The sequence below is a fragment of the Gymnoscopelus microlampas genome (assembly GCF_963454915.1).
Source record: "Gymnoscopelus microlampas genome assembly, chromosome: 23".
Classification (NCBI taxonomy): Eukaryota; Metazoa; Chordata; class Actinopteri; order Myctophiformes; family Myctophidae; genus Gymnoscopelus; species Gymnoscopelus microlampas.
The window spans coordinates 11,119,283-11,190,933 of NC_139960.1; the positions used below are offsets into that span (position 1 = coordinate 11,119,283).

At 41.2% G+C, this 71,651-nt stretch overlaps 5 protein-coding genes across 6 annotated transcripts in view; all 5 read right to left on the reverse strand.

The window, feature by feature from the left end:
- Positions 1–3,724: 3,724 nt before the first annotated feature.
- On the reverse strand, positions 3,725–10,371 carry LOC311040259 (uncharacterized protein). Its single transcript, XM_084050429.1, has 3 exons — positions 9,352–10,371; positions 8,352–8,509; positions 3,725–6,685 (listed from the first exon to the last, which is right to left on the reverse strand). Exons 1-2 carry the CDS (start codon positions 9,905–9,907, stop codon positions 8,358–8,360), a joined length of 708 nt encoding a protein of 235 aa, XP_083906555.1. The 5' UTR covers positions 9,908–10,371; the 3' UTR covers positions 3,725–6,685; positions 8,352–8,357.
- A 4,938-nt stretch (positions 10,372–15,309) lies between these two features.
- Positions 15,310–25,060, reverse strand: cdpf1 (cysteine rich DPF motif domain containing 1). Its single transcript, XM_084050509.1, has 3 exons — positions 24,896–25,060; positions 23,330–23,441; positions 15,310–17,144 (listed from the first exon to the last, which is right to left on the reverse strand). Exons 1-3 carry the CDS (start codon positions 25,006–25,008, stop codon positions 17,016–17,018), a joined length of 354 nt encoding a protein of 117 aa, XP_083906635.1. The 5' UTR covers positions 25,009–25,060; the 3' UTR covers positions 15,310–17,015.
- Positions 25,061–28,258: 3,198 nt separating this feature from the next.
- On the reverse strand, positions 28,259–29,974 carry LOC311039534 (uncharacterized protein). Of its 2 annotated transcripts, XM_084049471.1 has the most exons (3): positions 29,236–29,974; positions 29,004–29,146; positions 28,259–28,693 (listed from the first exon to the last, which is right to left on the reverse strand). In XM_084049471.1, the coding sequence occupies exons 1-2, from the start codon at positions 29,693–29,695 to the stop codon at positions 29,136–29,138; spliced, it is 471 nt and encodes a 156-aa protein (XP_083905597.1). In that variant the 5' UTR covers positions 29,696–29,974; the 3' UTR covers positions 28,259–28,693; positions 29,004–29,135. The 2 variants fall into 2 exon arrangements, with proteins under 2 accessions (XP_083905597.1, XP_083905596.1); XM_084049470.1 differs by having other exon boundaries at positions 29,004–29,974.
- A 3,038-nt stretch (positions 29,975–33,012) lies between these two features.
- On the reverse strand, positions 33,013–46,993 carry LOC311040106 (uncharacterized protein). Its single transcript, XM_084050179.1, has 16 exons — positions 46,916–46,993; positions 44,631–44,806; positions 43,341–43,448; positions 42,048–42,124; positions 40,746–40,870; positions 39,955–40,179; positions 38,531–39,610; positions 37,624–37,713; positions 37,263–37,469; positions 36,984–37,079; positions 36,601–36,792; positions 35,781–35,930; positions 34,947–35,029; positions 34,835–34,907; positions 34,353–34,458; positions 33,013–33,308 (listed from the first exon to the last, which is right to left on the reverse strand). The coding sequence occupies exons 1-16, from the start codon at positions 46,980–46,982 to the stop codon at positions 33,197–33,199; spliced, it is 2,967 nt and encodes a 988-aa protein (XP_083906305.1). The 5' UTR covers positions 46,983–46,993; the 3' UTR covers positions 33,013–33,196.
- A 12,377-nt stretch (positions 46,994–59,370) lies between these two features.
- Positions 59,371–71,651, reverse strand: part of LOC311039490 (protein mono-ADP-ribosyltransferase PARP11-like) — a 12,924-nt gene continuing 643 nt past the window's right edge. Inside the window, exons 2-8 of the mRNA XM_084049401.1 lie at positions 70,937–71,067; positions 68,608–68,728; positions 66,858–66,933; positions 66,033–66,105; positions 65,479–65,606; positions 64,331–64,482; positions 59,371–62,679 (exon numbers count right to left, since the gene is read on the reverse strand). Coding sequence (XP_083905527.1) covers positions 62,363–62,679; positions 64,331–64,482; positions 65,479–65,606; positions 66,033–66,105; positions 66,858–66,933; positions 68,608–68,728; positions 70,937–71,056 — 987 coding nt within the window. The 5' untranslated portion in view covers positions 71,057–71,067 and the 3' untranslated portion in view covers positions 59,371–62,362. The remainder of the gene's footprint in view (positions 62,680–64,330; positions 64,483–65,478; positions 65,607–66,032; positions 66,106–66,857; positions 66,934–68,607; positions 68,729–70,936; positions 71,068–71,651) is intronic.

Consider the following 71,651-nt stretch of genomic DNA (forward strand, 5'->3'; position numbering starts at 1 on the left):
ACATTTTAACTCAAATCTTTGCTTCTGGGGGTCCCTGGACCAAAACATTTTCAGATGGGAGTCGGCGGCCAAATACAAATTTTGGAGATCCTTGACATGAAAAGGTATGAGAACCACTGATATAGAAACATAAGTTTTTCAGAAAACTGTTTTAGAAGAGATTTTGCAGAATCGGAACCTCAGGCCTTAAGGGGTTAAAACATGTTATGTTTAGTCTGTTAGTACTGTGATGTCACCAACACAACAAGTATCATGTGAAGGCAGCCTATCAAATGCGAGTTTCTTTCAGGTGTTCATTCTGTTCCCCCGTCCTGTCCTGCTGCTGGACCAAGTCATTCAAGTTCACACTTTTTTTTCAAAGGGGGCCAATTACATTACATTACATTACATTACAGTCATTTAGCAGACGCTTTTATCCAAAGCGACTTACAATAAGTGTATTCAACATAGGTAGGGAACGAAAACTACTAATCACCAGAAGTTTTAAGTACATTTCCTGCAAAAACAAGCAACCAAGAGTATACCTAGCGCTAAGGTAAAAGTGCAATATATCAGCTACCTACTTTCTTAAACAGATGAGACAAAAATGGCAAAATCAAATGAGCACAAGCTAAAACAAATAAGTGTATCGACTAAACAAGATCCAATAAAACAATACAAAAATAAAACAAGAGTTCGTACAACTAGTTAACAACAAGTAGGCCAGGCAAAGAGGAAGGATAGTGTTTCCTGAAGAGGTGGGTTTTCAGCCTGCGGCGAAAGATGGGCAGTGACTCTGCTGTCCTGACATCAGTGGGAAGTTCATTCCACCACTGTGGGGCCAGAACAGAAAAAAGTCGTGACCGTGTCGATCGACCAGAAGGACCGTTGAGTGGCGAGGGAGTCAGTCGCCCCGAGGTGGCAGACCGGAGTGGTCGGGCAGGGGTGTGGGCATTGACCAAAACCCGGAGGTAAGAAGGAGCTGTTCCTTTCACTGCTCTATAGGCTAGCACCAGGGTTTTAAACTGAATGCGAGCTGCTACGGGGAGCCAGTGCAGAGAACGGAGAAGGATAGTTGTGTGGGAGAACTTGGGGCGGTTGAACACCAGACGAGCCGTAGCTTTCTGAACAAGCTCCAGAGGTCTGATGGCTGATGCCGGAGCACCAGCAAGGAGGGAGTTGCAGTAGTCCAGGCGGGAGATGACAAGAGCCTGGATGAGCACCTGGGCTGTTTTCTCCGTGAGGAAGGGGCGAATCCTCCTGATGTTGTAGAGGAGGAATCTGCAGGACCGTGTCACTGATGCGATGTTAGCCGAGAACGACAGTTGATCGTCCAGGGTCACACCCAGATTCTTCGCAGTCCGAGTTGACGTCACCACAGCATTCTCAATGGTGATGGCCATGTCTCGGTGAGGACAGCCCTTCCCCGGGAACAGCCCTTCCCCGGGAACAGCCCTTCCCCGGGAATATTGAAAATATGAAAATACACATATTTGAAAATATGAAAATACACAAGTGCCAATTGCATCTCCTGTCATACTGTACCTTTGGAACATAACTTTTTTTTCTTTCTTTTTTACATTGTTTTTCATACATGCACCTATGGCTATCATATGTACAGTCCAATAAATTGTCTTTTGTTTAAATGGCACTATGACAGTGTAGCCAAATGTAACCAGGTCTGAAAGTGTCTCTACAAAGATTTAAAAATAGAGAAAGAAAGAGAGAGAGAGAAAGAAAGAAATAGCCTTTCTTTCTTAAATTGAGAATGAGACAACATAAGGAACAAGCAGTTATATGTAGGAATCCTTTACAATTCTGCCCAGGTTCATTCCAAAACACCCAGAAACTTCAATGAAATTCACATGACTATACTGTTGGGCCATAAAATATATATTTTAGGAAGGAAGCTTTGGGCCAATCCCCCGGGACAGACTTTGGACATGTCTGAAGTAATTAATCAACACAATTAACAAGATTTTTGATTTTGTTGAAAGCAATCTCAAATGCCACGCCCGAAAAAACTGGAAAAGCCCTGCCCCTACAGGCCGTCTTGCTCCTTATATAGCCCTGCAGTTATGTAACGTATTGTGTTGCTGAAATGTGTAGTTCATATTAGTGCATAGGCCCATGCATTTATGGAGGTCTCTATTCGGCTGTAAACTGTAGTATGATGTGCAAGTACGCAAAAGCAAACTATATAAGTATATCTGTTGGTGTTTTGACCTAAATACACAGTCAGTAGTCACATAGCCTACTGAAAAGATAAGAGCTTTTAAAAAAACAAGGGAGGTAAAACAAAAGGACCAAATATCTCTGTCGACTATACCCATTTTCCTTGGACTTTGTAAAGTAACACTGAATTTCCTTAAGCAGTAAATATCTGCTCATCTCCTTTGCAACAATTCTACCTATTTCAGCTTTTGAATACACACATTAATCCTCTCTCTCTCTCTCTCTCTCTCTCTCTGCAAACAAAACAGGCAGGCCAAATGTGTCACTGAAGCAGACTCCTACACTAGCTCGTATCAACAGGAAAGGGGGGGGGGGGGGGGACGCGGCCAATGAGACTAATTCGGAGGTGTGTGCTTTATGAAAAGAACACCCTGTACTGTCCCGAGTTCAACTCCGGCTGCCTTCTACCAGCTGAGTGGCTGTCGTAAGTGGCCTGCTTTTCCTATTCCCGCTGTGATTGGAGAAAGGGAAAGCCAATAACTTAAGCCCCCTCCCCCCCCCCTCTCTCTCTCAGGACGTGCCCTTGTTGTTTTCAACTTTAGAGGAGAATGGAGCCAGTGGAGAGAGAGAGAGAAAGAGAGAGAGAGAGAGAGCACCAGCCAGTCAGTCAGCAGTGCACATAACGCACAGACGAGCAGAGCTGTGTGTAAGTTCTGCCCTCAAGATATACAACCGGAGTGGGAGAGCTTGCACTGAAAATATCCTTAGTCCAATTAACTCTGAGGGTATACAAATGGAACCAAATGGACCCCTTCCATTTGTACACACTCTCCTACTGTGCATTCACATCACTCCCTGGGATAAAAATAATAAGACTAATTGGAGAAAAAAAAGTTGATGTGAGAACTTATGTAAGTAACTGATGCAAAAATAAATAGACATAAGCCTGCTGCTACTCTGTCGTACCGTGGCCAAGTGGTTCTCAAACATTTTCATGTCAAGGAAAATCACCCCAAATTATCTATGGGGGCCTGTATTAAGGGCCACATCTGTAAATACTTTTGTGCCAGGGACCCCTATAAAAGCTTGTTAATGTTAAAATGTTTCAAATATATAAAAAACTACATAAAAAAAATCAATTCATTTTTCTTTCATAGCCAAATAGCCGATGTACCTGTATATAGGGTTAAAGTGGTTAAACTTATTTTAATGCTATATAAACCAATTTTGCTGGGGACACCCTCAAGGACCCCTGGGGGTCCCCAGACCCCACTTTGAGAACGACTGGTCTAGGGAGTTCAACTCGTCACTGTTGTCAGTCAATACATTCCTCAGCCTCTCCAAAGCATTAGCCCGTCCAAATCATGACCTAGTTACAGCCGGGACAAATCTCTGGAGCCAGTGTAACCTGTAAAAAATCATGAGTGTTAAATTAACTCAGAGCGCACCGAATTCTGGGTGTTAATTTAGACCCAATACTGTTGTACTATCAGGAAAGACTTCTAGGGTGAGGTATTACAAAAAGATTACAGGTGTGTGTGTTGGGGGGGGATAAAAATAAGCCAAGAAATCATCTACATACCAGAATTTATTTTTAATCAAATTATTGCAGATTTAAAGAAACAATATAAAACATACATGACGTAAGATTGATTATTGGGCTCAGCTTTGCAACCTTGTATTTACCTTGAAAAACAAGAAAAATAATGAAAATATATATTTACAGAAATGCCACTTTGGAAAGCCATACACACCCACAAAAAGCTCAACATAAATAAGTTAGTATACATTTCTCAGTGTTTTCTTTTCTTTTCTTTTTTTTTTTTTACAAGAAAATATATATACACACACACAGGTACACTTCAAAGCTTTACACAGATTCATAATGCAGTGTAACTTTGTCTTTCTTTGCCCTAAAAAATAAAATAAAAATAATAATCCTAATAGTGCAATTACATTTTCCATGTGAGGCCACAGGAGGCAAATGATTGATTCACATAGTGTGGTGAGTGTGTGTGTGTGTGTGTGTGTGTGTGTGTGTGTGTGTGTGTGTGTGTGTGTGTGTGTGTGTGTGTGTGTGTGTGTGTGTGTGTGTGTGTGTGTGTGTGTGTGTGTTTGCATAATATGTAGCCCAGTGATTGCAACAACACATGTATCACGTCGTTGATGTCAGGCAGAAACCTTGCATTTCCATATTTCAACTCATGTTTTTTTTGTTTTTGTAAATTAACGCTCTAATTCATAAAAGAGTGTGCACTAAAGTAGTGAAAATAGCTGATCTACAAGCTCACAGCGTGTGGCAATTGCGACACATTATGAGCCTGTATATCAGCTATCTTCACTTTAAAACATTTTTTTTAAATAATAATTTTGAAAAAGGAAGGGTTTTTCCACCAGACAGCAACGATATCCATGTTAACCTGGGCTATCTTGTCAATACCTTAAGCATGATTTACACGTCTCGTACGGCGCTATCCCGCGCCGAGATCATCAGATCTACAAGTTCACAATGTTGGTAGCTTGTATATCTGCCATCTTTTCGGCAAACTACGGAAATTAGGGAGGTCAGGGGGAAATGCATAATCTTCTCCTGCCAAAAAATGGGATACATTATAGCAAATACTGCTATCATTTGGTTGAATAGTGCGCAGCAGTTCAACTCCCCACTAAAAAGAAACAGATAAAAGTCACACCTTTGGCAAATTTGTTTCCCTCTCTGAAAAAGGGTAAAATAATAATAAAAACATAAAATAAAAAGGGGAAAATAGGAGATTTACATGTAAACGTTAACCTGGCTAGACCCAGTGATATAGACCCTAATGAGCCCTTTAAAAAAGGATGCTGTAAGTGATATTTGTTTGTTTGTTTAAAGGTTAGCAATCATTACTATAGTGTGTTTGTTCAGTAACAGGGGTCTCATAGTCTCTCCAGCTCTTTAGTGAACAGAAAAATACATTTTCAGGTAAGGATACCAATTTCAACTAATCAGGAGAGAGAACCCCACCAAGATAATTTATCAGCTACAACTTTATATAGTGTTCCAGTTCCAATTCTGTCTATTTCTTTTTTTTGCTTCATCACTTCCAATTTCACTCATGTATCCTGTATGAGTTCTCTCTCCTGATTGGATGAAATTGGTATCCAGACCTGAAAAAGTATTTTCTGTTTACTAAAGAGTGTGTTCCTGAAACTGAACTAACACTCTATAGCAATGATTACTATCACAATATAGAGCTATTTAACACACAAAGATGTGTGTGTGTGTGTGTGTGTGTGTGTGTGTGTGTGTGTGTGTGTGTGTGTGTGTGTGTGTGTGTGTGTGTGTGTGTGTGTGTGTGTGTGTGTGTGTGTGTGTGTATATATATATACAAACACACACATGCACACACAGTATATATACTTACAGCACCTTTAACTTACAGTGTGACCATCTATCAACATGAAGGGCCTTCAAACAGTAACACTGGGCCATTTAAAGCCATGAAAAAAAATATTTTTTTCCACAAAAAAACCCTGATTTTTTTCTTTTTAATCTGCATTTCTTTTTACTTCGATATATCAAATTATTACCTGAACATGGATACAACATGACCACGTGTACAAAATAATATTTCTCTTTTTGAAAACTGCGCTGCAATTTCCCAAGTCAAATTCACACTCAAAACATATGAAAAGCATATTACATTTTGCTTTCTCTCTCTCTCTCTTATGTGCTACATCTCAAAATGTATAGGTAGTAAAAAATTATAATAATAAACTGAGCAAAAAGGAAAAAAAAGACTCCATTTGCACACTGCTACATTGTCTGCTTTTGAGGCAATTGAATTGAGTGCCAAAACTTTTATAGTGTACATATTCAGTGCTTGTACATCTCCCCGCCCACCCACAACACTAGGGCTGGGCAATTAACCAAAAATAACCGATATTTAGAACCAAAAACCGACTTCATCTCGCTCATGTAGGTTAATCGCATAAATCGACAAGCAGGGTCTCAGGGGATTTTTTTTTTAAATTTCTCATATATCAACAAATCGCCACAAAAAAATTGTATACATTTTTTATAATATCGACTAAATCGATTAGTTATTATAACCGTGTTATACTTTGTTGTACAAAAATAACAATAGCCGATCTACAAGCATAGAACGCGTCACAGTGCGGTGCATTGTGAGCTTGCAGATCTGCCATTTTCACGATATACATATTTTTTTAAATGATGGTGATATTGATTTGAAGTCGTATCGCCCAGCCCTGCCCCCACACCGTAAAATCCTCAGTGATAACCTATCCACATGCAACACTGAGAATGCACAAAAATGGACCCCTTTACGGATGTGTAACTCTGACAGGGTACAAACATGGAACGGAATGGACCCGCATTTGTACACTCCCAGAGTTAATCTAACTCCAAGGTTTTTACAGTGCACCTCCATCTCAGAAAAGGCCGTCTCTCTCACTCCCTCTCTCCCTCTCTCTCTACTGGGTGCTGAGGAAGGCAACAGAATCCCTCCAGCGACCGGACTCTCAGGTTCTGTGGGACACAGAGGAAAAACAAGCTGAATAGCGGTGGTGGATAGTAACTAAGTACATTTACTCAAAGTACTTGCGTATTTTTGCCTTGGTTGATCATTTCCATTTTTTCGATGCGTTTATACTTCTACTCCACAACATCTCAAGAGGCAAATCAGTTTTACTCCACTGCAATTTATTTGAAAGCTTCAGCTACTTTGTAGATTTAGATTGCATTAACCTGCATGCATTAACCAAACATGCCTTATTTTATACTTAAAAGGCTGATCTGCAAAAAAAAAATTAAACGTTGTACCTGTACTCAAGCCTGCATACAGGCCTTTTACTTGTTAACAAATAATAATCTGAGTACTCTCTTCAACCACTGCTTAATGGTGGTGCATTTGCTGAGAGGGGGGGGGGGGGGGGGGGCGAAGACGAAGAGAAAAAAAAGAGAAAAAAAAAAACTCCCACACAAACAAAACAGTTGTTCCATCTCGAGGTCTCCCGTGCAGACAGAGAAACGTGGGTGCATGGACTCACACAAAGAGAGACTTTATGACGGAGAGACGGACACAGTGCACACAGAGCTTGCAAACTGTCAGCGCTGCAAACGCAGCGTGTAACAAAGCAACCACTTCAACAGGCCTGGTGACGTGTTACTATCGTTGGGGGGGGGGGGTGGGAGCTGTGTGCAAGGCGTGTTTAGATAAACACCCAGAGAGGAGACCAGTGGTGTAAAGTAACTAAGTACATTTACTCAAGTACTGCACTTAAGTACAATTTTGAGGTACTTTTACTGGAGTATTTCCAATTTTCAGTACTTTTACATCTACTCCACTACATCTCAGAGGCAAATATTGTTTGCTTTTACTCCTCTACAATTATTTGAAAATGAGTTACGAGTTACTTTGCAGATATAACTTATTACATTATAAGACATACATTAACTACTTGAGCTCTATTTTATACCTAGGCTATTTGAAAAAAAAGCAGATCTACAAGCTCACAACGCGATGCGTTGTGAGCTTGTAGATCGGCTATTTTCAAACATTGCAGTACTTTTACTTTTGCCACTTTAAGTACATTTTGATACCAATACTGTTGCACTTTTACTCAAGTCCATTTTTAATTCTGGACTTTTACTTGTAACAGAGTACTTCTACATTGTAGTATTGATACTTTCACTTAAATAAAACATTTGAGTACTTTTTCCACCACTGGAGGAGACGAGCCATCACTGATGCACATGGAGGCAGACAGACAGGCAGACAGGCAGACAGACAGACAGACAGACAGAGAGGCAGGCAGGCAGACAGGCAGACAGACCGAGAGGCAGGCAGGCAGACAGGCAGACAGACAGACAGACAGACAGGCAGGCAGACACACGGACGCACATCTTTTGGTGTATAATATTGTATTGTGTGTTTGTTGTATAATATTGTATAATATTGTATTGTGTGTTTGGTGTATAATATTGTGAAACCCACCAGGGGTTTGAAAACAAGTGCTCCTTAAGTACCCTGGGTTAGTGAATAGTGGATAAACAGCCGAGATCCATTTTCTAGGATGTCCATGATGCAATATTTTTTACACTCACACACACACACACACACACACACACACACACACACACACACTTCACTGTGAATGGTAATAGTCCAAAAAAAAAGAGAAGAGTTTCTAACCTCAGCTCAGCCCAGTTGCTCCCTGCTGTCCGCCTTGCTGGGTGTCTCCTCCACAGACGTTAATGTCTGACTCCTTGTGCAGTTTGACTGGTCATCTTCGTCATCCTCATCATCCTCGCAGCGCAGCCGTTTTCTGGGAGAGTCACCTGAACAAGGACCTGCCAGGAGAGGGGGAAAGAAAGTCGTTATAATAAAGATATATTTAAAAATAATAATCGGAATGTCTGTTAACAACAGGAACATAAAACATGTGAAAAACTTAATGAGGTATAGACTTAACATATTTTGACTCAAAGTATTAACAAAAAGTAAAACATTCAAAATATGATATCACTGCTTGCAGCAGTTTGCGTGTTCAGTTTCGCACGTATACACTTATTAAAAAACGAATCACACAATCGCCCCTCAATAAGGTCGCTGAAGAAAAATAAAAAACAATTGTCTTCTTGTCACATCCCCATAAGAACAGATTTGAGGAAATTGAACTGCTTTTCAAAGATTGTTTTAATTTATTTTGTATGTGCGATCTCAAGTCTGCACAGCCAAATGGACCCACACTCTGAGACTGGACCCGAAGGGTCCATTTGGTTCCATTCGCACACACTCACAACAGTTATTTCCAGTAGGCTACAGTTTAAGGCAGTGCTTCCCAAACTTTTTTTTATCTCAAGACCCAGAAGAGAAATCAGATTTTTGTCCGGGACCCAATGCAACGCCTTGTGAGCTTGTAGATCGGCTATTTTCACTATTTATTAAAGATTTGTTTTCTACTTTATGGGAATTTAAAAAAAAAAAAAATTCAAAAACCATTGAATTTGTTTTTAGTTCATGATTTTTTTTATATATATTTTTTTGAAATCATAATTAAATCAAAATGTAGGAAACAAAAAAAATAAGGGATGTTTTACTCGTGACCCATAAAAATGTGTCCGCGGCACACAATCGGGTCCCGACCCAGCGTTTGGGATCCACTGGTTTTTAGGGGGCCCGTCCCGACTACCTGCAGCTCTTTGGCGTCTCCTCCTGGGGCTGCTGCCTCCGTCGCGGGGCGAGTCGCCGCCTCCGCCGCCGCGACACGGCGATCGCTCCCCGGGCGAGGATGATGATGATGATGATGATCGTCCTCTATCATCTCCAGCTCCTCCTCGGTGGTTGTTGTTGTGATGGTTCCCGTTCGTACAGTCCTCGGGTCTTGGCCGCCTCTCCCCCCTCGGCGCCCGGGAGTAGAAGTCCGGCGCGTCGCTCACCTCCTCCCACTCCAACCCGCCCGTCGCCCCGGTCCCTTCCAGCGGCCTGTCGGCCACCACGTCGTAGCTCCAGCGCTCGGCGAAGCGCCGCTGCTCCTCGGCCATCTGAGCGCGACGCTCCCGCTGGAAGTCCTCCAGGTCCCGGCGGTCCGACGATCCGAACAGGTTCCTGCACACCGGGGGTCTGGAGGCCCCTGGGCCGTCCACCACCAGGGCCCCCAGGCCCATGACGACCCGAGCCCCCGCTCCGAGCTCCAAAGTCGGACTCGCGTTATTCGAAAGACGCACGTCTGACATTTTGTTGCACATATAGAACAAAAAAAAAACACACAAAACAACCAAAAGCGAAGGGGAAAAAAACAACAACCGTCCAAACAGATCAGCTCAGTTTTTTTTTTGCCCGAAAAAACGGTTTTATAATCCTTCAGATCTCACAGATCAGATCGGATCAGATCACAGGTGGATTAATGCGTGCATTATTATTATTCTGAGCTCGTCGTATCCAAAACGCAACCCGTGCAAATGATGTTGTCTCCTCCAAAAGAAATAATCGTCGTCCTCTCCACCACCGCCTCCCTCCTTCTCCTCCTCCGCAGCACTGTGTGTGTGTGTGTGTGTGTGTGTGTGTGTGTGTGTTTTAAAAGGCAAACAGCTCCTGTCAAACTCCGTAAACAAGTCGGATCGTCAGGGCCAACATGGCGCTGGAGAGAGAGAGAGAGAGAGAGAGAGAGAGAGAGAGAGATGTGCAGACAGAGCTACTACTACTGGAGCAAAGGAGGGCAGAGACTGACTATTTAAACGGGAACACGAGCTTCATTGGTGCTGCGGGCTGCAGAGCCCCGCCCCCTGCTGCTGCTGCTGCAGAGAGTTAAACAGTTGAACGTGGCTGAGCTCAACAACATTAACCCCATATGTGCTCTGTCAGTGGTTCTCAAAGTGGATTCTAGGGACTCTCTGGGTTCCTTTAAGGGGTTCTAAATTGACCCTTACAAGTTTGTAACTCTGACAGTTTTACAAATGGAACCAAATGGACCCGTTAGGGTCCATTTGGTTCCATTTGTATGCTGTCAGAGTTAAGGGGAGACCTTGAAATTTAAAGGTTTGAGAACCACTGCTCTATGTGGTGGTAAAAAAGTACAATACCGCCAATGTAGAAATACTCTGTTGCAGCAGTTGCAAGTCAAAATTGACTTGAGTAAAAGTTTTTCACTTTTTCATGATGGCAGGGACCCCCAAATTGACATGCATTTGACTCTGGACTCCCATCTGAAACTATTTGGGCCCCTATACGAGAAGATTTGTGTTAAAATCAAAATTGACAAAAAAAAATCTGCAAACTTTCAGATCGACAAGGTCACAACACGTGTATCGGCATAAAATAGGGTTAAAGTGGTTAAAATGATTTTGATGCTATATTAACACATTTTGCCGGGGAGGACCCCAGGCCCCACTTTGAGAACCACTGCTATACAGTACATGACTGAATGATAGCCTCATTATGCATACTTTTTGATTGAATATATTATTAGGCAAAAAATGTAAAACAGCACAGTTACATTTAAAATACTTTGTCTAACAGGTCCGTTAATAAAAGTCCTTGCGGACTTGTTTCCAATGAGGGCCTTGGTATTCAATTCATATACATATATAGTGGCACCACAGTTCGAATATCATTACAAAAAAAAGAAAAACAGCAAAAAAGATAATGTACTATGTACAACAAAAAAATAAAAAAGGGGGGAAAAAGATATGTACAAGAACAGGGGGGGGGGGGGTCGGCTGTCTAACCATGACCTTGAAATCCAGTGTTCATTTAAAGGGTGCAATTATTTTTCTTTTTCCGTCTCTCTTTTTTGAAGGACGATTTAAAACAAGAGAAATAAATAGCAGATCTACACAGTCACATCAAGTGAGCTTGTAGATCTATTTAAAATAAACAAGTAGGGCTTATGTGGTTAATGAAGAAAACCAATCTGTAGCCTATGGCTGAAAGTGGTCTCCCCACTCTTCTATTTTGCCTGGTGCAAGGCAGGTAGGATATACACTGGTTGACAAGTAGTACTGCCCGAAGCTCATGAGCACACCAGCTTACCTGTATCGATGTCCATGGGTGCAGGTCAAATATAAAAGTCTTGCTGTGGCCTGTATGGCCTCATTTTGATGAGACCAACTTTGTCAATTTAATCAACTTCCACTGACGTCACGGTCTGATGTGATTTGTCAACTCTATTCCCTGGTGTTTGTGACCAACTATAAGTCTTATGGATGGTCACAAACACATTTTGAAATTTAACGAGTGGTTCAGTAGAAAAAAGTTCAGAACTCCATCCCTAGTCGACAACCACAGCTGAAAACCTGAGCCTATGGGACTTGCGCTTAATACCTTTTTGAGCGGCGCATCCGTGGTGAAAGTTTTTCTTTCCGTCGTGGAAATTTGTCTTTCGCTGTGAAGCCATGCTGTGGAAAACACGGCCATTGGCTAAAAGTACTCAACCCCAGTAGGACGTGCTGTGATTGGCTAGCGAGACACATGATGAAATTACCGCTCACTTCACACTGGGTGTGTTTTTTGAGTGGTGCCAACCACTCCTATATCTGACTTTGTCCATGTGTCCGTCCGTATGTATGTATGTCCAATAAACAAACATTGATGACAACATCAATACGGGGCTCATCAAAGGCACCACTCTCTTCACACAGGGTGTGATTTTTTTTAAAGTGTTGGATGCGCCTCTCCGGGAGTCTCGCAAGACAAGATTTCACCCGTGACGTCATCCACGTCATTTTGTCAACACTACGGCGGCCCATTGGAGACAAAAACATTGTGGAGGAGTTTCTGTCCATACTGTAACAGCGTTCGATCTAAAAAAAATAAATAAATAAAAACTTGTAGATCCGCTATTTAAAAAAAAAAGATTTTGCAATAATAATCAGAATCTACAAAGTAACTAAAGTTTTCAAATAATGGCAGTGGAGTAAAAGTATAATATTTGCCTCTGAGATGTAGTGGAATGGAAGTAAAAGTATTGGAAATACGTTACTAAATAAGTAAAGTACAAATACCTCAAAATTGTACTTAAGTACAGTACTTGAGTACATCACCACTGCCACTGCTTGTGTGTAAAGTGCAAACAGGATGACATCACCCCAGAGTAAAACAGTGTTCCGTCATGGTTGGCACCGTGCCTATCGCTGTCAAACCTTGGCACTGGTGCCAGGGGGTTGGTTCCTTGCTTGGTTGGTAGTAATTACTTGTGTGTATCTGGGAGTAACACACAAATAAACAAACACGCGCGCGCGCGCACACACACACACACACACACACACACACACACACACACACACACACACACACACACACACACACACACACACACACACACACACACACACACAGTAGTGGGCCACTTAAAGGCAGACTCAGTGATTTGATGACATAAGAAAATGTATTTAGTTTGTGCTTACATTCAGGTAATTTCATATTTTACATTAAAGACTTACAAAAAAACGTTGGCACAACAAAACAAAAAAAAGAATTGAAAAGTCAGGAGGAGAGAAGGCAAAATATACAGCGAACGTCAAGAATGAAAATATATACTACCCAACCTGCACGGTACAGGAGCACAACTTCATTTAAAAAAGCAACTTTTTGGTCACAGACGACCTTCCTCAGGCAATAGCGTTGCTACTTCAACCCATTCCAACCGGGAACGCATCTGTGTAACCAGAGCCGTCTGGGAGAAATGCGGGGCCCGGTGCGGAGTTGGCGAGCACGCACGCGTGGGCGTGCGTGGAGTATTTTTTTTGCAGTTTCTGTCGGATATATCCGAGTTTTGGGTGGTTATTTGCGGTTATTTTTGCCCTCAAAACATTAAGTTGGGTGTCATGTTGGGTGTCATGTTAAAAAAAAAATGTTCCCGTTTTTTTGCGAGGCCCCCCCCAGCGCGGGGCCCGGTGCGACCGCACCGTTCGCACCACCCTTCCTGCGGCTCTGTGTGTAACCACTTGAACCATTATTTTATACTTTGGCTATTCAAAAATAGCAGATATACAAGCTCATAGCACAGCATTCTGTGCTGCGCTATGAGCCATTTTTGAAAATATGCAAATCTTTGAATATATATACTGTATACTTTTAAAGAGAACATTTGGGACTCAAATCTTTGCTTCTGGGGGTCCCTGGAACAAAATATTTTCAGATGGGGGTCCGCGGCCAAATACATCCTTGGAATCCTTGACATGAGAAGGTTTGAGAACCACTGATATAACATAAATTTATATTTTTTATTTTTTTCAAAAAACTGTTAGGATTTAGAAGACATTTGTAGAATCCCCAAAAGCAATAAGTTACAATTTTTTTTAATTCGCTTTCAAAATTATATTTAAAGAATTGCACACATTTTCCAAAAACAGAAGATCTACAAGCTCATAGCGCGGTATCTTTTGTTGTTGATGTTAACTATACTTTACATTAACGAAAATATGCCTGGTGGGTACAGGTGATGGCCCAGAGACCCCCACACCTGGCACTCCTGGCACCCCATGAAGATAAAGGCAAACATTTGCATCACTATAGTATAGGCGACGTCGCTCTGCTGTTTGGATACGGTAGTGATTAGCTGCCTGCCCGCGTGAATGGACGAGGTCCGACGGCCACTATTCTCTTTGGATTTTTTTCACTGCCTGTTTTTCAGTCTTTTACTTTATTTTCTAGGGGAGGCTAGATTTTAGTTGGGCAGGCGGCCACCTGCCCTGCCTCTATGGTGGGTACGCCACTGCTCATGACTGAAATAGAAGACACTGTTTACATACAGTTCAGGGGGTGAGGCAATATGACTGTCAAATATCACAATTTCAGATTAAATACTTTAGGATTGATATTGTGACGATAGTATCGTACAATAACCTTTTCTCTTTACGGTTTTAAAAATAGTGAAAGTATCAGCTTTACAAATCAGCTTAGGAGTTCTCAGTTTCTCTCTCTCTCTCTCTCTCTCTCTCTCTCTCTCTCGTGAGTGTGCACCCGCTGTTGCACTGGCCATTCAAAATCACTAAGCCTGCCTTTAAAAGCCATACTGTTCCAATTAACCCCCGAGACGAGTGCGGTATCTCGTGATAAACACAGCGAGGTCATGCGCTGGATTAAATGGAACAATAACAAAACAATGTAGAAAGGTCACAGTCCCGAGTGGAGTACTGTAACAACATATAGCTGAACAGTACGATTCTTATGCACGTGACTTGGAAGTCCTTGGGAGTCGGTATGCAATCTGCAAGACCGTGTCAACCATAAATTACTTGAAAATACGTTGTTTAAAAGGATGCATTGTTTCCAACACACATTTGAACTCACTTTTTAACTCAACATAAGCATAAGATAACCCAATTAGACAGTGTCATTTTTAGATTTCTTTGGCGATTCAAAAATAGCAGATCTACAAGCTCATAGCGCGGCACACACATAACCCTAACCCTATGAGCTTCGTGAAAGTTGTGCAAATCTTTGAATATATATTTTTTAAAGCAAACATTTGTCAAATATTTTGTTCCAGGGACCTCCAGAAGCAAATATTTGAGTTGCAAATGTTTGCTCTAAAAAAAAAATATATATATATATATATATATATATATATATATATATATATATATATATATATATATATATATATATATATATACGTATATACACACACATATATATACACATACACAAATAAGATTTGCACAAATCTTCACGATAAAAAAAAAATAGCAGATCTAGAAGCTCATAGTGCGGCACGAGTTATATGAACTTGTAGATCTATTCTTTTTTGAAAAGTCGTGAACATGTGTGCAAATCTTTCAATATATACTTTTTAAAGCGAACATTTGTAACTCATATCGTTGCTTCTGGGGGGTCCCCGGAACAAATCTCTTTTTACAAATGTTCGCTTTAAAAACTATCTATTTAAAGATTTGCACAAATGTTCAAGATTTAAAAAAAATAGCAGATCTACAAGCTCATAGTGCGGCACTTGGTGCCGTGCTATGAGCTTGTATGTATAACTGCTATTTTTTAATAGCCAAAAAAATCTTAAAATGACACAGATGCGTTCCCGGTCTTAATGGATTACGCAAGTTTGTTAAAGGACAACTTTGGTTTTTTACAACCAATGTTTATGTTTTAGATAAATAAAATATAAACCTTGGTTGTAAAAAACCAAAGTTGTCCTTTAAGATTGTTATGGAGTTAATATGTTGCATTTGCCAGTTTGCTGCTCAGGGGACTAAAAAACGACACGATGACAATTCTGCAATTTTGGCCAGCGTTTTAACCAAAACAGTGCAATGTCACCAACAGCACAGTGTCTCATGCAGGGTGATAAAAATGTGTTTCCTGGGTTTCGGGAATCTAAAAACGTTGGATGTTGCAGGAATCAGACTTTACAGGACATATATATAAATATATATAGTATATGTTTACAGTCCTCGATACAGTATTCATAAAACAGTGCTTTGATTTTAACCACTTTGTTGTACGCGAAAGGGGCCAATACACAAGTTCACAACGAGCCGCTTTGCGACATATTGTGCGCTTGTAGATCTGCTATTTTCGCCAAATGTTAGCCTGTCACGACGTGCCCAGCAGTGTTGATTTTGACAGCAAATTTTGATTTAGTTTTAGTCAGTCTTTTGAATAAAATTCCATTTAGTTTTAGTCATATTTTAGTCATCTGAAATGTTTTAGTTTTTGTCTAGTTTTAGTTGACTAAATATTATAAGATTATAGTCGACTAAATCTACAGTTGATTTAGTTGACTAAAATGTATTTCGTCGGGCCTTGATGGCGTCCTAATGGCTGATTTTACACTTGGTTGCATGCTGAAAATAGCAGATCTACAAGCGCACAACGCGTCACGCTGTAGATCTGCTATTTTCAGAGAGCAACACCCGTCGCAACCAAACATAAAATGACTTGTCTTAGTTCTACTGGATCTCTTCTCCACTAGTCTTAGTTTTTTAGTTTTAGTCATCATAGCTTGGTTTTTATTTCGTTTTTATTTCATTTATGTCAGTGAAAAAAGGTAGTCGACAAAAAAAAAATCGTCATAGTTTTAGTCGACGAAATCAACACTGGTGCCCAGAACAGGGCGCTAGGACTGTGGTTAAGTGATACCAAAGCAATGTGAAATGGAAGCACTGTTTTATGAATACTGCATCCCAGACAGGAAACATAACCACGTCCTGTGCAAAAGGTCTGATTCCTTGCGATAGTGTCGTGTCACTGTGTCCTTGAGCAAGAACGCTGACCCCCCCCCCCCCCCCCCCCTACCTGCTGACTCATTGTAAGATCAGTCTGGGTGACAATGTCAGCTAAAAGCTAAAGAGTTCCTTTAGGGTCAGGTCATGTCAGGTCTGACCGGTCAGCACCGTGGGCTCACGAGACGGCAGTCTTGGAGCTCTGCTTCCTCTTGGCCAGCTCGGTCTGGATCTGCTGAGGAAACTGCTGTAGGTGCTTGTTGACGCACGGCAAGCAGAACCTCTTAGTGTAGAAGAGACTGCAGTCCTGTGAGGAGACAGAAAACTAGTGTCAGAGAGCTCATAGGTTCTAGAACATTGGTTCTCAAAGTGGGGGTCTGGGGACCCCCACGGGTCCTTGAGGGGGGTGCCCGAGTGCCGCGCTATGAGCTTGTAGATCTGCTATTTTTGAAAAATCGTGAAAATTGGTGCAAATCCTTGAATATATATTTTTTCAATGGGAACATCTGTAACTCAAATCTTTGCTTCTGGGGGGTCCCTGGAACAAAATATTTAGAGATTTGAGAGGGTCCGCGGCCAAATACATATCATTTTGGGTCGTCTTTGACATGAAAAAGTTTGAGAACCACAGTTGACAGTTCTAGAACAATGTTTCTCAAAAGGAAATGTCCAGGACCCTTAGTTTGATATGCATTTGGCCCCGGACCCCCATTCTTTCATCTCTGGGACCCCCAGTCTACACTGTAAAAGCCTCCGTTTATTTAGTCTCACGATCCAGACTGTTACCTCCAACCTTTTCAAACGCTTCCATCATACAGTCTGGAGCAACGGAGGCTCTGAAAATGATCCATGGGTAAAGTGGATGTCCCCGCTTCCGTATCGTCTTTACAGTTGCGCACATTTGTCCCAATATAAATCTAAATAATCGAAGACTATATAGCTTGCTGCTTATCAGAAATGGAAATAAAAAAATTCTACACTACACTTATTTATCTTTTCACTTAACCCATTGAGACCCGGAACTGTGTCATTTTTAGATTTGAGCTAAAAAGAATTATTTTACACTTTGGCTATTCAAAAATAGCAGATATACAAGCTCATAGCGCGGCACCGAGTGCCGCGCTACGAGCTTGTAGATCTGCTATTTTTGAAAAACTGTGAAAATGTGTGCAAATCTTTGAATATACATATTTTTAAAGCGAACATTTTAACTCAAATCTTTGCTTCTGGGGGTCCCTGGAACAACATATTTTGATGGGGGTCTGCGGCCAAATACATATAATTTTGGGGGTCCTTGATAAGGCTGAACGATTAATCGTTTTCAAACCGAAATCGCGATTTGAAACCACGCGATTAGCTAATCGCAAAGGCCGCGATTTTTTTATTTTTTATTTTATCATAATACATACTTTTAATATTAATATTAATCCCAGAGCACCCGCGGGACTTGTCTCCTTCTATCCAGAGTGGCTGCCTCTCTCTCTCTACAGGGAGCGAGAGGGCAGCGCCCCCCCCCCCCCCCCTCTCTCTCTCTCTCGCTCTGTCCCTCTCATAGAGTTAGGTCCCTCGCCATCGGCTGCGAGTATTTAAAGTGTGCCGCGCGTAGCGGTAAAACATTATTTTCGGTGCGACACAAGTAGTGTAGTAGTAGTGTTGCTCCTATCTATGTTTGTTTCTGTAAGTGTAACTTATATTTTTCCCATCATTGTTAAACTATTTCTGTTGGATGCTGTGATCCAATGTAAACAATACTATGCGAAGCACTTCCTGGTCAGTGTTGCCAGGTTTTGTGAGAGAAATAAGCAACCCTGTCTATGAAAACAAGCCCAAAACAAAAGAAGCGACTATGAACTGTATCTTTGTCACTTATGTACAGTGGTGGAAAAAGTACTCAAATGTTGTACTTAAATAAAAGTATCAATACTGCAATGTAGAAGTACTCTGTTACAAGTAAAAATACCAAATTCAAAATTGACTTGAATAAAAGTAGGCCTACAAAAGTATTGGTATCAAAATGTACTTAAAGTACCAAAAGTACTTAAGTTTGAAAATAGCAGATCTACAAGCTCACAACGCGTCGCATCGCGGCGAGTTGTGAGCTTGTAGATCGGCTATTTTCAAATTACCTATGTATAAAATAGGGCTAAAGTGGTTAATGTAGGTTTTATAATATTATAATTTATATCTGCAAAGTAACTAGTCACTAAAGTTCTCAAATAATTGTAGTGGAGTAAAAGTACAATATTTGCCTCTGAGATGTAGTGGAGTAGGAGTTAAAGTATTGGAAATTAGAAATACTCAAGTGAAGTACAAATACCTCAAAATTGTACTTAAGTACAGTACTTAAGTAAATGTACTTAGTTACTTTCCACCACTGCGTTATGTATTCTGAGTTTTTCACTTCCAAGGAGTAGTAGTAATACAATGTACAGTAGGAGAGGACTTTGGCTTGTGAGACAAAAAAGTGTTACATTTTAGTTGAATGTTAATCTACATAAGCTAAATACTGGATATCAGTAAATATGCTTCTGGAGCCATAAGTGAAAGACCTACTTATTTCACTGCTGTGAATTGTTTACACAAAATGGTAATTATTTGTTTAATTTTATTTTTATTTTTATTTATTTAACTTCATTTCAGAAAAAGCTTCTCTTCTTGAGAAGAGAAGCACAAGTTCAATGTTGGGTTGTTTACAAAAATAAGCTATTTCTATTCCAGCTAAATGTTTGAATATATACATGGGAAAAAAAGTACTTGGAAGATACATGTTGGAAGCAATGAAGCAATTCATATCTTTTAGTTCTCATCCTTATTTATTAGAATCTAGAACAGTAAATAAATGGTATGCCATTTGGTAATGTTCCATTACTTCCAATTACTTTTTAAACGTACACAGTGAATACTAAACTGAAGCTTGAATTTAAAAAAATGTTTAAGTTTTTTTTTTTTTTCTTTATAAAAAAAATCGCAATCAAATCGCAATCGCAATATCGGTCAGAAAAATCGCAATTCGATTTTTTCCCAAAATCGTTCAGCCCTAGTCCTTGACATGAAAGAGATTGAGCACCACTAATATAGAAACATAAGTTTTTCAGAATACTGTTGAGATTTAGGAGACATGTAGAATCAGCTTCAGGTCTCAATGACTATATAATCTCAACATGGCCATGAAAAGGCTTTCCAATGACGTAAACAACCATCATAAACAAAAATTGCAGCTCTGCATAGATAGAGGGAGCAATATTTAAGGCCAACAAAATGAAAAGAAAAAAAAAATTGTGTAAACCTACTCTGTGAAAAAAGCATCAAAAAGCAAACCCTGAAATAATTCACATATGGCAGTCTTTGGTGTTGGGACAGTGTAGTTTAGAGTTTTAAAATATATTTTACATTTCTCTGCTATTGAGAGGTGTAGTTACAGACTCTATGGTTCCCAAACACTGGGTTTATTTAACACTGTTTTTTTTTTTTTTTCAAATTATTAATTCAAAACATTTTCAAAAAGTAAAAACAAAACAAAACTAGAAAAAGTGCTCCTCGGAGCACAACTCTCCGCCAGAAGACTTGTGTTGGGAATGTTGGGAATGTTCTAATTCTTATGTTCTAACTGTCCTATCCGTCCTGTCTGTATAAGTGTCCGATCCGTCCTGTCTGTATAAGTGTCCTATCCGTCCTGTCTGTATAAGTGTCCTATCCGTCCTGTCTGTATAAGTGTCCTATCCGTCCTGTCTGTATAAGTGTCCGATCCGTCCTGTCTGTATAAGTGTCCTATCCGTCCTGTCTGTATAAGTGTCCTATCCGTCCTGTCTGTATAAGTGTCCTATCCGTCCTGTTTGTATAAGTGTCCGATCCGTCCTGTCTGTATAAGTGTCCTATCCGTCCTGTCTGTATAAGTGTCCTATCCGTCCTGTTTGTATAAGTGTCCTATCCGTCCTGTCTATGTAAGTGTCCTATCCCTCCTATCTGTCCATTTCTCAGCCATGTCAACTCGAAATCATGCTCGCTGGCTTGGGCGCTTAGCTGTTAACTAAGCATTTGTAGGATCGAGGCCTTCCCATCTAGAGAGGCTTTAGCTTAATTAAAGTATCTGCTTTGCATGCAGGATTGTTGGAACTGTCTTACCTCACTTTGAACAAGGCACAGACTCGTTCAAAGTGACACATGTATTTTATAGGCCGCTATACGTCACTAGCCAATCGGATCACACTATTTCACCGTATTGTCACGTGTCACGTGAGGCTTGACCAATGTTAGTCCCAGTTTCAGAAAGTGAAAACAAACTCTCCTGGCGGAGAGAAAAATGATTTTTTTTCTCTCTCTAAATTCTCAAAATTTAGAGTAGCAAATTATTTTTTTATCCCTTTTTCTCCCCAATTTAGTCGTTGTGCCAATTGCTTCCTCCCCACACACATGTCTGTGTTGTCACTGCTGTCGTATCCTACTGACAGTGAGGAGCCTCCACCGGGAGGACATAGATAGAGCCTTCATCCTACTCCTCCCGCCCAACACTCGCCGCTGACAGGTGCCGCTCCCCCCCGCCCCCCCCCAGCCCGTAGGAGTATGTGCAATGACCAATATCACCCTCCTCCTCCCGGTTTCCCTTCCCCCAACACGGGCCGATTGTGTTCATATAGACCAGTGGTTTTCAACCTTTTTCGCGTCAAGGACCCCCAAATTGACACATATTAGCCCAGGGAGGCAGGGACCCCCATTTGAAAAGGTATGCCAGGGACTCAACCATTTAGATTTCTTGGGGGTCCCAATCTACACTGTCTTACCATCATCAGTGTTCATGTAACTCTGAGAGTGTACAAATGGAACCAAATGGACCCGTTAGGGTCCATTTGGTTCCATTTGTACACTCTCAGAGTTACACACATATAAGGGTCAATTTGGTTGCTAACTATTAATTTGGCTGGGGATCCCTTGGAACCCCCTCAAGGACCACTGGTGGTCCCCGGACCACTGGTTGAAAACCCCTGATATAGACGCTCGACAAAGCCGGATGCACCACGGTGGATTCGAACCCACAACCTCTGTGGTGGTGGGCAGGGACTTTACCACTGCGCCACCCGAGTGTCACAAAAAAGAAGAAGAAATTAAACAGAATCCTAAAATACAATTGAGAGTCCCGCACATGCGCGACGGGCGGTCGTAGGTGTACTGTCGGTCGGGCGGTCGTCTAACTTCAACGTGCAACTTCAGATTCAAGGTAAGATTAAAAATCATTTTAAAATGATCACAGTCACACTCCTTTACAATGTCTCAATACAGGAGACTGTGCATTTCTTGGAAAAAAGATGTTGACTCAGCATCTTAGAATAGACACATGCAAGCAGTCACGCACTCAGTCTCACACACACACACACACACACACACACACACACACACACACACACACACACACACACACACACACACACACACACACACACACACACACACACACACACACACACACACACACACACCTTATCTAATCTAGAATGATGTCATCAGCCCCAGGAGTAGAATGACAACATACTTCCTACGAATCCTACTGTGTGAACAACTACAACTAACTATCATGATGGGTGTTTCATCAATGGTGGAAAAAGTACTCACATTCTTTAAAGGGATTAATTTTGCATTTTTTCCCCTCTATCAGCCACTATATAATGATGCTGGGGTGTTTTCCTGCATTGAAACACAGTCCTCTTTCTGAAATCCGTATTTTCCCTACTGTTTATGTTTTGACATCCGGGTATCCGGGACGTAGTAAATTAACGCACGCATGTGCGCGTCCGTGCGCGTCCGTGTGAACTTTTTACTTTCGGTTTTAAAACGCTCTCAAACTTATTTTTTTGAGGCACAGATTTTAAGATAGCGTTTGGATAGAATTTAGTTGTTTAACTTCATATACAGTATATATATATATATAGCCAAAAATAGCCAATCAACGCCTCGCAGCGCGAGGCGTTGATTGTGAGCTTGTAGATCGGCTATTTTTGGCAAAGAGGTATAGGCGTAGAGGGAAAAAAGAACACAAAAAAAACGAGTTTAATCTGAAACACAATTGTACACAATATAGAGGGGGTCCCAGCTATATCTCTTTCTCAGCTAGGGGGTCCTTGGGCTGAAAACGTTGAAGACCCCTGTTCTATGGGATTCTATAAATGTATTCTAAATCCTAACTGTTTTCTGAAACACTTATGTTGCTATAATATCAGTAGTTCTCAAACTTTTTCAAGTCAAGGACACCAAAAATGATATGTATTTGGCTGCGGACCCCCATCTCAAATGTTCCAGTTCCAGTGACCCCCAGAAGAAAAGATTTGAGTAAAAAAATTAAAAGATGTCAAAAAATATCAGATCTAGAGCTTGTAGATCTGCTGTTTTTGAATAGCCAAAGTATAAAATAATGGTTAAAGTGGTTAAAACTCTAAAAAGACACAGATGCGTTCCCGGTCTTAATGGGTTAAGTGACGGGTATAAAAAACAAATCCACCTCACCGCTCCAACACACACAGGGATGTTGCATAAACTGCAGCTCGAGCCCAGAACCAGAAACTTCTCCTTGTCTGGACTGAAAGGATCCTTGGTTACAAAACACTCTTCCAGCAGCCTGGTGGACACACACACACACACACACACACACACACACACACACACACACACACACACACACACACACACACACACACACACACACACACACACACACACACACACACACACACACACACACACACAGTGAGTGTTTTATTTGAGTCCAAAAATTATATTAACTGCAGGCAATCAAATCAAACGGGGTTAGACAATTCATGAACACCTAACACACACACACACACACACACACACACACACACACACACACACACACACACACACACACACACTATTTGAGTCCTCAAATTACATTACAACTACAGGAAATCAAATATAACAGGGTTAGACAATTCATGAACACCGTACACGCACAAACACACACCCACGCACATGCACACACACACACACACACACACACACACACACACACACACAAAATGCTCAGTCTGTAAAAGATGGAGCCACAATGCCTCTGGTAAGAGGCTGTATAATGTGCAGTGCACACGAACATGATTATATTAAGTAAATGCACATACATAAATAGAATACATACAATAATTTAAGTGAACAGATATTTATATACTCTACACCAGGGGGTCCGGGACCCCTAGGGGGTCCTCAGAGTTACTAGCTTGAGCTTGAGTAAAAGTACAAAAGCATTGGTATCTAAATGTACTTAAAGTACCAAAAGTAGAAAGTACTCTTTTAGCAGAATGTCCCATTTGAGTTTCAAATGTATAAAGATCTATTGAAAATAGCAGATCTACAAGCTCTGTGATCGGCCAAACATGTATATAGGGCTTAAGTGGTTAATGTATGTTTTGTAATAATAATCCAAATCCACAAAGTAACTAGTAACTCAAGTTTTCATATTAAATGCTAGCACTGAAACATGACTGTCATATCATGACAGTCATGGCACAACTTGTTCCTGGTTTTGGAAATCTCTCCATTTACAACCCGTACATCTACATAAACATTCAGATTTCAAATATGAAGTGCTGACCCCACTGCCACGGATGTAACAAGTTAAAACGCCTGGGTCTAAGTACCCTTATCATCCGTATTGTTCAATAAAAAGCATTTTAATCCGATCGGCAGCCGTTTTCTCATAGAGTTATAACGTATCAGAGTGCAATATACCTCCCAACCGATAGGGTCGCGTAGTTGAAACCAAGGACATTTTTGGGAAAATGGCCACGGATCGGATTAAAATGCTTTTTATTGAACAAAACAGAAGATATGGGTACTTAGACCCAGGCGTTTTAACTTGTTACATCCGTGGCAGTGGGGTCAGCACTTCATATTTGAAATCTGAATGTTTATGTAGATGTACGGGTTGTAAATGGAGAGATTTCCAAAACCAGGAACAAGTTGTGCCATGACTGTCATGATATGACAGTCATGTTTTCAGTGCTAGCATTTTGCAACACCTAGCAGTCATTCCTCTCTGTTAGTTGACACACTTACACTATGGCTCTGGTGTTGGGAGGTTTCTGTCCGTAGTGAGTGAACGGGGAGGCTAACTGACACAGCTGACACACGAAGGTCTGCGGTGGAGCAGGAGGCTCACTGCGATGCATTGTAAACGATGTACTTTAAACACTACAGGGAGACAGTTAGCCTGTTAGCCTAGCCACCTGTTGTTGTCATAGTGTCGAACCCATGGTCCGGACGGAGGGGGAGGGACAACCACCAGTGTTGCCAGGTTTCGCGATGGAAACAAGACAACCAGGTCTATGAAGACAAAAAAAAAAAGCGAGCCCTTCTTCGCCCCATGTTCAGGGCTGCCAACACTCCTGGCGGGGTGTGGTCAGTGGTTATTATTAAAGATGGGTCTTACATTGCTTCAGTCATCAAATCGATTTCTGTAGGCCTACTTTTAGCGTTTTAATGGGTGAAATGTACCCATCCTTTTCCAATGCTAGTAAAGCAAGCCTGATAAAAGTATCAAACTCACAATATTCACCAAAACACTGGTGTTGGCAGCCCTGCCCATGTTAAACATTATACATTGGCTATTTGAAAATAGCCAATCTACAAGCTCTTGTAGATTTTTTTGATTTTTTAAAAAACATTTCTTGTATGGGGGTTCCTGGTATAAAATATTCTCAGATGCGGGTCTGCAGACAAATACATATTAATTTTGAGGGCCTTGAAAAAGTTTTAGACCCACTCGTTTAAACAACATAAGCAAGTACACTTTAGAAACTAGACCCAAAAAACTTACATAAGACCAACGTCGCTTATAATAAGCAGACATGGCAACAATGATCCCAGACAACGTTCACAATCAAATAGCCAAACAGTGTGGTCAGCCTTCCAGACTATGGGATTGAGACTTTACCTGCTTCCCTTGGCGACGTCTTTACGGAGCTCTGCCGCCACCTACTAGTGTGGAGTGAGGTAAATAAAAAAAAGTCCAGTAACTACATTTTTGCAATGGTGTAAGCCTGTAAGGTAACTGAGTACATTTACTCCAGTACTGTACTTAAGCAAAAACGTTGAGGCATTTTTTTATACTTTACTGGAGAAATGTCCAATTTCCAGTACTTTTACTTCTACTCCACTACTCCACTCAGATGCAAATATTATGCTTTTACTCCACATTACGTAGTAATTTAGGGTGCGTTCGAAAATACAGCACTGAGCGCACTGGCCAATACAAACTAATAGGCGAGTGTGCTCCGGTGCGTAATTTCCCAACGCACCCTATAGTAACATAGTTACTGCACTTATTAGGCTTTGTACTGTTGGGCAGTAAGGCTCAGTGCTTCTCAAACTTTTTAATTTCAAGGACCCCACCCAGTTTGGTATGCCACAAACCCCCATAACTCTGAGAGGGTTCAAATGGAAACAATTGGACCCATGAAGGTCCATTTGGTTCCATTTGTCCACTCTCAGAGTTACAGACCCGTAAGGGTCCATTCGGTTCCAAACTATCATTTGGAACGTTTCTCAGTTTTATATAAATCAAAATGTATCTTTAGGTCTATATTAGTAGTTCGCAAAGTGGGGTACAGGGACCCCCTGGGTTCTTTGAGGGAGTTCCAAATGGACACTTAAAAAGGTCTGTAACTCTGAGAGTGTACAAATGGAACTGAAATTAAAATGTTTGAGAACCACTGGTCTATATACACTGATAACCCAGGGGTAGTGGAGGTAAGATTCACATTAAAATAGGAAACACAGAGTCAGATGTGGTATAACTTAAACGGTCTTATTCAAAAAGGTTCTGGGGAAAGGGGTGGTGGGTCAAAACACTAATAGCCTAGTAGCCTTGGATCAAGACCATCATAGATATTAGGCATTTCATCCAGTTTTGCTCAGATACAAAGCAAAAGTCAGGCTCTATAAAATACATATATAGTCGTGATCCGAGGCCAACACTATAGTATAGCCTAATGTTTGTTCAGTAACAGGGGTGGTCTCCCCTTCTTTCCAGCTGAGCATGTAAATCTGATTTTTTTGGCATAATATTGCCCTACAAGTCCATTTCAGACTACTGAAATTCCTGCCTTACCTCAATGTTAAATATTTTGCTGTTCCAATGAAAAATAAGTGACCATGGTCCTGCCATCAGGTTGATAGAACCGTTTATATTATTGTCATTTTATTCTTTATATGTATGTAGCACAATCTGTGGAATAAGCCCCAAAAACATTATGCTGCTTTTGGTCAGTAACAAAGTGTCTGTCAGGTGGAAACCATGTCCAAAAATAGTGGCAGATCTACAAGCTCAAAACGTGTGGATCTGCTACTTCTGCGAGTATGCGGATGCAGGCCATCAAGTTAGGTCAAAACAACATAAAGTTAATATATGGATATGAGGTTTCTGCCCGACAACATATTAATCTTGACACATTAACCCATTAAGACCTGGAACTGTATCATTTTTTGATTTTAGCTAAAAAGCATTATTTTACACTTTGGGCTATTCAAAAATAGCAGACATTTTTGAAAAATCGTGAAAATGTGTGCAAATCTTTGAATATATATATTTTTAAAGCGAACATTTTTAACTCAAATCTTTGCTTCTGGGGGTCCCTGGAACAAGAATATTTTGATGGGGGTCCGCGGCCAAATACATATCATTTTGGGGGTCCTTGACATGGGAAAAATTGAGCACCACTGATATAGAAACATACGTTTTTCAGAAAACTGTTGAGATTTAGGAGACATGTAGAATCGGCTTCAGGTCTTAATGGGTTAAACAGGACAGGAACCCATTATAAGTTAATCAATTCATGTAATTTAGCATCTCCAAGAAGTCCTTCAATTTCCCTTGTGCTGTATCCAAATGATCTGGATTATAATGAACAACTTACACAATTTTTCCATTCAACAAAGAGCTTTTTATTCAACAAATGCTTACCCGTCACATGTATTTTATCATCTTATAACTAACGTCAGTTCATGGAACAATATCACGTCTCACATGCAGTTTGATTTTATCATAAATCATTTAAAATTGTACCGAGTCATTCGAAGCGGGGCTCGAGAGGTAGAGTGGTCGTCTCGGGGGGAAGGGGGAGGTTCTCGGTTTGATTCCCTGCTCCTTCTGGCTGCGTGTCAAGCCATGTGTCCTTGGATGTGTCCTTGGTGTACATTGTAAAGCGCTTTGGAGAAAGGCACTATATTTATGCACCATTTTACAATGAGAGACAACTGACTGAATGAGTTCACATTTTCAAGTTTTACGGGTGTAAAGAGGAGTGGGTGAAATTGTTTTCTAGTGCAAGAATACACTAAAAATTGTTTAACAATGCGGTACCCCCTCCATCTGTACATACATCCCACCCTTTTTTCCTTAAATTGCTTAGGGAATGTAAACTCATGCCAATAAAAGCTCCTTTGAATTGAATACCAGTCATCCATTTTGTTCCACCAGCACGCTGAGTGAAGACTGACCTCATGGTCTCTCTCCGCCTTTTGCACCTGAACAGCCACAGCCAGGCCGCGGGGGGGAGGGGAGGTCCTTGTTTAGAGAGTCGAACCTGGAAAAGGGCTCAGACAACAGTGACTGTGGCAACAGGAACAGAACTGACACCTAGGCTACTACACAACTGTAGTAAAACACAACCAACCGATACCTGCCCCCATCTGCCCGCTGGCCAAACGGGTTTTTGTTTTACCTGGAGTACACAAAGTGGCCGCCAGGACGAGAGAGGTGCGGTGCGTTTTGTGGCTCCTTTTGCTCTGGGCAGGCCGAGGCTGCGAGCAGGAGCAGCGCCGCCTAGTGGGACGGAGCGGCCGGTGCGTCGCTTGCTGTGAGACAAAGAAAGCCCAACCATGAATCATGCAACATGACCTTTAGCATTTGCGACCAGGGATACACAATATAATAGTTTACATTAACATAGCGCATGTTATTAAAAAAAATAAACCTAAAAAATAATCAAACGGTAATTTCCAAAAAAAAATAACCCAAGCAGTATTTACCAGTTATTCACACTGAATCACACAGTATATTTACAAATTATATTCACACTGAATCAAACAGTATTTACAAGTTATATATAAACACAAGTTCTAGTCACACTGAATCAAACAGTATTTACAAGTTATATATTCACACCTTGTCTTTCTTTCAGACCAGTTTGAGGGGGGGGGTGAGACTAGTTTCTCTAGTCCACGTAGAGACCGGTTCAGGGTTCAGGCCTGAGCTGGGGTCGGGTTTCAGCAGCAGCTGTACGCACACAGCTCGGCCTCAAAGCTTCTCTGTTGAAAGGCAAGACATGTTTCATAATCAACCGTGTTGTCCAGCGACACATACACACTGCTGGGGGACAGGTCCTCGCCATAAAGACCTGGAGGGGACACCGTAGACGTGGTGGTGGTAGTGGACTGGAAGTCGAACTGGTCCTCGTCCACGTCGGACATCAGATACTGCGTGGTGTTGGCGGGCGCCATCATCATGGCGGACGACGGCACTCGCGGCGGACTGCTGCCGTGCTCGAAACGCGTAAAAGCGACGTTGTTGTCATGGCCGTTCTCCGTCGTTTTCTGTCCGGCATCGACCACCTCGACCAGGCACATGACCTGCAGTCTCTTCTGGTGACGTTGTTTGCGGACGGTGGCTTTAGAGGAGCGGAGGGCTTTGCGCACGGTGGCTCTCAGGCCCCGGCGACGCGGCGGCCTCTGGGTCGAGGCCTCCTCGTCGTTGGATCTCATCCTCAAACCGGCGGACACGCACTTTGTTCTTCTGCTAGTACGCACACAGCTGTTCAGTTTCACGTTGTTCTTTTCCATGATCATGTCAAAACACATAGTCAATAGTTCCTGGCTGGTTAGTGGTTACTGAGAAGAATGAATAGGAAAAAATGGATGACTCACGCTGGCGTCAAAGCGAATTGAAGTTAAGAAAACTCGAACAAATGTTCTCAAATAAACAAGTCGACAACAAAAAAAGACCCGCAAAAAGAATAGGTGTAGGGTATATAAGTTTTCCTACTTGAGTTTTTTTTTAAAAAGGGGACTTATTTAAGACGACGGTGGAACGAACTGCTTCTCTCTCAGGTCCTGAATAGAGTTTAACACAACGTTTGAGGCGCGTCAGCCTTTATCAATGACTCAACAGCGGAGCTTCTGTCTGCGTCCGGCGTCCATTGTTGCCAGATTTTGCGAGAGAAATAAGCAGCCAGGTCTAGGAAAACAAGTCCAAAAGAAGCAAGTGGGCCACACATGAGCACTTCACATTGGCTATTTGAAAATAGCAGATCTACAAGCTCACGGGTGCGACGCGTTGTGAGCTTGTAGATCTGATATTTTCAAGAAAATGTGTATTAAAAAAATAATAACATAAATCTTGTATGGGGGTCCCTGGTATAAAATATTTTCAGATGGTGGGTCTGCAGACATTAAATTGGGGGTCCTGGAAAACCACTGGTTTAAATTACATTAGGAGCCCAAACAAGCAACTACACTTTAGATGAAACAAGCCCTAATAAGCAACTACAGTATACTTTAGAAACAAGCCCAAATAAGCAACTACACTTTAGAAACAAGCCCTAATAAGCAACTACAGTACACTTTAGAAACAAGCCCAAATAAGCAACTACTTTTCAGAAATAAGCAACTACAACTTTAGAAACAAGCCCCAAAAAGCAAAGTACACTTTAGAAACAAGCTTAAAACTACCAATATTTACAAGCAACTTTACAGAAAAAGAAGCACATCATCGCTTATAATAAGCCGACATGGCAACACTGGTGAGAGGGTGCAGGGTGCTACTCTGCTGCCACTAGCGGCGAGGAGGGACTGCGTGTGTGGGGCAGATCTACAAACTCTAGGGCCGAAATGGTTAATGTCTGTTTTGTAATAGTCTAAATCTACAAAATAGCCAGCAACTCATAGTAATGGAGTACAAGTACAATATTTTCCTCTGAGATGTAATGGGGTAGAAGTAAAAGTACTGAACATTGTAAATACTTAGAAAGGGGGAAAAAAACTCAAATTGTACATGTACTTAGTTACTTTACACCACTGTAGGCTACATACATACATACATACATACATACATACATACATGAATTGAATTCATCAAGATTGTGCAGAAAGTCTATTAAAAGTGTAGTTGTGTTGTTGTTTTTTACACAATGTTTAAGTGATCACAGTAAATGCCATTCATTTCACAGAAAAGCTGTGGTCATGGCAACACTGTTGTCAGCACTGATACCCCCACCCCACACCCCACCCTGCACATCCCCCACTGCTGCTTAGGAGGTTATTTGCTGCATTCCTTTGTATGGGGGGTCTTTGCTGAAGCCTATTTTTTTGCCTCATTTATATGTTTATCTTGTCTTGTTTTTCTTTTCAGGTGGTTCTTTGAAATCCAGTATTATCTTTGTGCTGCTGTTGTTGTTGTGCAGTCTGGTGGACAACCTGTACCAGCATTTGGCTGCTTGTATTCTGTAGTGAGAGACAAATACAACCTTTGCAATTCTTCATTCTCGATCAGTCATTTACAGTGCTGCCACGTGTGCTTATTATAAGCAACTTTTTTTCTGTTAAGTGGCTTGTAAAGATTGGTAGTCACTGGTTGCGTTTTTTTGGGCTTGTTTCTAAAGTGGAGTTGTTTTTTGGGGCTTGTTTAAACCAGAGTGAAACATTTGGTTACCACTCAAGGACCCAGAATACCGCATTTTTTGTGAGAACCAGTGCACTAAAACAACCAGAATGAGAGGCGGCTAAAATATAGGCCCCATAAAATGTCAGTAACAACGGATTTAGTAGAAAAGGAAGTCTAAAAGCTTCCAAAGAAGCCTTGAAAGCATAAAATATGACTTTGCTATTAAACATCTCAGGTATAAACTATGACTTTGATATTAAACATCTCAGGTAGGTTCTAAAGTTCTAAACATCAGGCCAGTGATGGCAAAACTACTAGTTCTGCAATCAGGCCAGGATCCCTGGAGTTTGGACTAGTATGGTCACTTTTGTTCTTGGAACAACAGTTGTTTGTAGTTGTGAGATGAGATGAGTGAGTTAGAGCGGGTGAGGGGTCAGAGATGAGTGAGTTAGAGTGGGTGAGGGGTCAGAGATGAGTGAGAGCGAGCGGGTGAGGGGTCAGACACATTGTCCTTTCAAGCCTGCTTTCAAACCGGTCGTTTGGCCAAGCTGACGGCCCTCCATTGTCTGGTGATTGATTAGATAGACCTTTATTGATCATGATTAGATAGACCTTTATTGATCATTGATCATGAATCATGATTAGATAGACCTTTATTGATCATTACACTTATTTTAACCAAAGTAAATCACTTATCCTACCTTTAAGTAAAGTACCATTTGAGGTACTTTTACTTAATTACTTGGCTGCTACATCTCAGAGGCCACTATTGTACTTTGTACTCAAACTTCTGAGATTAATGTGTTCTGCCTGCAGCCTGGTTGAAAAAAAAAAGTTATTGGCAGGGTGTAGTATTAGCTACATTGGCCTTTACAGTTTAGCCTAAACTATAAAATCATGGTTATGTTGTTTTTTTGTCTTGCAAATGTATTTCATGAATACATGTAGATAATGTGTAGGCAGAAATATCATGTTTGTTGTGCCATGCTGTCCTATTTTTGTAGACATCTGAAATGCATGCTGGCAGCGAAATAAGGCTTCCAGAACGCTGAGTCACCACTAGATGGAAGTGTTGGCCTAAAAGGGAGTTGGGTGTCCAACCACAGTCAGCCCCTGCAGGGTCTGGCAAGAGCAAACCCATTTTATTGTAAGAGAGCTGTCTGTGCACCTTGTGACAGGAAGATCCCCAAAGCTTTAAGTAATTCATAACATAAAGAAAGCGAGGATGGATGGAGATATAGATGCCTCTGAGATGTAGTGGAGTAGAAGTAAAAGTACTGAAAATTGGAAATAAGTATACTTTGAGATTGGATGGCAGTCAAACACACATATATAGTATATGAGGCGGTGATAATAAACAAAAGTCCTTTAATAAAACATTGACAATATTCAAACACAAATCAAATGCATTTCTGAGAACCAGTGCACTAAAACAATCAGAATGAGAAGTGCCTAAAATGTAGGCCCAATAAAATGGCAGTAACAACTGATTTTGTAGAAAAGTCTAAAAGCTTTCAAAGGAGACTTGAAAGCATAAACTGTGACTTTGCTATTAAACATCTCAGGTAGGTTCTAAAATTCTAAACATCCGGGGACCCTGGCCTGATGGCAGAACTACTGTCCAGGGTCCCTGGATGTTTAAAGTTTACTTAGTGTTTTAGTAGGCCATACGTACCTGGCCATCAACAAAAGACAAGTTATTAAGTATGTGAAGACTTCTTTGGTTTCTCCTTCTTCTTCCTGGTTTTGGTTTTGAATACCGGAGAACTCAGGAACTGCGAATCGGTCCCTTTGTCTCCACGCCTCAATTTGCTAATCAAAAAGAGAAAAATCACAATTTAGGACTCTTGTGCATTATATATTTCCAGTCAAACAAGCAAATGAGAAAATATAAAAGGACAACAAAACTGAGGGGATACACCTTGGTAGTACGAAGCTAAAACTAAAAGTGCTCCTCAGGGCTTTCAACTCATTAAAACCCGAGGTCGATTCTACAAATGCCTTCTAAAATCAGTAGTTCTCAACCTTTTACGTGCCAAGGACCCCCAAATTGATATGTATTTGGCTGCGGACCCCCTCCCCATATGTAAAAATGTTTTGTGCAAGGGACCCCCCAGAAGAGATGTGTTAAAAAATACATTTTTTTTCAAACACTTGGGATTTTTCAAAACAATAGCAGATGCACAAGCTCGCAGCGAGCTTGTATGCCTGCTATTTTTGAGAACCACTGTTCTAAATCTTACGTTTTTTGGAAAACTTATGTTGCTATAATCTAAAATGACACTGCCACCCAGTTTTGGAATAGCCTAACCCCTTCCCTCAAAAAGTGCAGTTCGCTGGGCTCTTTTAAAAACAGCCCTGAAAATTCACCTTTCAGGAGGCCAAAAAAGGAGGTAGTACTATTTTCTCGTTAGACGACCCCCCTCCCCCCTGTTCTTGTACATAAAGCTTTTTATTTTATCCCCCTTTTTTTTATTGTACATAGTGTTATCCTTTTCCGTTTTCTTGTATGATATTTGAACTGTGGTGCCTCTATACATGTCTATGAATTTGAATACCAAGGACCTCGTTGGAAACAAGACCGCAAGGACTTTTATGGACGGACCTTTTAGACAAACTATTCTAAATGTAACCGTGCTGTTTTACATTTTTTTGCCTAATAAAATATTCAATCAAAAAACACGGATGCTTTCCCGGATTGAATGGGTTAAAAACCTGAGCAGTGAAAATGTAATTCACATTGCACTGCAGTATGGCAAGTTGCTCTGTGACAATCTCGTTAGAGTCAGGGGGGGGGGGATACCAATAATGGAACGTTCCTTTTTGATCACATAAAAAAAAAAAAAAAACACGTACCAATTGATCGGCGGGTCCTTATAATTAACGGCGGCATGTTGTCTCCTGCGTTGCCTCGTGGCGCCGGCCACACTGATATCCTCCTCACTCGCCGTTGGCACCCTCTCTGTTGTAGGAAAGCAAAATGTAATTCACATAAGCAATCTTGCCAACTGTCATCATATGAAACACAAATGTGGCTAAAGAAAGACTAGGACAAGTGTTCCAAGAATGTTACAAACAGGATGGAATATCAAAAACCTGTTTGAAAGACATTTGTCACATGACTTAAGATAATTTGCACTTGATTTGGTGAAAGAATTGATTTGGTGAAAGAATGAAACATTCAGGAGACATTCAGGATTTTTTTTACATTAGCCACTTGAACCCTAGAATCCCTATTCTGAGAACTTTAGCCATAAAAATAGTCTATCTACAAGCTCACAATGCCTCCCCGGGTACACCCCCCCCCCCTTGAGAACCAATGCTCTAACATATCACACCTGGAGATGCTTCAGCTGGAACAGGAACAGGGTCTTCATAGGTTTCACTGGCTGGACGACTTTCATTGTTGTTCTGTGGGACAACAAATGTCACTCTGCACCTAGAAGGAACGTGGACTTCTCCTGCAGGTCCTTCTCTCACGCCGCCATCATCTGTGGCTGTGTTGGTGCTGGTTTGTGATGTTGACATTTTCTCTGCCATGACACACAGGATCAAATGAGAATTATTGTTAAAAGTTTTCTACATATAGTACAACAATAATATTAACCACAACAACAAACTCTCTATCATCAACTGGAAAGGGCCCTGGATAGAGTCTACACAAGAATGCTACGAATGGCAGTAGGTGTCACATGGACTGAGCACATCAGAAATGTGGTCCTCTACGGCAGTGGTTCTCAACCTGTGGATTGTCTGTGTCATCTGGGGACCCTGACAAAGCCTTTTTAATACCTAAAAGAAACCCACCCAAAAAATGGTTTTACCTTTTTATTTAGCACAATTTTACATTCGGGTCGCGGCCTGAAAAGGTTGAGAACCACTGCTCTATGGGGATCTGCCACGGGTCACAAAGTCAAAGAGACAAGGATGAGGCTGGCTGGGCACTGCGTCAGGCACCCGGAACTAGTGGCAAGCAAACTGACACTGTGAGAGCCACCCCAGGACACAGCCAGGAAAGGCAAGAAGCACACCACCTACGAAGATGCACTGTGGCGCAAAAGCTTAGCTAAAAACACTGTAGAGCTCAAGACCCTGATGTTAGATAGGAGAGTCTGGAGGGCAGCGATTCAGGAATCCCGAGTTGGTGTTGGCTAGACTGTACTCTCGCATCGTATATTATCAGCTGCAATATGACACACAGACAGGCGAAAACATACTATCTGCTTCCTGGCCTATCAGATTCTAAAATGAATATTGGGAAGTGAAGCATGCGTCATGTCACACCTGGAGATGATTCAGCTGAAATAACAATTAGGGTTTCATCCACGGCTTCACAGGCTGAACTTGCATTGTTGTTCTCTCCTGTAGGTCCTTTTCTCACGCCTCCATCATCTGTGGCTGTGTTGGTGCTGGCTTGTGATGTGGACATTCTCTCTGCCATGACACACAGGATGAAATGAGAATTATTGTTTTTTCCCCAGATGAGAGTGAAGTGACAATTTGAGCTTTTTTAAAAACTAACATTACTGCATCAAACGTAATCAACAAACTACACTATAAAAACTGGTCAAACATTGGCCAAATAATAAAAGAGGCAAACATTTTGAAAAACAAGCTCACAAGCAAAAGCTCTTTTCAAATTTTGAAGAATAAGCTCAGGAGTTGCCGTCCCGAACGTTGCGACGTTCCCTTGCGCCTTCTCAGCGCCGTTTGAGTTACGTACCGATAGGCACAGAATCGCGATTTTTTGTTTTGTGGGGACTGCTCGCCGTACATATGCACAGATTTTTGGGTATTCTAAGCGACTATGCATGGAATGACGTGCACTGGATCCGTGCAATGTATACTAAATTCTGTGAGATCAGGCTGAAGATGCACTGCGGCGCAACAGTTAGCCAACAACTCTGTAGATGCTAGATAGGAGAGTGTGGAGGGCAGTGATTCAGGAGTCCCGAGTTGGTGTTGGCTAGACTGCACTCTCGCATCGTATATTATCAGCTGCAATGCGACACAAAGACAGGCAAAAACATACTATCCGCTTCCTGGCCTGTCAGAGATTATAAAATGAATATTGGTAAGTGAAGCAGCATGCATCATATCACACCTGATGATTCAGATGATTCAGCTGAAATAAAAATGAGGTCTTCATCCACGGTTTCATTGGCTGAACTTCCAGAGAACAACAAAGAGAATTTGTTGTTCTCTGGAACAACAAATGTCTCTCCTGTAGGTCCTTCTCTCACGCCTCCATCATCTGTGGCTGTGTTGGTGCTGGCTTGTGGCGTCGACATTCTCTCTGCCATCACACACACACACAAACACACGGGATGAAATGAGAATCAATAATTTTCGTTGCATACAAGAACAGTAAAAAAACAACAACATGCCATATCATTAAATAGTTACTAAAGGTACAGTATAACCAAGCATTCTTGTGCTTGGTTAAAACAGGGCTCATAATTGATTGAAATAGCTTATTACGTTTACCTAAGACAACAAATGTGTCTCTGCATCTTGGTCCGTTTCTTCTTGAATGTCCAACAGCGCCGCGATTATCTGAGGCCGTGGTGGTGTCGGTCAGTTCTGCCATGACACAAAGGATGAAATATTGTTTTTACATACAATAATTATAAACCACAACTATAACCAATAACCTTTAAAAATGTTTTAGCCATTTCTCTCTCCAATTCAGTCATTATGCCAATTGTTTCCTCACCACACACACACACACACACACACACACACACGTGTGCATCATCATCATACCTTGAGATGCTTCAGCTGCAATTACAGGGTCTTCATAGGTTTCACTGGCTGAACTTTCATTGTTCTCTGGGACAACAAATGTCTCTCTGCATCTCGCTCTGCCGCTTCTTCTGGAAGGAACGTGGACTTCTCCTCCAGCAGGTCCTTCTCTCAAGCCTCCATCATCTGTAGCTGTGTTGGTGCTGGTTTGTGACGTGGACATTCTCTCTGCCATGACACACAGGATGAAATGAGAATACATATCTTTGCATACAAGAACAGTAAAAATAAAAATCTTCACGCATCATCATATAGTTACTAAAGGTACCGTATAACCAAAACAGGGCTGTCATAATAGATTGAAATGGCTCATTATGTTTACCTAAGACAACAAATGTCTCTCTGCATCTCGGTCTGTTTCTTCTTGAATGTCCAACAGCACCTCCATGATCTGTGGCCGTAGCGGTCAGTTCTACCGTGACACAGAAATATTGTTTTTAAATAAAATATAAGACACAAATATAGCAGACTATATATATATATCGACGCCATTGGGTGGAAACCTCATATGTCCAAAACTGTTACTTTTCAGGATTCAAATTCAAATGAAGCAAATCTACAAGCTTCGAGCTTGCAGATCTGCTACTTTCGATACTTGTGTGTGACGCTGTAGTATGATCAAGTAGGGCAGGGGTGATGCAACTTTGGGGCCACATTGCATATTGTCGGGCAGACACCTCTTATCTCCGTATTTGAACTTTTTTTCGTCCGCCATTCTTTGTCACAGAAAAGTAGCAAAAATAGCAGATCTACAAGCTCAAAACGTGTCGCGCTGCGACGCGTTTTGAGCTTGTAGATCTGCTATTTTCGCTATTTTTGAATCGGAATCCTGATATATTTTTTGGCTATTTTTGAAATGGAATCCTGAAAAGTTACATTTTTATTTAATTTCAAATGCATTTATTTAAACTAGTTAACTTTATGAAGTTAAACACAAATACATTGGACATTAAAAAGACAATAACATTTTTAAGCTACTAATATAGACTGAAGTAATTAAAGCGGGTCATGTTTGCATGTCTGGAATTGTAACAGCTGAGATCAATAATATATCAGTAATCCGATATTAACCTGCGGGGCCGCATTAAGTGAAGGTGGGGGGCCGCATGTGGCCCCCGGGCCGCCAGTTGCCCATGTATGATGTAGGGGTGTTAATTTACGAAAAAAAACGAAGTCAGAATATGGAGCTAAGAGGTTTCTGCCCGACGACACACGATATGTCGACGCACCTGGAGATGATGCTTCAGCCGGAATTACTACAGGCAGCGCCCTCACTGCCTCTCTGCCAGAGATCAGCTGCTCGTGGCCAGGGACCACAAAGTCCAGGTCGGGGTCAGCAGGGGGGCCGGCATCCATCGACGAGTCCTGGAGACGACGTCGGTCATCGTGTGACTTGAATTCTCCACTACTTTCATCATTCTTCTTTGACTTCTTGGCCCTCAAAAGGCCAATGATGTTTTCTTTTACTGTGGTTGTGTCATCATCATCGCTAGATGATCCTTGACGATCTGCAGGCGTCATCATCTCCTTGACTCGCTTTCTGGTGCTTTTACGGGGTTTGTTGGCACCGAGAGGAAGGCTGTGACTGGGTTCTGATGACTGGAGTGTGGCATCGGTATCTGCAGATGCCAAGCATGCATCATCGTGCAACTGTTGGCCGCGGCATGGGTGATGTTCTTGCATATTATCATCATCGTCACCCGTTTCGTGTTCCTGCGTATTGTCGGCGTCGTCCGAGTGGAGTTGTGGAGTGGCGAACCTCTGAAAGTCCTCTGGAATCTGGCTCTGTGCACTTTCTTTGGCTCTGGAGCTCTTTGGTTCAGGGTTTAGGTCACGAGCCTGGCGCTGTCTTAATTTGGGAATGCGAGAGACGACGCGACTTTGCTGCATCCTGGATGGCTGGACCTCTTCCGTACGGTTGCATATCTGTAACAAAGTGCTAATGGGCTTACTCTGCATTTCAGGGCTCCTCCTCGCCTCTGAACGCTCCACAGCCCCACAGTCACCAGCAGCACCGTGATCCGTCAACGTTTTGTTTTCTTTCCCAGCCTTCAGCGGCACTGCTTTTTGCCCCACTTGCGTCTTTTCCTTATTTTTCACAGAGCCTTTCTTTTCCTTCTTGACGGCGCTTTCTACGGTGATGTTCTCTGTGCCGTCAGACGCAGTCGGCTCCATCTCCGCGTTCAGAAGCACGGTGCCAACTGGATGGTCAGCAGCCATGCTACCTGGAGGAGGGTCAATAACCTGAGCAGGGGCAAGTGATGGCGACTCCTCCTCACACGTGATGGCAACTGGGGAGGTGTGTAGGGCTGTCACGATTACAAAAGTTAAAGTTGACGATTAATTGTCATACAAGTAATTGCGATTAACGTTTTTTTTGGCATTGAACACTGGAACAAATGAATACAAATTACATTTCTTTTTGGCTTTGTAATCAAACATCACAAAGGGCAAATATGACAAATAACTTAAATATGCAAAGAAATGACTGACAAAAAAAATGCTTTCCAAAAAGTGTAAAAAAATATATTTGAAAATGTATTTTTCATAATGGAAACGATTAAGAAATAATTATGATTATCAAATAATTTGCGATTAGACGATGTGATGTAATAATTGTGACCCTTCTGAAGACATAAAGCAGAGTTCCTACCGAGCGCAGGCTGAAGGAACACTTGTGCTCTCCTCCTGTCAGGCCGCCGTGGGATGTCAGCCTGCACCTCCACACCCAAAGGCTCACTACCCAAGTCAGCCTGCACCTCCACACCCAAAGGCTCACTACCCAAGTCAGCCTGCACCTCCACACCCAAAGGCTCACTACCCAAGTCAGCCTGCACCTCAACACCCAAAGGCTTACTAACCAAGTCCCTTCTGCCCTCTGTGAAAATAAAACATTCAATTAAAACCTGCATAAACACATTAAAGGGATGTTTCACTTTCAACCATGTTGAAAGTTTCATTGGAACAAAATATGTTTTAGATGAGAGGGGGTTCGGACAAATACATATTATTTTGGGGGTCCTTGACATGAAAAAAGTTTGAAAACCATTGATAATATAGCAACAAAAGTAAAATAAAAAATAGAAGACATTTGTGAAATCCCCAGAAGCAAATATTTGAGTTAAAAACTTTCGTTTAAAAAAAGTATATATATTCGAACTAAAGATTTGCACACATTTTCACGATTTCCCCCCAAAAAATAGCAGATATACAAGCTCATAGCGCGGCACCCTATGAGCTTGTATATCTGCTATTTTTATATAGCCAAAGAAATCTTAAAATGACACACAGATGCGTTCCCGGTTTTAAAGGGTTAAGGACTTATGTGAAAATCTGATGACGCTTTAAGTCATATTTATGTAGAAATATAGAAAGTACAAACGCCGGTTCCCAAAATTTCAAGCACCAATGTAAATTGCATTCAGTTAATACTCTCACTAGTACCAGTAGTGATGGTGGACCCACCGTGGAAATCACTGGACTTGGTGGAGGTGTTCTCTGTCCTGGCTTGCTGCAGGTCACTCGTTGGGAGACCTGGCTTAGGAGGCAACTGAGCTGGGTGTTGACCACTGAGTGAGGGAGAGAGAGAGGGGGTCAGTGCTGACAGAATCTGTCTCGAGAGATTAGTAAATGAGTTCATATTCTGACCACTCTAAAGATGTCAAAACCAGAAGGCCCTAAAATGAGAGCATTTCTGAATGCCAGTGGTGTAAGGTAACTGTACAGTTACATGTACTGAAGTACTGTACTTAAAGGGCAAGACCAATTTAGTAGAGGTTTGGGTTGTGTAGTTACCTTGCCATGATGTAACTCTAAAAAGGTGGACAAGAAATAAAAAATAATTGCTCCATTGATTAGAAATTGATCATTGGAAATATGCTCCTCATTGACTTACATTGTATGGTAAAACGGCTCTCAAAGTCACTCTTAGCACATAAACGAAAGCGAACAAAGTCGATTCAGACGATATAGAACATCACCAAAGCCAGTACTGTTTTGTTTTTTTTAAACAAAATTAACTTAAGGAAGTTGACATTTTTTTTTTAGAGCTGTTTCAGCATACAATGCAAGTCAATGAGGAGCATATTTTGAATGATCAATTACTAATAAATTGAGCAATTATTTTTGATTTCTTGTCCACCTTTGGAGTTATGTCATGGCAAGATAACTACACAACCCAAACCTCTACCAAAGTAGTCGTGCCCTTTAGGTACAATTTTGAGGTATTTTGTTTGAGTATTTCCAATTTTCAGAACTTTTACTTCAACTCCACTATGTCAAATATTGTACGTTTACACCACTACAATTACTTGAAAACTTTAGTTACTTTGTAGATTTTGATTATTATTACAAACCCACTTCAGCCCTATACGTTGTAGATTTTGATTATTATTACAAAACCAGTTCAGCCCTATACTTTGTAGATTTTGATTATCATTACAAAACCACTTCAGCCCTATACATTTCGGCCATTTGAAAAAAGCATAAGCTCACAATAAGTTGCGATGCGACGGATTGTGAGCTTGTAGATGTGCCATTTTCAAAAGATTTTTATATATTTGAAAACCTTGTGAAATGGGACATTCAGCATAATGAGTACTTTCTACTTTTGATACTTTAAGTACATTTTGATACCAATACTTTTGCTCAAGTACATTTTGAATTCCGGACATTTACTTGTAACATTAAGTACTTAAGTAAAACATGTGAATACTTGTACCACCACTGCTTACTAAATGTTCTCACCTCTCCATGTGAACGTCGTCATCACTGGTGGTGTCAACAGGTTGCCTGCTGCAGCCATCAGATCGTTCGGGAGGGTCCTGAGAAATCACAAACACATCAGGCGTATATTCTGAAGCCTCCTCCCCCCAAATCTCTCACACACACACACACACACACACACACACACACACACACACACACACACACACACACACACACACACACACACACACACACACACACACACACACACACACACACACACACACACACACACACACACACACACACACACACACACACACACACAGTGAAGATTTAGACCAGGGGTCTTCAACGTTTTCAGGCCAAGGACCCCCTAGCTGAGAGAGAGATGAAGCAGGGATCCCCTCTATATTGTATAAAATTGTGTTTCAGATAAAAAAAAATGTTGGTTGATTGAAATTTTTATTAGGCAAAAGAATGTAAAAAAAAGAACGTTGTTTACTTGGTCTGCTCTTTTTTTTACCTCTACACCAAACACCTCTTTGCCAAAAAATTGCAGATCTACAAGCTCACAACGCCTCGCGCTGCGAGGCGTTGTGAGCTTGTAGATCTGCTATTTTTTGGTAAAGTTCACCTTAGAAAAGAGATGCTAGGGTTCAAGTGGTTAAGGTAAAAAAATAATAATCATATCACACAAAAATTTGGCGGACCCCCTGTAGTAACTCTGAGGACCCCCTAGGGGTCCCGGACCCCCTGTTGAAGACCCCTGATTTAGACACTATATCTAGAGCTTTTCCATGCCAAGGACCCCCAAATAGCCATGGCCTCTGACTGCAGGACCCCCATTGCAAAAAGGCTAAAAAATAAAAAAGCTGAAACAGCCATTCTACAAGCTCGCGACGGGTTATGGATTTTGTAGATCAGTAGTACCCAAACTGGGGGGTCCAAATTGTATTGGGGGTCCCCAGATGATTAGCTTAATGGGCAACATTGTTTTCTCACTCGACAGTAAACCAACCAACAAGCTCACAACGCGTCTCAGTGCGAGGCGTTGTGAGCTTGTAGTTTGGCTATTTTCACAATCTTTTGTCAGGGAGGGGATCCCCAGTTAAAATATGATCATTTTGGGGGGGTCACAGCCTGAAAACTTTGTCCGCTGGTCATCAAATTGGCTTAGGAATGCGACAAAAACAAAAATCCATGAATTCAAGTCTCCATGGGGTGACTAATCGATAGGAGAAAAAAGAAAAGCATTTTGGGGCATTTTAGGGGTGAACTATCCCTTTACACTAGAATCATTCATTTGCAGTCTGAGAGGAATGCCCTTACAGCATCAGGAGAGACCCGGCCAATCATCATGTCCACGTGGGCTTGGAGATCTGAGGACAGGACAGTTGTCTTGGCCGCGTGGGTTTTCAGATCGTTAAGGATGACCAACTGTAGAAAAAAAAATCATCATGTCAAATACAAGTGACACTTGAATTGAAAACAACTCTTCCCTTTGGTTCAACATGGTGTGCCTATGCCAGTGGTTCTCAACCTGTGGGTCGGGAACCCCAGGGGGGTCCCCACATGATTTTGAGGGGGTCCCCACTCCCAGATGACAGTGAAGTGACATTTAAGGACTTTTAAGACAAAAAAATAATAGAAAAAAATATAGAAAAGAAAAATACCATTACTGCATCAAAAGTAATCGACAAACTATACTATAAAAACTGGTCAAACATTGGCCTAATTGTCAAATAATATAAGACAGAGGCAAAATTTGGGAAAATAGCAGATCTACAAGCACACAACGCCTCGCAACATCAGCTATTTTCACAATATTTATCTGTGGAACAGAGTCAAACTATATGTAATGCCATGATTATTTTGGGAGGTCCCCAGTTCAAATATGATTATTTTTGGGGGGTCCCCCCCAGTTATGATAATTTTGGGGGGGGGTCGCGGCTTGAAAACGTTGAAGACCCCTGGCCTATGCCATATGAAAGCAAAATGTATAGGGTTTAACCCATTCAATCCAGGTACGCATACGGTGTCATTTTTTATTTCTTTGACTATTCAAAAATAGCAGATCTACAAGCTCATAGCGCGGCACAGAGTGCTGCGCTATGAGCTCGTAGATCTGCTATTTTTGAGGGACGACGACGTGAAAATGAGTGCAAATCTTTTAATATATACACTTTTAACTCAAATCTTTGCTTCTGGGAGTCCCTGGAACAAAATATTTTTTCGCATTTAGGACTTGGTCATACAAAATGTTTCAGTCGTGAGGTGCCCCCCCCGCCACCATCATACAAAATGTTTCAGTCGTGGGGTGCCCCCCCCCCCCAATATCGTCACCGAAAATACCAATCTACATGCTCACGTGGCCGTTGCGAGATGGTAGATCTGGTCCCCAAATGATAAACAGTAAACAAACAAACCCACATACAGTATAAGTGTATCACAGGGTAATCTGCACATTTATAAAGTTACAATTTAAGGACTTTTAAGACCTTTTTAAAGCAAAATTGTTTGCCAAACTAAATGTAATGCCGACAATTCCAAGTGCTTGTAAGGGTCACGGCATGAAAAAGGACTACATGACGTATTATTATTTGTGATAATAACACTAACCAGGCGTCTCTCGTTGCCTCTGCTGGTGGCCAGGTCAAATTTGAGAGCCTGTAGCTCTTTGAGCAGGGACACATTTTGGACCTGCAGCAGCCGGTTGTTGGTCTTCAGCGTGGTGACGTTCTCAGCCAGGGCCTTGTTCTGAAGCACCAGTGAGGACTTGAAGAGCATTTGGCTTTCTGGTGGTGTGGTCACAGAAAGAAAAAAAGAAAACAAATAGAGCAGCCATGTGTAATTATTTCACGTTTCCTCTGGACCAAACAACAACAACGATGAAGCTTGTTTTTTTTTTTTTACACAGTGGTGGAAAAAGTAGATCGGTTATTACATAGATATATATAAAGGCTAGATCATTGGTTCTCAAAGTGGGGTCCGAGGACCCCCAGGGGTACTTAAGGGGGTTCCAGGGGGTCCCCAGCTAAATGATGGACAGGGACCAAATGGACCCTTGTGGGTCTGTAACTCTGAGAGTGTACAAATGGAACCAAATGGACCCTAACGGGTCCATTTGGTTCCATTTGTACACTCTGAAGAGTTAAATTAACATTGATTTTACAATATAAATTGGGGTCCCAGAGACATACATGCCATTCAATGGGGGTCCGTAGCCCTAATGCATGTCAAACTGAGGGTCCTTGAAATTAAAATGGTTGAGAATCACTGCTAGAGAGCCGTACAAATCTTCTCTTATGAGGGTCCCTGGCATATCTTTTCAAATGGGGGTCCGCGGGCTAATAAGTGTCTATTTGGGGGTCCTTGGCACGAAAAAGTTTGAGAACCACTGGGCTAGATGACTCGCCCGCGCTGCTGGTCAATGGAGAACGACGTTGCCACATGGCGGCCATCTTGCAACAGTCATTCATAACATTATGTCTAATGGCCATGTATTATTGAAATAACCATAGCGTGCTCAATTGTCATCCGATTTTCAAACGGTTTGGTGTGTTGTAAACACCAAATATGTAGTTATGATACTGCATGCTTAATGTTATTTTCATATAAAATCCATGAGTATAAGCTTAAGCATGCAGTATCATAACTACATATTTGGTGTTTACAACAAACCAACCCGTTTGAAAATTGAGCACACTATGGTTATTTCAATAATACATGGTCCAGGGGGTTTCACTTTCAGTATTTACAATTCAATACCTTTACTTCTATCCCACTCCATCTCAGAGGAAACTATTGTACTTTTACTCCACTACAATTGTATGCCAACGTTAGTTGCTAGTTACTTTGTAGATTTTGATTATTACTACAAAACATACATTAACCACTTCAGCTCCATTTAAACTTTAGCCATTTCAAAAAAATGGCAGATCTACAAGCTCACACAACACTCAAAAGATTTGTATACATGTTGAAACCTGAGAAATGGGACAGTCTGCATAATGAGTACTTTTACTTTTGGTACATTTCGATGCCAATACTTTTACTCAAGTCAATTTTGAATTCTGGACTTTTACTCGTAACAGAGAGATTGCAGTATTGATACTTTTACTTAAGTAAAAAAGTAGTACTTTTATCTCTGGACAAACAAAAACAATAAAGCTTGTCTCTTTGGCTTTTAAACATGTATTAAGTCACACTTCACTTACTGCATTGGTTCTCAAAGTGGGGTCCGAGGACCCCCAGGGGTCCTTGAGGGAGTCCCAGCTAAATGATAAATAGTTAGGAACCAAATGGACCCTTATGGGTCTGTAACTCTGAGAGTGTACAAATGGAACCAAATGGACCCGTTAGGTCCATTTGGTTCCATAGACCAATTCATTGTTTATTACTAACATTGAGACTGGATGCGCAGGTGATTGTTGCACGCAATCAATTTCCAACCTGTTGTTTCGGGGTGCGCTAGTTTCAGCACACCCCAAACCCCTCTTGTGTGTTGGCTAGTGTGGCACGTCCTGGCGAGACCTGACAGAATGAGTTTCATTTAGCGCATACTGGTTGCACGCATACTGGTTCTTATCAGTGTGACGTCGTCTGTTAAGGGGTCTATTTGTACACTCTCAGAGTTACATTAGCATTGATTTTTACAATATAAATTGGGGTCCCAGAGATAGAAATGCCATTAAATGGGGGTCCGTAGCCCTAAGCCTAATGCATGTCAAACTGGGGGTCCTTTAAATTAAAATGGTTGAGAATCACTGCTAGAGCCGTAAAAAATCTTCTCTATTAAATGGGGGTCCCTGGCATATCTTTTCAAATGGGGGTCCGCGGGCTAATGTAATAAGTGTCAATTTGGGGGTCCTTGACATGAAAAAGTTTGAGAACCACTGACTTACTGAACACTCTCTTTTTCACTCTCCAAGCTGCCACCAGAGTCTGCCTCACGGTCCTGGAAGGTGACATGATGACGACTACGCTAAAAGGACAAACAAAAACAACGTAAAAATGGAGATCGAAAAGCCCAAGTTTTAGTCAACTATTACAACGTTAGCAAGAAGTTGACCGTTAATAGGATACAGGAGTACTGCAGTGTCTGTTATCCAGTGGTGGGAAGTAACTAAGTACATTTACTTAAGTGCTGTACTTAAGTGCAATGTTGAGGTATTTTTTTTACTTTAGTGGAGTATTAAATATTTCCAAAGTTCAATACACTACTAGTCTCCAGTACATCTCGGAGGAAAGTGTTGTATTTAAAAGTATTGTACTCCTCTGCAATTATTTGAAAACTTAAATTACTAGTTATTTTGCAGATATAAATCATATTATAAAACACACATAAACCACTCTAACCTCGTTTCATATCTAGGCTATTTTCACACATATTAGTACTTTTGGTAGTTTTTTTTTGTACAGTTTGGTGCCATTACGTTTGTACTTTCACTCATGTAAATTTTAAACACCGGACTTTTACTTATAACGCTACTTCTACATTGCAGTATCGATACTTTTACTTAAGTAAAACATTTGAGTACTTTTTCCACCACTGTGAGGCTACAGGAGTACTGTAAAGCTAGCTTAAAGTGGGCTCACAACAACAACAAGTAACATCAACAACGTTGTCCGTTAGTAGTCCTGTAGCAGAGGCCCTCAGATTTTGAGATACCCCTACCCGAGGTAGAACAAAACACAACCATGTTTTTTCTTATCTTTAGGGTCTCCCATTAATGAAATGGATTGTTGTGAAATTTTATTTTTGGGCAAAATTAGTTTTTTGGGCTATTCTTTAAAACTACCCCAATCTCTGAAAAAGGCAAATCCGATAGGGCAAAGGTGACCAAAAATGCTATAACTTGAGAATGCTCACTCTCATCTTCATTAAATGTGCTGAGGTATGAACCAGGTGTCTACCCTACATCACCAAAGTGTCAGAATGTAATTTACCTAAATAAATACTGAAATATAGTCCTTTAAACATACTTTTAGTTTAGGCGGAAATGGTACTTTTGTAGTGTGGACTCCTCTACTTTCCCTCATTTAGAAAAAAACATATATTTATGTCAAATAAGCTGTTACTGCATAGCCTAAGATGCTATTAAACAATAACCAGTGGTTGTGTGGAGAGATCTAGTACAGTTTTATTGCAAATGAGACTTCTTTAGACATACCCCTTCTCTGAAACAGTCAAATGAAGTCACTCTGAATGGAACATAGGTGACTGTAAGCCTAAGTTGATGATGGTCGTCATATTTTGGTAAAGACAGTCCAGGTGGATGTACACTCAGGATGTGAGTAACCTAATAAGGTGTCCTAATAAAGTGTATCTACATTTAAGTTGTATGAAACAGAGAGATACAAGGCATAAATAGAATTGAAGAGTTTTATTGAAACATGAAAATCAGTATCTCCAACCTAAATCACAGTTTGATGTTGTCTTGACATGGCAAAATAATGTAATAATAATAATAATAACATTTATCAGACAAATCTCAACATTCCTCATGTCATTTCAGAAGAATGAAATATGAAATGGAAAACTGTGTGTGTGTGTGTGTGTGTGTGTGTGTGTGTGTGTGTGTGTGTGTGTGTGTGCGTGCGTGCGTGCGTGCGTGCGTGCGTGCGTGCGTGCGTGCGTGCGTGCGTGCGTGCGTGCGTGTGTAATAGAATGTCAAATATCAGGCTCTTCAGACACATCTGGTGACACATTTTGACATTCTGCACAGCAGGTGCAGAACTCCGTACAGGGAAGGCCAACAGAGAGGCACTGGCACTTTCCACTCACTGTACAATTTTCATCTTTGCAGTACAAATGAGTAATGTCTCTCACCTCTTTAGGTGCGGACAGTTTCTTAAATAGGACTGCTTCAATGGCTCCATCTCTGACAATCCATCCCTTGTCGATAGGACTCCACAACGTGGGTTTAGGGATGTGACTGTGGCACCATATCGCTGTCTGGTACATTGCTCTCCGTACATGTTGTTCAAATGCATCCTCTGTTGGTGGAAGATTTGCAGAGGCTGCATCTGTTGTTGATGCAATTATGAACCTCAGTTCATCCAAGTTGGTGCACATTCGACCATTTTCATTTTTCTTTTTGCCGTAAAGTCGAAGTGCATACTCTCTTGCTACTGGCAAGGACTTTTCCAAGCATGCAGAAAATCCAAAATGGGCCAGATCTTTGAGCTCGCTGAGATGGCTCTTCAGTTTGTTGAAGGCTGTACTTTTTCCTATCCTGTACAAACTGCTGGTGGTGTCACAGCCAGTGAGTGCATGACAGGCTGGTAGACAGCTGGACAGGTCTTTTCCAATTTTCTCGGATATGGTATTGATGGGAACATATCTCTCCTTCATTCCATGGCCTGCATGGCTTCTTGCATGGCTTCTTGCATTGCTTGACCAACAGTAATGCCTCCAGAACAGATCCAATCAGAATTTCCAAGACGTTCAATGAAAGCCAGCTTTTCCCCATAATGTTGGATCGACTTTATTTTGAGTTTCCAAGCTGGATAATTTGCAGGTTCTTCAGCAGTACTTACTTTTCCTACATAGCTCTGAGTTAGAGCGCTTAGTGTTGTGACAGTCATATTCTTAGAAAACACTGTTATACTTAATTCTTCAGTCAATGACATGAAAGCTTTTTCATGTGCATTTAATTTCTTTTCTGACAGATGTTTGTTTCTGGCTCCTCTGATATTTCTTTCAGAAATATAGTGAAGGCAGCAGAAGGCAGCTTCTGTGATACTTCGCATCATAAGCAAATAAATCTTCATGCGTCAGCATACGAAGATGAATTTTGTCATCAAACCTCTCTGAGGCTGCATCGAGGACCTTTGACCTTGTACTTTCACCTGTACCAGTACTTATAGGGGTAAGGCCTTCTTTCTTTGTGGCTTTCTGGCTGCAAATGAAACACTGGCTGCGGATGTCAAATCCTGGTTCTCTGGTCAGTCTTTTGCTTTGACATTGATCCCTGGCTGGTTCTTGCTCACTGCCACTGGCAGTAGGCATATAGTTGCTTAAACTTGAATAATTGGCCCTACATGACCTGTGATATGAAACTTTAAACTTGAAGGACAGTATGTCGTCTGAGTGGGGGGATAGTCTCTTATGGACTTCATCACCCCGTTCCTGGGCAACCTTCAATATGGTTTTGAGTCCTTCCAAGGTTGCGTTCTTGACATGTGGATTATTTTTATCTCCTTGTAGAGGTTTTTCACATATTAAGCACAATGTTTCATCCAGTGTTTGTGAATGCGGCTTGCTTGCTGTTTCTGTTGGCTCCATTTTTACAGTGAACTCTGGTAAATATGGAACAGTTAATTAGAGTTGGCTATTTTTTTTACATTTCATTTTGATACTATTCTTGGTAACATGAAATAGGCCTCAAATTTAAGCTCTTCAAAAAGATCTGTTACTGTTATGCATGTAATGCTAACTTCTATCATTACTTCAGATAGCTGATTGGTGATATAAAAGTAATACAACACAACAAATTCTACAATCTAAATGTATCAAATTAAGCAATACCATAGTATTACATTTGTGTGGAGACATTTGTGTTACCTGTTATCGGTCATTTGATTGGTGGTTTCTTTACTTTATGGCACATTTCTCCCCCTGGAAAGCCATGTGAGAGTTTTTGGATAGAATTGTGAAGCCACAGTCCTTCCCCTGCTCTCATTAGTTGAACTTAATTGACTTCAATTTACTGCTTAAAGAAACAGTCACAGTATTGCATTTGTGTAATGCTTCTCTGTATTGAGGCCTGCAATTCTCAACAAAATGAATTAATCTATGCACCTTTGGTTTGGATGTGTATATACAAAAGTTCTTACTACTGAAATCATAAATTCATATTTCCATGAATTAATGACATGGCTGACATGACATTAATGACATGACATGGCTTCATGTTGCCCCTGCCACACACAGCAATCATGTGTGTGTGTGTGTGTGTGTGTGTGTGTGTGTGTGTGTGTGTGTGTGTGTGTGTGTGTGTGTGTGTGTGATTGAATATGGTGCTGTACTTACATAATTGCCTCAACATTGCCCCAAATGTTGCCCCAAAATCACAACAATAGATATTCATATTATTATTTGCAATAAAACTGTACTAGATCTCTCCACACAACCACTGGTGGTTGTTTAATAGCATCTTAGGCTATGCAGTAACAGCTTATTTGACATAAATATATGTTTTTTTTCTAAATGAGGTTAAGTAGAGGAGTCCACACTACAAAAGTACCATTTCCGCCTAAACTAAAAGTATGTTTAAAGGACTATATTTCAGTATTTCTTTAGGTAAATTACATTCTGACACTTTGGTGATGTAGGGTAGACACCTGGTTCATACCTCAGCAAATTTAATGAAGATAGGAGTGAGCATTCTCAAGTTATAGCATTTTTGGTCACCTTTGCCCTATTCGGATTTGCCTCTTTCAGAGATTGGGGTAGTTCTAAAGAATAGCCCAAAAAACTAATTTTGCCCAAAAATAAAATTTCACAACAATCCATTTCATTAATGGGAGACCCTAAAGATAAGAAAAAACATGGTTGTGTTTTGTTCTACCTCGGGTAGGGGTATCTCAAAAACTAAGGCCTTTTTTGAGGGCTTGCTACAGGACTATAGGCTCCAGGGAGGCTTTCTATGATACTGTTTGTTTGTGTCACACGACGACCTTAATGTTAAAACAACTAGAAACTAGTCAACATGACAAACCTGGTACAGTCGTGATGATATATTAATTATATAAAGTGTTGAACCAGAGAACAAACAACGCGTTAACTTACCAAACACTGTCTCCTCCAGTTCAGTTCAAACACGACTGAAGGAACGGAGCAGGATTTAAATATCACAACAACCAGTCACTTCCTGGAGAAATGGGCGTGTCCCAGAGCCCTTTAGCCAATCACCAATCTTGGAACCCATCGCCAAATGAAAAGGAAAAACAGCGCCCTCTGCTGTTTTTTGACGCAGAGCAGAATCTGTTCTTGAGAGATTAGTAGGCTACCAGCAGTGGTTCTCAAACGTTTTCATGTCAGGGACCCCCAAATTGACACTTATTAGCCCGCGGACCCCCCATTTGAAAAGATAAGCCAGGGACCCCCATAAGAGAAGATTTTTACGGCTCTAGCAGTGATTCTCAACCATTTTAATTTCAAGGACCCCCAGTTTGACATGCATTAGGGCTACGGACCCCCATTTAATGGCATTTCTATCTCTGGGACCCCAATTTATATTGCAAAAATCAATGCTAATGTAACTCTGAGAGTGTACAAATGGAACCTAACGGGTCCATTTGGTTCCATTTGTACACTCTCAGAGTTACAGACCCATAGGGTCCATTTGGTTTCTAACTATTTATCATTTAGCTGGGGACCCCCTGGAACTCCCTCAAGGACCCCTGGGGGTCCCCGGACCCCACTTTGAGAACCAATGGGCTACAGAACTTGAGTAAATGTACTTAGTTACTTTATACCACTGACCTTGAAAGTAATTGCGATTAGTTAGATCAGTGAATAGATATAGTATCATTTCTCTGTTCACTTAGGGCCCTATACTAGGCCCCTCCTTTTTTACATACAATCCAAATCTCTTGGCAGAAAATATCCAATCTACAAGCTCACAACTTGCCGTGACAGGACGCATTGAGGGTGTAGACTTTTCACCCTAGACTATTTTCACCCCACAATGGAATCCTAGGGTTCATCTAAGAATTGTATTAATTTAGTTTGACAGTCATAATGCAATTTAATTTGACAACACACACACACACACACACACACACACACACACACACACACAGCAATTAAGTGTGTAAAAAGGTTCGATCAAAGATCATCAGTCACAGACACAATAACGCATGGTTCATACATGTTTTATTTACAGTACTAAACTTGCCCATATTATGCCAGTTTACATAAAACCTTTTAAACTTGCCTTTGCCTCATCAGCAGATCAAAACGTATGGTGCAGAAAATTCTCATAACGCAGTCACAATACGTTCTGATTAATGTCATTTAAACTTCATTTAAGAAATCTTCCGCACATCTCAATCAGTGTCTCTTTTGCACATCCATTAAAGTATTGCCCACTGAGCATAGCATATGAGTTCATGTGAAATGTGTGATTTCACATTGTGATACAATTAAAAAAACCCTTTCATGGAAAGGAAAACAAAATATTGGGATTTAATATACTCGGTACAAAAGGTTCCGAGTGCAGAGGTAGGTTTTGCCAACAAACATAAAAAAATGCTTCCCATGCATACGTTAATATATTACACTATACACACAGCTTGCGCTGTGCGACGACGATTAACAAGGTCACAGTTCCGATGAGTAAGGGCACGGTCACGCCCAAGTTTAATTCTACCTATGAGGGTGGATTCTAGCCTGGTAAACCCTCCCTCCGGAAATCTCATTTCAACGAATTGAAATGAGATTTCCGGAGGGAGGGTTTACCAGGCTAGGTGGATTCTGCCAATGCTTTTCAATGGTAATGGCGCTGCACACGCAGCCATGTTGGAAAGAAATTGGGCCTCTTCCTTACTTCCGTGACAGGTGTTACCAATGATTCTAATGAAGGCTCTGTTCCATTTAGTGCAGTAGCACTGTGGTTCTCAAACATTTTAATTTCACAACCCCATAACTCTGAGGGTGTACAAATGGAACCAAGAGTTACACACCCGTAAGGTGCCATTTGGAACCTCCTCAAGGAACAATGAGGGTCCCTGGACCACACTTGGACCCACTGGTGTAGCAGCGTTTCCAGTGAGTTTTTTGAGTGAATTCTCCATTCACTCAAAATGTAAACAAGCAATGATAAGGTCAACAGTTTCCATTGCTGCTTGATTCAATATTCCAATTGTTGTCACACCTTGATTGACAAGTACATAATAGTAATGATGATAGAGCTGTTTGTCCTTATCATATATATATATATATATATATATATATAGTGTGAAGTACAGATAACTTTCAGAAAGGGCAGCCGGACACAGAGCCATGAGAATAAATGAAATGTTTTATTAGTATCTCAACAGGTGTCAGGCATCATGTTCCACATTGGTGAGAAAAGAGGTTCGACTCAAGTTCATGTTATGTGTCAAAAGTTGGTGTGACCTGAATTTCCCTAAAACAGAGATTAGATCCCATTGAGCCAACCAAAACAAAAGGGTTAGAGGCAGCCTGAACAGGAGAGGATGTTATCGTGTTAGAAAGGAGCCAGCTATTGCATAAAAGGATACTGTGCACTGGCTGTAGAATAAGCATAAATGCACTCAGACAATTTACTGGCAAAACAGTGTATGGGTATCCAACTGTCATCATACCCACTTTGTAGCCCATATAGTCAAGGACAGTTATTGTCACATCACAAGTTTAGAGGTGAAACGATTGCAGGTATAAAATATAATCATAATAGAGGAAGAAGTGATAATGCCTGTGTGACGTCCCACGTAGCCAGATATAGTAGCAGGGCTCAGCACTCAGCCTGATGATGGAAAGTGTGTGGCCATTTGCGGTCCCTGGTGAATATGACAGGAGAGGTGTCACTGACTGGCAACATTTTTGGGAAGGAGAAGACATTAGCTTCACAACATGCAGGACTTACCTATTTGAACCGACTCTGTTTTCTGTCGAGTAATTCCTGCAGTGAAGGGGCCGGTGTCCGGGCAATGTTGGGTGGAAGGTCCAATGGTTGAGGCAGATCGAGTGAGGATGTCGGCAACTTGTACTTCACACTTGGATCCAGGCGCCGCTTCAATGCCAGCTGCATTAGTCTGTCTCTGAAGTCGGTCGTGCGAGGCCCATAAATCTTTTTCTCCACCCACATGCCTGAGCGCCTGCAGTTCACCTTCTTGTGACGTGGTGCACCTAATGATGGATAAAAAAAAAGTTTCAACAAGGACTCACCATTGAAAGTATGCTGCAAGTGTAACAAATAAACTTCATATATCTGCTCCAGAAACACCTGCAAGAGTAGTGGCTTGTGTCCTCGTTACTACCTTCTCGTTGTGCTCAAGAATGGCAAGATGGACTCTCTCCTTCATCCCCATGTATGAGAACGACTGGCGTTTAGGGATGTATTTCAGAAGGGCACTGTGGAACACCTCCAGCTCACCTGTGTGTTGTAACATGAAAGCACAAGAAACAGCCACTGTCAACCAACTGGTATGTATCATTTGAAAAGGTGTCAACTTGCCAATGATTTATGATTGCTCATTGCGTTCAAGGGCTAATTCCTTACCAGTATGCTTGAAGAGGGCCATTTGTCCAAGGTCCTTTAGGAGCCTTTTGTCCTGGACCAGGGAGGAAAGCGTCTTGTAGGATGCCGACTCCCTCTTCATCCACATCCTCTTCCGGCGCTGCTCGGAGTTCAGTGGTAGATGATGGCAGTTGTGCTCATCGTCACCCTCTGTCCACTTGTGCTCATCACACACATGGTGAAGTATGGACAGCCACCGCTGCTCCAGTACCTACAGAATTGTGAATATCAGTTATTGACTGCTTGGTAATAACTGGCACAATGGAAAGAAATACGAACTGTCTGAGAACAATCCAGAATATTACAAGCTGGCGATCCCTCACCTCTGTGTCACCGTCACATGTTGAGCAGGAGAACCACATGTGGTTATAAATGGACCTTTCAAGACAACATACACAAGAAGAAAAAAATAATTAGACAGAACAAATGACACGTTTGAAAAGGGTCTTCTTTGCATAAATACTCACATTGTCCACCCATGCAATATGTCCATGTCTTTTTTTTTGCTCCTGGCCTTCAGCTTTTTCAGGAAACCTGGAATCAACACACACTGTCAGTAGGCGGAGAGCACTCAGCCAAGACACTCACTTTTTTTTACAGCCAGTAGTCAGTCAGTGAGCACCAGAGAGGGCAGTCACCTTTTTTCCTTCGCTCCCTACACTCTGTATCTATCGCTCCCTCTCTACCTCGCCTGGCGCGTCTCTCTGCACTGTCTCCTCCTAAAAATTATTTGGAGTAAACAGAAACATGGAACTTGTTAGCTGGTCCCTCAACGCAATCGACCACATTTTTTCAACAATGAGAGTGGCTCCCGACGAAGCCGAATGCCCCAACGGGACATTTGCAGCTGGATATACACGGGACTACTACAATAAGTGGACGGTCATTTGTTTGTCGATTTTATCGATGGAAGACGTTGAAGATGTGTACGTTTTTGGCCTTATGACAGCTGCTTTTCTGCTGATTGGATCCGGCATTGCAATGCAGAATTGGAAGATTGGCCGGTTCCGCAGAGATCAGGCGTCCCTGTGCACTGAGGTGGCGGCCATGCGTAATGATGTGGCAGCCCTGCGCACAGACGTCAGGGCTCAGCGCGCAGAGCTGGGGGGTCAGGCTGTTATGGTCCTGAAGAAAGTCTGGAAGGGGAAGTGACTTTGTTGAGGAGCAGATTGGAGCCAGAATAAATTAGATAGTATATAGTATAGATAGGTCTGTATAGAGTCCATACGGATTGAATATGGATTACTTTTCCAAACGTTCCTCTGGGGCCCTTCTCATGGACAGTAAGCTGTGCTTATCGCAAGGACACCAGTGAAATATGATAACATTCACCGGCTGAAACTCCAAGGCCAAAACCCGAGGGCTAGCCAGCACATATACACAGTAGCTTCTGAAATACTTTCCTCCTAGTGTGCATATTTAGATTCAGATATAGCAAAAGCTTATTTTATACTTTGGACAAAAAAGAAAATCTGTTCTGTTGTAAACTGTGCTCCACTGTACCAAATGAAATTCCAAACATCTTGACATGTTATGGTAATAAAGTCTTCTCATTCCGATTGTGATTGTGATTCTGACACACACACACACACACACACACACACACACACACACACACACACACAGTATTGCATTCAATTACGTGTTACATTATGTGTGCTGCCACAATTATCTGATGATAACATGAATAGTATATCTACAGCTTTGAACCAGAGACATTATTTTCTGCCAGTGTTCTACAAGTACAATTACACAAAAAAGCCAAACTTTAGCAGTATGCCATACGTCAAACTGATGTTCGAGCTCCGGGTATTCAACTCGCATCAGATTTCGGATCGAGGGAGAGCGGTATGTAGCGATCACGTCCACATGCAACCCCATATCAAGCAGCTCTGTAAAGTAAGCAAAGTTTATCTATGAAGTGCCTTTCAAAACATAAGTTACAAGGAGATCGAAAAGCCCAAGTTTTAGTCAACTATTACAACGTTAGCAAGAAGTTGACCGTTAATAGGATACAGGAGTACTGCAGTGTCTGTTAACCAGTGGTGGAAAGTAACTAAGTACATTTACTTAAGTGCTGTACAGACGGCATTAAAACGCTTCTTTATCAAAAGATATGGATTATTACATTAAACTACTACCCCGTAGAGACAGTTAACATTTGGGGCTTGGGGGTAAGCACCTTTATTTTTAATTTGTACACGTTTGGAGTGTCTACGGGGCATAGTGCAAAAAGTCCCTGTGTCCATGGGGGGTGAACCCTACAACTCTCGTAGATTGAAAACGTCAGAATCATAAATACGTCTACGAGAGTTGTATTCTACAGCTAGCTCACAACAAGTAGTAACGTTAACAACGTTGTCCGTTAGGCTCCAGGGAGGGCTTTCTATGATACTGTTTGTTTGTGTCACACGACGACCTTATAGTTAAAACAACTACAAACCAGTAAAAATGACAAACCTGGTACAGTCGTGATGATATATATTATATAAAGTGTTGAACCAGAGAACAAACAACGCGCTACTCAAAAAGCACCGTCGCCTTCAGTTCAAACACAACACGACTGAACGAACGGAGCTGGATTTAAATAACACAACAACCAGTCACTTCCTGGAGAAATGGGCGTGTCCAAGAGCCCTTTAGCCAATCACACACGTGAAGCATGGTGACGCAAGGTTATAGCTCATGATCAGCCACACGCACGTAACGCACACGCACACGCACACGCACACGCACACGCACACGCACACGCACACACACACACACACACACACACACACACACACACACACACACACACACACACACACACACACACACACACACACACACACACACACACACACACATTTTGCTTAAGTAAAAGTATCAATACTGCAATGTAGAAATACTCTGTTATAAGAAGAAGTCCGGAACTCAACATTTACTTGAGTAAAAGTACAACGGCGTTGGCATCAAAATGTACTTAAAGTACCAAAAGTAGAAAGTACTCATATGCTTTAAATCCTTCACTGAGCATAACATATATATTATAAGAACTTTCTTCTGGAGGGGGACATTCTGTCAGGGATAAGTACCTTGAACAGTGGTGGAAGAAATAAATAAAAGTCTGGTATTCAAAATTTACTTGAGTAATAGTACAAAAGTATTCACATTGAAATATACTTAAGTACTGAAAGTAAAATTATTAATTTCGCAGAATGTAGGCCTAATATTTCACAAGTTTCCAAATGTATAAAAATGCCTTGAAAATAGCAGATCCAAGCTCAAGCTTGTAGATCTGCTATTTTCAAATAGCCAAAGTGTATATCATGATTTGTGTGCATGGGGATCTCATCTTAAACAAGCTCAGTGCTTAATGAGCGTAGCTGTCACCATAAAAGGGTTGTATATTTTTTGTATTTTATTTACATTTTGAATGTGGTTTATATGAGTGAAACACTGTATTTATTTGTTTCATATTACTGCAGTGCCCTCTACAGTTCAGGTAGTGTCATTGTGTTACCTGGGCAGTCACGTAACACCAATCACCTGTTATAAGGCTTAGAGCAGTGGTTCTTTACCTGTGGGTCTGGACCCACAGGGGGGTCCCCACTCCCAGATGACAGTGAAGTGACAATTTAAGGACATTTAAGACAAAAAAATAAGAGAAAAAATATAGAAAAGAAAAAGACCATTACTGCATCAAAACAAGTAATCGACAAACTATACTATAAAAACTGGTCAAACATTGGCCAAATGGTCAAATACTATAAGACAGAGGCAAATTTTGAGAAAATAGCAAATCTACAAGCACACAACGCCTCGCGTTGTGTACACTCTTGGCAGTGTAGACTTTTCACCCTAGGCTATTTTCACCCCACAATGGAATCCTAGGGTTCATCTAAGAATTGTATTAATTTAGTTTGACAGCCATAATGCAATTTCATTTGACAACACACACACACACACACACACACACACACACACAGAAATGAAGTGTGTAAAAAGGTTCGATCAAAGATCATCAGTCACAAACACAATAACGCATGGTTCATACATGTTTTATTTACAGTACTAAACTTGCCCATATTATGCCAGTTTACATAAAACCTTTTAAACTTGCCTTTGCCTCATCAGCAGATCAAAACGTATGGTGCTGATTAATGTCATTTAAACTTCATTTAAGAAATGTTCCGCACATCTCAATCAGTGTCTCTTTTGCACATCCATTAAAGTATTGCCCACTGAGCATAGCATATGAGTTCATGTGAAATGTGTGATTTCACATTGTGATACAATTAAAAAACCCTTTCATGGAAAGGAAAACAAAATATTGGGATTTAATATACTCGGTACAAAAGGTTCCGAGTGCAGAGGTAGGTTTTGCCAACAAACATAAAAAAATGCTTCCCATGCATACGTTAATATATTACACTATACACACAGCTTGCGCTGTGCGACGACGATTAACAAGGTCACAGTTCCGATGAGTAAGGGCAAGGTCACGCCGAAGTTTAATTATACCTATGAGGGTGGATTGTGCCAATGCTTTTCAATGGTAATGGCGCTGCACACGCAGCCATGTTGGAAAGAAATTGGGCCTCTTCCTTACTTCCGTGACAGGTGTTACCAATGATTCTAATGAAGGCTCTGTTCCATTTAGTGCAGTAGCACTGTGGTTCTCAAACATTTTAATTTCACAACCCCATAACTCTGAGGGTGTACAAATGGAACCAAGAGTTACACACCCGTAAGGTGCCATTTGGAACCTCCTCAAGGAACAATGAGGGTCCCTGGACCACACTTGGACCCACTGGTGTAGCAGCGTTTCCAGTGAGCCAACATGCACAATATCAGCACCCTGACTTTGTCTGACCAGAATGGAACAGAGCCTTAATTAGAATCATTGGTAACACCTGTGAAGGATGTAAGAAAAGGCCCAATTTTTTCTTTCCAATATGGCTGCTGTGCATAGAGCCTAAGCATTGGAATCCACCCTCATAGGTAGAATTAAACTTTGGTGTGACCGTGGCCTAAACAAGAAAAAGCAGTGGTTTTTAAAAGGCGTTATTTTTAGGCAACAGAAAGCTCAGAACACTGTGGTAGATGTTTGGCACCACTTCTACAGTTGGGCCGCCCAGATGTTCTGATCACTACAAGGTCCCTACGACCATAGCTCATGCTTGATTGCGGTGGATTTGGATGCAGTGCCGTATATTTCTACTTGTATGTGGCGGAGGAGGAGTAGCCCTGGCTGATGCCCAGAGGCCCAATATTTCCCTATAGGCCAAGGAAAAGGTTTACCCTGGCTTTTGCCTGAGCGGTTGGCCGTTTGGCTTCCCGTGTATACGGGAGGAACAGGTTCGAATCCAGGTAGCGAGTGACACCTACAGTATTAACATCCTAGAGCCAGGGGTCTTCGACAGGGAATCCGGGACCCCTATGGCGTCCTCAGAGATACTGCAGGGAGGCCACCAAATGTTTGCGTGATAGGGACTTTTTTTAAGGCCTGAGTCCGATTCTGAAAATGAAATCCTAACAGATTTTTGAAAAAAAATCTAAAAAATATTTTTTTATGATTTTTCAAAAATAGCAGATCTACAAGCTCATAGCGTGGCACTCGGTGCCGCGCTATGAGCTTGTATATCTGCTATTTTTGAATAGCCAAAGAAACCTGAAGTGACACAGATGCGTTCCAGGTCTAAATGGGTTAAAACATTTTTTTAACATTAACCACTTGAACCCTCGCATTCCCTATTCTGGGGGGGGGGGTGGCATTAGCCGAAAATAGCAGATCTACAAGCTCACAACGGGCCACAGACGCGTTGTGAGCTTGTAGATCTGCTATTTTTCGGCAAAGAGGTTTGGTCTACAGGGGGAAAAAGAGCAGATCAAGTACAGAGCTAAAGGTCAAAGTTTACAAAGTATTGAGGGTTCAAGTCGTTAAATGTCTGAAAACACATTTAACATGAATCCAATATGGGGGGGGGGCTCGCTGCTTCATCTCTCTCTCTCAGCTAAGGGGTCCTTGGCCTGAAAAAAACGTTGAAGACCCCTGTCGAAGACGCTTCAGGTCTGCATGTGTCACCTATTTTAAAACAACTGCGCACAGATACTCTACAACAGGCAACGACAGGCACTGTATAAAATACAAAAACCGCCACAAACAAACTCTAAAGAAGAAAACATCCTCAGATTACACACTTACAGTAATCTGTGTCTTTTCATCGTAAAACACCCTCAGGCAATGTGTGGCTGTTCTCCGATATATTGGGCCTTTCTTTTGCACATATGGTCAGTTATAATATATATTAGTAGTACAAAACCTATACAAAACATAACATACAACACCAATTACATACATTTCTGCATTGTCTTCTTGTTTTTCCCCCCAAATCCCATAAAAGGCACTTAAGATCAGTGGTTCTCATCTACGTGGGCCGGGACCCCCAGGGCCAGGGGGGGGGGGGTCCCCACATGGCTTTTGAGGGGTCCCCAGATGACAGTGAAGTGACAATTTAAGGACTTTTAAGACCTTTGTAATACCTAAAATAAAAGGGAGGGAAAAAAAGGAAAGAAATTAAATGAAAAAAAGACCATAACTGTATCAAAAGTAATCAACAAACTATACTATAAAAACTGGTCAAACATTGGCCAAATTGTCAAATAATACAAGAAAGAGGCAACAATTGTGAAAATAGCTGCTCTACAAGCTCACAACACCTCGCAAGATCGGCTATTTTCACAATATTTATCTGTGGAACCGAGTCAAACAAAATGTATTGCCTCAACTCAAATATGATTATTTTTGGGGGGGTCCCCAAGTCAGCTATGATTATTTTGGGGGGGTCACGGCCTGAAAAGGTTGAGAACCACTGCTTTAGATCACCCCTTTACTCAGTTAGGTGCTGAATCTAACTGAACGAAACACCCACCATGGTCCCCCACAAAACGCCTTTCCTTGCATAAGTACCGATCATTTTGCTTTTTTATAATCAAAATCTAATCCAGATTGGTAGATGTGTGTCAGTTTACTGTATAGCTTCTGAAGAACTGTGCAAACAAAACATCAATGCACTCTTCTTGTCAAAGACATCAGTAGAACTCGATCAGGTACTCGGGGTAAATCTGGTTGCTGTCGAAGATGACGTAAATCTTTGGGTTTCCCACGTCGTCCACGCAGCTGTCGTAGAAGTGTGTGAAGCCGGCGTCCTTGGACGGCGGCCTGCAGTACTGAGGGTGGCCCGCGGTGTACTCCCCCACCAGCACCCTGGCCAGGAACATGGTCTTGTACGGGGGCTCGGTGGCGAATATTGGCGGCGCGAGCCCGTGTCTCTGCAGGGTGGTGTTGTGCTTCCCCGTCGTCAGGCAGAACTTGCTCGAGTATTTGGCGTCTCTAGCGAAATAGCTCCCTGTGTAGAGAAGAGGCAGAGAGCAGAAGAAGAAGGACGGATCAACGTTAGAATCTGGACAGAAAGGTGTTCAGAGTTTTTGTTTATCTAAATCAGTAGCTCTCAAACGTTTTCGAGCCAAGGACCCCCAAATTGATATATATTTGGCCGCGGACCCCATCTGAAAATGTTTTGTGCCAGGTACAAACACAAGAGAAGAGTTACGTTTAAAAACAATACAAAATTATTCAGAATTTCCCAAAAAATAGCAGATGTGCATGTGCAAGCTTGCAGCGCGGCACGAAGTGACGCACTGCTGAGCTTGTAGATCTGCTATCTTTGGATAGCCAACGTATATAAATGGATGAAGTGGTTAGAATGTTTGTGATGCTACTGTACATTATTAACTACTTTTTCTGGGGCCCCCCTGGAACCCTCCCAAGGACCCCTGGGGGTCACCGGACCCCACTTTGAGAACCAATGACCTATAAAGGACAGCTAGGCTTCCTGGGGTCCAAGACAATAATATACATGAACAAAAATAGAAAACATTACATAATGTACTACACACACACACACAAACAAATACAACAACAAAAAAGTCATAACAGAAGAAAATTTAAAAAAGAATAAAACTGATCTAAAATCAAATATACAAAGTAGCAAGGTCCACAAGGTCCACAAACATCAAACTAGCATGTACGCTAAGATGTTATTGAATGTGTTGCGTATATAAAGCCTAAGCTTCCTTTTAAAACAATCCTTTTCTTTGATGTTAGGAAAATCACAATATAATTGACCTAGTTATGTCAATACGTACGAGTATTTGAGCAATACACGATGTTATTATAAAGAAATGTAGGCGTGAGTGTCAATAAATCTATGAAAATATATAAGTAAGAGTGAATCGCTATGGTATGTCATTTCACAAGTTTCACAATATAGTCACAATATAATCTCAGGTAGCCAGACAACTACTCCACAATCTCCGAATGCTATAGAGTCTGGAACTACACCTTCCGAAATCCGAGACAGGAAGCTGTCATCTGATCGTCATTTCCGTTTAAAATATCTTTACCCATTAAGACCTGGAACTGTGTCATTTTTAGATTTGAGCTAAGAAAGCATTATTTTACACTTTGGGCTATTCAAAAATAGCAGATATACAAGCTCATAGCGCGGCACCGAGTGCCGCGCTACGAGCTTGTAGATCCGCTATTTTTGAAAATTCGTGAAAATGTGCGCAAATCTTTGAATATACATATTTTTAAAGCGAACATTTTTAACTCAAATCTTTGTTTCTGGGGGTCCCTGGAACAAAATATTTTGATGGGGTCCGCGGCCAAATACATACAATTTTGAGGGTCCTTGACATGAAAAAGATTGAGCACCAGTGATATAGAAACATACGTTTTTCAGAATACTGTTGAGATTTAGGAGACATGTAGAATCGGCTTCAGGTCTCAATGGGATTGATCCTATTTCCATTTCTGCTAAGCAGCAAGCTATATAAGCTTAGATGATTTTTATACATTTGCGCGACTGTGACAATGAAACGGAAGTGAGGAGGAGGCGTCCCATCGGCTTGTCAGAGCTAGCTCCAGACTGGATGACGGAAGCATTTGAAAATTGTGAGGCGAGACACTACAATGTGGAGGGTAAGAAGTATTACCTTTGCCGTAGACATCGCCATGACTCCCTGTCAGGCGCCAGTCAAAGTTATACGTGCATATGGCCTGTACGTTGCTGTGGCCGGTGCCGTGGAACAGCATTCGCTCATCGATGTCCAGCGTGCGCTTGATTTTTCTTAACTGCGTCTTCTTCCTTTTAGGGAGAACCGGCGAATGAGAACACAACAAAGAGAGCATAGTTCTTATTGTTAAGAGTTCATCAACAAAAAACACAGATGAATCACCAACCAAGGCGTCGAGGCACTTAAACATGGCAACTTGTAATTGTCTCCGCCAGGCCGAAAGGCGTGGCGAGAGAGTATGTTTTGCCCCCTGTTCGTCCGTCCGTCCGTCCATCCGTCTGTCCGTGTGTCCTGTCCGTCTGCGGACAGCTAATCTCCGGCACCGTTGGCCCGGTCGCTGGCCCGAAACGGTGCACACACACTCCCTGGATGCCAATTCAGAACCTCTGCCCCAATTTTTTTTGTTATACCAGGAGGCCAATTTGTGCAAAACCCATTTCACACACGCACATTCCCACTAGGCTGAGGAAGAAATAACACCCTTTTCACATTGACCTGTTATAGCGCCACCAGCAGGTCTAATTTAGCAAACACACATTTTTGGCCCAAAATGCCTCAACTCATGAATGCAGTGTCCGATTGAAAGGCCTAAGAAGAAATGCCACTCTTTTCACATTGGCCTATTATAGTGCCACCAGGAGGCCACAATAACGTACCTGACCTGGCGGAGACCTGTGCTCCGAGGAGCACTTTTTCTAGTTGTTGACTAAAGTTAACACCGACCGTGGGTTAAGATGGTATTTTCACAAAACCCAAAATTGGTTTTAGGAAACTACTTCGAAACTACTTCTCACTTCGATTTCTTGTAAAATATTTAATCTTTAAAAGGAACGAGTTTGTCCGCAGAGGAAGTGTGGCTAAAGAAACGTGGCTTGCATCTTTCGAGGATGTGACAGTGGCTTAAACTGTACCCAGTGAAACTGAATTCCAAAACCAAAACAAAATCGTCCTTGTTACGAAGCTCTGACCCCATACAAAACACGGCATGGTTTGTCTTTGTTCTTTTCTGTTAAAAAACGACTATGGATCCACACGTCAACATTCTCATATACTTTACTTCTGCCTGCCTGCAAAAGAACTCCCATAAGTCTAGGTTCTGAATCCTCTGGATGGATTTGATGGGGTGTCCCATGGTCCTGTCGTACAGTCTGGCAACTTCTTTGAACTCGTAGGTTTCTCTGCCCAGCTGGACGAGCTGAAAGAGGGGAAGGGAGTAAAGTACAAAAATAAAGTCAAAGTACTGTTGCAGGCGATGAAGACTTTTCCAGTGAGTTTATGGGATGTAACCAGTAACCAGTGTTGCCATGTCTGCTTATTCTAAGCGACTATGGGCTTGTTTTTATGTAAAGTGGCTTGTAAATATTGTATCTATAAGCTCACAGGCAAGGCGTTGTGAGCTTATAGATCGGCCATTTTCTTTTTTTATAGTATAGTTTGTTGATTATTTTAATGTAGTAATGGTCTTATTTATGTTCTTTCTTTATTTTTTTGAGGTATTAAAAAGGTCTTGAAAGTCCTTAAATTGTCACTTCACTGTCATACTGGACCCCCCTGGCGGTCCCGACCCGCTGCAGTATGTCACATGCATGCATATCATACTCATACATGGAGTTTTACTGACCTGATAGGGTTCATCTGTATTAATTCTTTCCCAATGGCAGGGTACAGGCAACGCAAGATTATCACAGATGAACCTGGGAAATGAAGTTAGGCGTTCCAGTGAATAAAATATGTAATGGCACACTGGACTATCGCACATTTCAACAAGGATATCATCAGAAGTACTTTCTGTATTACTGTATTACTGTACAAATGCACGATATTGAGTTCCAAGGTTATTATAATTAACGAAAACTAAAATTGAAAAAAGGATTTTTGTTAACTGAACTAAATGAAAACTATAATAGAAATACAATGATAACTAACTGAAACTGTAGTGTGTGAAATTATAGACTTATTTTAGTTTGTTTTTCTTGTTGATTGTCCAACAGTAAAGGCCTTTGCAGACAGGGTGTGCTTTTTCGCACAGAAAAAACGGACAATATACATTTTTTTTCGATCGAACCCAGTTCGATTCGTGCGTCTTTTCGCATGCGGTAACAACTGATTGACCAATCGCACCCTGTCTGCAGAGGCCTTACCTGGATATATATTTTTTTGTTTTGAGTTTTTATAACACAATACTTACTCTGACCTTTATAAATCCTGCACCTGACAAATAACCCAAAGAATGAAAAAAACTAAAACTAAACTAAAACTAATAAAAACTAAACTAAAACTAAGCGTTGTCACAAAAATCAAAACCAATAAAAACTAGCAAACCCGCTCTCAAAAACAAATTAAAACTGAATTCGAAAATAAATTGTCAAAACGAACTAAAACTAAACTATAATGAAAAATCCAAAACTATTATAACCTCGCGGTGTTCACAATTCCTCAAATGTACCTGAAGCCAGTTGCAGAATGGAGGGAGCGTTTGATTGGCCGCTGCTTCCCTGTCGTTACGTTGATCTGCTTCATGACTAGGAGAGAAGTGCGTCAACAAGTCAAACGTTATTAGGGGACTGCACGACCGTGTTCATGTCCAATTCCTGACTCGCCATGATGTAGAAATCTGCGGTTCCCGACCTTTACTGGATCAGGGCCACCCTGAACATCTAGAAAGTTTTCGCGGCCCACCCGATTTCAGCACTTAATCCATTAAGACCGGAAAAGCATCAGTGTCATTTTTTTATTTCTTTGGCTATTCAAAAAATAGCAGATATGAGCTTGTAGATCTGCTAAAGCGAACATTTTTAACTCCGATCTTTGCTTCTGGGGGTCCCTGGAACAACATATTTTGAGATGGGGGTCCACGGCCAAATACATATCATTTTGGGGGTCCTTGACATGGAGAACTTGGAGCACCACTGATATAGCAACATCCTGTTAGGATTTAGAAAACATTATAATGTCTCCCCTCCTTTGGCTCTGTGACCAGAGTTAGATTTTACTGTCTCGTGTATATGGTGCTTCATGTTTCAAACTTTTAGAGCTGGGGTCTTCAATGTTTTCAGGCCAAGGACCCCCTAGCTGAGTGAGAGATGAAGCAGGGACCCCCTACTCTATCGTATAAAATTGTGTTTCAGATTCAACATTTTTTGTTTACGTGGTCTGCTCTTTTTCCCTCTACACCTACAGTATAGCCTCTTTGCCAAAAATAGCCGATCTACAAGCTCACAACGCCTCGCAGCGCGAGGCGTTGTGAGCTTGTAGATCTGCTATTCTTGGCTAAAGTTCTCCTCAGAAAAGGGATGCTAGGGTTCAAGTGGTTCAAGGTAAAATAAAAAATCATATCACACAAAGATTTGGCAGACCCCCTGTAGTAACTCTGAGGACTCCCTAGGGGTCCCGGACCCCCTGTTGAAGACCCCTGTTTTAGAGGATTCATTGAATGTATATTGTACTTTTATATATTTTTGTATACCATGACCTTTGTGTACATTCTTGTTTTTTAAAGACTTTTCATATTCACTGGTTACTCCTCTCAAAATGTGAGCTTTATATCCGTGTTTGTCAAACCCTGAAGAAGACTTTGTTGAAACGTTGGTTACTTTTCAAATAAACAAAAAGAGTTTTGCATCATGGCTACGAGCTGTGCGACCTCCTCTCTTCGTAACCGATTAAGACCGGGAAGGCATCTGTCATTTTAGATTTTAACCACTTTAACCATTATCTTATACTTGGGCTATTCAAAAATAGCAGATCTACAAGCTCATACATAGCATGGGCACTAGCTTGTAGATTGTTTTTTCAAATCGTGAAAATGTGTGCAAATCTTTGAATGTATATGTTTTTTAAAGCAAACATTTTGAACTCAAATCTTAGCTTCAGGGGGATTCTACAAATGTAAGAATAAAAAACGTATGTTGCTAAAATATCAGTGGTTTTCAAGCATTTTTCATGTAAAGGACCACCCAAGATTATATGTATTTGTCCGCGGACCCCCCCATCTCAAAATACTTTGTTCCAGGGACCCCCAGAAGCAAAGATTTGAGTTAAAAATGCATATATATTCAAAGATTTGCACACATTTTCACTATTTAGTTTCTCAAAAAAATGCAGATCTACATCTTGTATATCTGCAATTTTTGAATAGCCAAAGAAGTCTAAAAATGACACGGTCTTAATGGGTTAAACAGTACTTCCTATGTTACCTGAGAAGTCCAGCTTGTAGGTGTACTTGGCCGTGTAGAACTCCATGACTCCATGTTGGTTCCTGCTGTAGAACTGTTCGATCTGAGCGCTGGTCACTGAGCACGCAGCACTGGGGTCGATCTGGAGGAAGGAAGGAACAATATTTAGCTCATGAGAAAACAAGGTGATGGACTGGTGCAAATGAATGAGATCTACATACTGTATGAATTGTTGGAGGAATAGGTGGATGGCAGGATGTATAGAAATGTATAAAGTAGACTGGAAGGATGCACTACATAATGATATCTAGATAGATAGATAGATAGATAGATAGATAGATAGATAGATAGATAGATTGATAGATCGATAGATCGATAGATAGATTAGAAGACCAAGGTGTAACACTTTACTTAAAGGTCGGGTCTATAATAAGTTATAACTACATTTATAATGCATTATAATAGGCTTATAAGGCATTATAACACTCAATATAAATGTTTATAATCATGTATGACAACTTATAACAACGGCTATAACGTATAAGTGCTGGTCATAATGTATTATAAGCTGAGTGGAACAGCACATTATAACTACCTTAAAGGGATGTTTCACTTTCAAACTAATTTTGGGTCATTTCATCATCTACTCAGGCTTTTGGGAGCACCCCGGACAGTTTTTAAGTTGCTTGATCAGTATTTAGATATTTGATATTCATTTTATCAGACACGCCCCCTTACTATACAAACCCATTGTAACTTCAAACTCCATTTTAACCATGTTAGATTCATCGGAAACACCCGTCCTTGTTTCTGGTGACTGATGTTGTCCTTCTAATACGTGATCTAATTACTTTTTTCATTTATTTAAAAATATAATAATTGGAAAATTAAAAAAAACAACTAAATACAATAACAAATGAAATAAAAAAAATAAAAAAAGCAATCGAACAAACACGGCCCCCTCACGTATTAGGAGGGCAATATGAAGATTACGAGATCTACTATCCATGCTACAATGAAAGGAAGGAAGGATCGCCGAAATGTGAGCTTGTAGATCGGCTATTTTTGGCAAATGTTCCCCCCAGAATAGGGATGCTACGGTTCAAGTGGTTAAGGTAAAAAGAAAAGAAGAAAAAAAAAGACAGATAGATAGACACAGACAGACAGACAGACAGAAAGATAGACACAGACAGACAGACAGACAGACAGACAGACAGACAGAAAGATAGACACAGACAGACAGACAGACAGAAAGATAGACACAGACAGACAGACAGACAGACAGACAGACAGACAGACAGACAGACAGACAGACAGACAGACAGACAGACAGACAGACAGACAGACAGACAGACAGACAGACAGAGTATAGAAATGGAGGTGGGGTAGGAATGGATGGTGGCTTCTATAGTTGGCATAGCCCTAGAACGGCTGCGATATTACATACATGAAATGTATATAAATATCACAGCCATTCTAGTGCATTTGTTCTCAAAGTGGGGTCCTGGGGGGGGGTTCCAGGGGTTACCCAGCAAAAGTATAGTTAATATAGCGCCACAATCATTTTAACCACTTTATCCATGTATACGTTGGCTATTAAAAAATAGCAGATCTACTGCTATTTTTTGAAAAAATATTGAAAATGTTTGGAAAACTTTGAATAATTTAGATTAAAACAAAAAAATGTATCTTCCGGAGTCCCTGGCACAAAGCCTTTTCAGATGGGGGGGGGGGGGGCCACGGCCAAAAACATATCAACTTGGGGGTCCTTGACGTGAAAAAGTTCGAGAAACAACCACTGCTATAGTGCAGTGGTTCTCAACCTTTTCAAGCGGCGACCCCCAAAAATAATCATATTTGAACTGGGGACCCGCCAAAAATAATCATATATGAACTGGGGACCTCCCAAAATAATCAATTTGAGTTGAGGCATTACATTTAGTTTGACTCTGTTCCACAGATAAATATTGTGAAAATAGCTGATCTACAAGCTCGTTGCGAGGCGTTGTGTGCTTGTAGATCTGCTATTTTCACAAATTTTGCCTCTGTCTTATATTATTTGACAATTTGGCCAATGTTCGACCAGTTTTTATAGTATAGTTTGTCGATTACTTTTGATGCAGTAATGGTCTTTTTCTTTTCTATATTTTTCCTCTTATTTTTTTGTCTTAAAAGTCCTTAAATTGTCACTTCACTGTCATCTGGGAGTGGGGACCCCCTCAAAATCATGTGGGGACCCCCCTGGGGGTCCCGACCCACAGGTTGAGAACCACTGCGTATAGTGGGTAGTGAGTGCCAAACACACACACACACACACACACACACACACACAGGCTCATCATCATGGTACCTCAAACATGTGCCACACTCCACACTCGGCCAGGTAGAACCAGGACCAGTTGGGTTCTGAGGTGTCCATCTCCTCCATCTCTGGGGAGGAAGCCTGGTCCTCCTCTGGTGGAGCCGACATGATGACTCTATCTGAAACAATTACACCACAATATTCATAAGAACTCATTCATAATAAGTCCCAGCACAAAATAATCTACACTGTTGATTTGCTGTATATTATATAGATTGATTGATTGAACACTTTATCAACAGTTTGCAGATTGTACAGAGGTACGGTTTATAAAGCTTGTTAATGGGGTAACACTAGCCTTGGATCAAGATATATCATGGATGTATTTGATCGATTTTCACATTTTCATATCTAAGATACACACAGATACGAAAGTAAAAGTCAGCCAATAAAAAAACATCTATGATAGTCTTGTTCCAAGGCTAGGATAACACAAAAAGCCCTATGTTTGTTTTTTCCATTGAGGTCATGTCTGTGTATTCAATTCATCAAGACATTTAAAGGTAGGGTAAGTGATATTTTTTGGTTAAAACAAAAAGTATTTTGTTTAAAGGTTAAAGCACTATATTCTGATAGTATTGCTATAGAGTGTTTGTTCAGTAACAGATGTCTCCCTGTCTCCCCAGCTCTTTAATAAACAGAAAATACATTTTTCGGTAGGTGTCAAAATCTCAGCCAATCAGGAGAAAGTACCCATTTTTAA

Bases quoted from the DNA above. Each gene is read 5' to 3' on its own strand.
- LOC311039534 (XM_084049470.1), bottom strand. From the start codon at position 29,695: ATGTGTTTTGACATGATCATGGAAAAGAACAACGTGAAACTGAACAGC.
- LOC311040106 (XM_084050179.1), bottom strand. From the start codon at position 46,982: ATGTCACCTTCCAGGACCGTGAGGCAGACTCTGGTGGCAGCTTGGAGA. The intron at 37,470-37,623 runs GTAAACATAATG...GTGTCATGGCAG, and splicing joins AGAGACATTTGTTGTCTTAG to AGAGAATGTCCACGTCACAA. The intron at 37,080-37,262 runs GTATGATGATGA...GTGTCATGGCAG, and splicing joins TGCAGCTGAAGCATCTCAAG to AACTGACCGACACCACCACG.
- cdpf1 (XM_084050509.1), bottom strand. From the start codon at position 25,008: ATGCATCGCAGTGAGCCTCCTGCTCCACCGCAGACCTTCGTGTGTCAG. The intron at 23,442-24,895 runs GTAAGTGTGTCA...TGTGTCCACCAG, and splicing joins CCCAACACCAGAGCCATAGT to GCTGCTGGAAGAGTGTTTTG. The intron at 17,145-23,329 runs GTGAGGTGGATT...GTCTCCTCACAG, and splicing joins TCCCTGTGTGTGTTGGAGCG to GACTGCAGTCTCTTCTACAC.
- LOC311040259 (XM_084050429.1), bottom strand. From the start codon at position 9,907: ATGTGCAACAAAATGTCAGACGTGCGTCTTTCGAATAACGCGAGTCCG. The intron at 8,510-9,351 runs GTAGTCGGGACG...CTCTCCTGGCAG, and splicing joins GAGACGCCAAAGAGCTGCAG to GTCCTTGTTCAGGTGACTCT.